Source organism: Anguilla anguilla, chromosome 6 (genome assembly GCF_013347855.1).
Source record: "Anguilla anguilla isolate fAngAng1 chromosome 6, fAngAng1.pri, whole genome shotgun sequence".
In the NCBI taxonomy this organism is placed as follows: domain Eukaryota; kingdom Metazoa; phylum Chordata; class Actinopteri; order Anguilliformes; family Anguillidae; genus Anguilla; species Anguilla anguilla.
Genome location: NC_049206.1, coordinates 8,048,747 through 8,120,835, shown reverse-complemented (window position 1 = coordinate 8,120,835; position 72,089 = coordinate 8,048,747). Strand labels below are relative to the sequence as shown.

Here is a 72,089-nt window from a genome sequence, read left to right as displayed (position 1 = left end):
CTACTGCAGCTCACCGCTTACTACAACAGAGCCTGCCATACGCTATGTGAAATCATTTTTTTTTTTTTACTCTACATTAAAAAATAACTGCATTTTCGCTGTATCTAATTCAGTTCGTGCATTGAAATTCATTCCATGTTTGATTTGTCTGGTGTGAAAGTTAAAAGGGAATTATTTATTTTACAGTGTGAATATCATTAGGGGAATGTTTTATTTACCATGATTTTGCATTTGTGTAATTATATATTAATGTATATGGCGTCAATTTAATCAACGGACCCACTTTTCGGGGACCCTCAGCTGTAGGGGGGTTTGTTTTGGGGGTGACTCAAGCCGAGGTACTCTGGGGGACTCTGGAGCGGTGTTCCCCCGATTGATCGCCTGCCCCAGGGAAGGATGGTGAGGCCGGGAGACACCCTGCGATCACAGCGCACTGTAAATATTCAGGCCTGCTGCGGTGTGGGAAATGGCGGAAAGCGAAATGTCTGACGCAGCTCTCGCCCTGGGCTACTGTTTCTCGAGCGGCTTCGCTTTCAGCCAGGGCTTTCCTCGGCGGTGAAAGTCACGTGTGTTCTGTTTCTTAAACCCCACCCCCCCCACCCCCCCCGCCCCTCCCCCACACCAGAAGATCATGGGAAGGTTCCCTTTCCAAGTGAACAAGAAGAACAAGAAAAGTAGCAGTCCTGATTCTAGCCCTAAAATAAGAGAGGTTTCAACTACAGGTTGTGAGTATAGTTTTTCTCATGATTATTTTCTTGTAAAAACCTAGTTCAATTAAATTTCAAATAACTGTCATCTTTAATGTGTCACGAAGACTTCTGTGTAAAAACTGAGCCCTTGCTGTAAACACCAAAGCTCACCACACCCAATGTGAAAGATTCAATTAAAAAATGTCACATTTATTCAGCTCTGTTTCCAAGTGCAATTACTCATGTTAAGTGATGTCTTAATCTTTCAAAAAGTGAATTAATTTATTTTTCAAGATGTCAGGCATAAAATAGATCATATTGAGTAGTACATATTTCTAACTATTAGAAAATGAATGGAGTTTAAAAAAAAATGTTACACTAAATTTCCTATGAAATGCAAAATTAATTTCATAATGGACTTGCCAAAGATGCTTTTTCAGTATCTACTTAAGGATGTTAATTTAGAACCTATCCTTATTTAAAATAATATTTAATATAATATTAAGCCCAGGCTACCACCCACATATCAGAAACATTAATTGCACATACTGACCTTGATAGAAAGGAAATTATTTAATACATGAATGACTTGTACAGGATATTTTCCTGTTGTTAACAACAGTCTCTGCTGCTAACCATTTAAAACAACAACCCCTTTAAAAAAATGTTTTCATTATTTATTCTGCGTTAACTTCACATCACATTCAATCTCTACACATACATAAAAACATCTCCAGCAGCAACCTGTTCATGGAATTATGCACTTCCTTAAATGTGATTTAAATAAATGAATAAACAAACAAATAAAATATAAATACGTATTCATATTCTTATGGGAAGGACGGTATAATTGTAAGGGGAAAAAAAACTTTGATATCGAAATCACATTTTTAATTAAAAGTTTTCTGATTAATTACACATTTTCTCAGTTAAACTTAGGTATGTTGTAATTTTTGAAAATAAATTCTCAGATGATCAATAAATATATAAGCATGAACATCATTATTATTATTATTATTATTAGTAGTAGTAGTAGTAGTAATAGTAGTAGCAGTATTAGCAGTAGCAGTACATTTAATTATTGTAAATATGTTTTTTATCATTAAACGAGCAACTATTTATATTTACGCGCACGTACACACACACAGACACACACACACTCACATATGTGCACACAAGCGTGCACACACAAACACACACACACAAGCATACATGCATACACACACACACACACACACACGCACACACACACATTTTCTTTCTCATCTTGAGCTGTTTAAGTCTGCCTCTCTGTTGTCCTTGTCTCACTCCCACCCACAGAAAAAGAAAAAAAAAAGTTTCAAATTTTATCCTTCAATTGGTGGAGTTTTACAAGAAAGCTGAGGCGTGCCAGAGAAACTGAGCAGCAATGATTCATGAGTCTTAGTTAATATGACATGTCTCACAAAATGGTGGGAGAGTAGGTGCTGAAAAGAGCTAAATTTTCTTATCCGCAGTACTTTTTTATCTTAAATCCTAAAAGCTGTTAAAACACATGCATATGGCCCCCCTGGGGGTTTATCGTCTGCTTTAGAAATCATCACTATATTCAAAACTAATACTTTGTAACAACTTTCCCAAAAGACAAAGAAATTAGTTTTTATGTAGTTTTGGTCATGGTAGTACATGGTAGCAATAAAAATAACGAATATGAATCGACTCAAAATAACAAAAGATATTTTTTGAAATATGTATCAAAACTACTGATGAAATAAACAAGTAAAATAAAATTCTAATTTACCAAGAAGTTTTATTACAGCTGAAACTTTGATTTTTTTATTATAGCGATTTGATGCCAGTAAATTGAAAGTGTTTTGTACAGTCAGTAAAATTTCCACTTTATCCTTAGGAAACCATACAATTTACACCTCGCATGAGAACATTTCTGGCAACGCAAGCCCGACTACCAAGCACCAAGACATTTGCAAACAAACTTCATTTTAACCAACGGGTCACATTGAAAAACAGCCTATGACCAGGAACATTTAAACAGAAAATTAGTTCAACGCTTTTCATTTACATTTTCCAGTTTGCTCATATTTGTGCATTTGTTCATCTAAAAAAATACATGTCTGGCTCTATGTAATGCAAAAATAAATCACAATAAATATAGTTTAATGAGGTTGCATCCATTTGTGAGATTTTTGTTTGAAGTAAAAGCAAATGAAATATTAACAATTTATTACATGCATATTGTTAATCGTTTATTCATTAAATCGAAAATCCTTTCTTTGAAAGATTGTATTGCAGTTTCTGCAGTTCTTTATAAACATTTAGTGTAGGTATCTATACTCTGCCAAGAAGAGAGGTGTTTGATTTTCAGATTCATATTCATTCCATTTATATTTCCTTGGAAAAAACATACAGAAAATAGTAGCTTTTGGCTCACTGCCCCTTGTAACAAAGCCATTATGACAATATAACCATGGAATAAATTTCTTGCAAAATTAGAACAGAAGCTAATTTGATGGAAACAACAACTGTTCTTGAGCTAAACTACAGTTAAAAATAGCTTTACCTGTCAATCAAACTACTACCGATTGAATACAATTTAACCAGCCAAATGTCAACTCAATAACTGCCAATCTAGGTTTGTGAATCTATTTAATAAGCATCACATCTCAAATAGAAGGCGCATATGACAGCTTTGTTATAGAATTCTTGGCTGAATCATTATTGGCCCAAGGTAAGTATTGAATGCAATTGATAACATCCTCGTCAAGCTGGAAACATCCCTATGCAACATCAATAAAACTATAATGTACAGTAGTAATACCTTGGTCAAAGCATTTGGCCATATCATTGATTAAAATAAAAAAAAGAAATCTGTAAGGGCCAAACAAAAAAAACAAAAAAAACTATATTATTGAAGGACAGAGAATCAGCCATTTTAAAACATAAATTAGAGCCATGCATGTTAAATTATGTTATAGAGCCATGTAAAATATATAGCATGCAAAAGGAACAAAACACTGTATCAAGGATCACAAAGTTTGCTTGTTCAGGTATCATCTGTGCTTAAAGCCGACTGTGTCTGTAGCATTGAGCTCAGCTGTGAAATACATTCCTGTTTTGTATATATGAGCCGCTCTCTTCTGAGCAATGGAAATGAAATGAGAACATTCCTTGGCAAAGTCCTTCATTATTAGTCTTGTTCGCCATTTGCACGGGGGGCTGCTTATATCGAGCATGTGAGACGAAGTCTCCTTAATTGCAGAAGCAGAGACGGCTGTGCCATTTTTTAAAAAGAGAGAGACCTAAACCTGTTTATTCAGCCTTCGCACCAAATCTTTATAATTACCACGGATGTTATCCCTTTTGAAAAAAAGTGAAGCAGTGAAGCAGGCAGCATTTCAAGGTCTCGTATGCCAAACCTACAGTATCTTATGCAAATTGCAACAGAGGTGAATAAAAGAAGGGCTTATTCACCAGGAATGATGTCTTAGACTCTCTCTCTCTATCTCTCTGAAAATGGCACTTCTCTTTTCTTTATTATCAATGTTTTTTATTTATTTATTTTTTTAGATTCAGCAGTGAGTATATCCCTGGCACAAAAGGAGACCTCTGGTGATGAAGAAAAAAGCAAAAAAAAAAAAACATTAAAAACTAAACAAAGTCAGGTTGGTTGAGCTTGAGTTTCACCGCCACCGCGTCTGATGTGTGAAAGGGGTTCTGGCTGTTGGCTGACTTTTTCACAATGACAGCCAAGGGCAGGCTGGCTTTATGGAGGACGAGCGGGGGATCCTCTTTCACGCGCGGTCTCATTATCTGTGGCCACACAATGCATGTTTTTCCCCTCTTGCGTGAGGTAGTGTGGCGCACATGCAACAGGAGCTCAGAAAAACACGGCCCCTTCTGCGTGCGGTACAAATGAAACTCCTCTCCCAAACGATTTATCCTCCCGTGGGACCAGAGGTTGTCCTGTAGCTGCAAGCTCAAGCCAACTATTATTTTTTTCTGAAATGAGAGGGAAATTTTTTTTTTCTCGAAAAAATCATGACATTTTATGACATTTATATATCATTGTAGCCTAGGGACACAGTACACAATAGAATCGGACGGGCCGATTGATTAATTGATGGCAGAGGTTGTGTTCCGATCCAGCAGTCTATGTGAAAGCACACCACCAAAACTGACCCAACCCCGTTTTCAATTTGGTTCACTATTGGTTCAAATCATGTAATGTAAATTAGTTTTCTATATACACGTGTGCCAATGTTATATCCTTGGTCAAAAATAACCTTGAGAGCAACAGCAACAGTTGTATACTTGAGAGTAACATATTTCTCTCTTTTCACCCTTTAAGGTGTGACATCACAAATATGTAATTCTGATGAAACAATCATTACTGGCAACTGAAAGCAGTGGAGTCCTAGTTCTAATTCTAGAACACTGAGTTAGAATTTTGAAAAAGATTCCAAAGAATGTACTCTTCAAAGTGTTAATGTGCCATTAAGTAATTTAGAACGTCTCTAATACAATAATGGTTTGTTATTACAATGCTATGGCTTCCAACTGAACACATGCATTTTATAGTAGCAGCCGGAAAGATGGGAGCCCAAAACCACCAGGGAAGGAGTCATGAACTCACCGTGGTGTGGGACAGCAGCTGGAAATGCTCACGGGCCGGCCAAATGGGTAAGGAAGCAATTCGGGACAGAAGAGCATATGCTCCATGCCCTGAACCCGACAATGAAATTTAATGGCGAACTGAATTAATCAGTCCCGTTCGGCCAGTGTGCTCCAGCACGCCGATTAGCTTTTCTAAATTCCCCCGTTATCCCAGCAGCCATTTTAGGAGGGACAGAAGGACCCCGATGAGTCATTCACCTTGGACGAGAACATAGCCGATCAGTGAGTCACCACGGTTACGCCCCTCCATGCTAGTCACTCAACCAGTTCTTCCAAGCACGCGGATGAATCAGACATATCTCTCACACGAACACACCACGTGAGCCTCTTCCCTTTTGCAAAAAAAAAAAAAAAAAAAAGACACTTTAGAAATAATAGATGCACATTTCTTATGCAGTTTATGTAACTTTGGCAGTAAATAGTAGCAATCAGCAGAAAACACCTTGTGAATTTGAAGACAGTTTAATTATACTTAGGAACAAAAGTATGCAAATAATGAGATGCAGCTGGAAATTTATGCATCCAATAGATAATTTGATAGAATAAATATGTCTCCCTGCTTCTCATGATTTAGGTTTCTATGATGTTCAAACACTAGTTCTTCACTGCTGTCATGTCTTAAGATAGCATGGAATATGTATGATTGTTCTACTTGTATTACACCTTATGCATTTTTATGTTTTTTTGTGCAGAATTTACTCAAAAAAGTTTAAGATCAAACATTTAAATTAGCAACCGGATATAGTGCAAATGAACCATCTGCGTACCAAGCAGACCATATTAAACCCCTAATATAGTCTGTTTGGTAGGCAGATGGTTCATCTGTACTATATCCTGTTGCTAATTCAGTTGCTCTTTCATGTATGGCTATTCTGAAGCAATTGCTAGTTTTCCACAAGGTTTTGTGTGAGCCATAGTAAATCTAAAGAAAATTGATAGGAACTATGCAAAACTATTCAGTAAAATGTTCAATGCTAATTCAACTCTACCAGAGTACATATGAGTCTAATAGGGACCATATGTACTCTGTAAGAGTTGATTTATCACTGAACATCTGTGTATGAGTCCAGGGCGTAAGTCAAATATGTAGTTTAATTAATCAGAACCTTCTCAAAGAGACGTTCTAGGCTAATTAATGCAGTATGTTATTGAACTATATATTATACCATCCGATGTATTCGTTTCTCAATGCATTACATTACATTTCTATGTTGTGCACCCTGAAACCATTATTTACCATACAGTCGGACCAGACCACCCCATTCAACATTTTCCTACCAGTTGGCCATCCCATCCCTTCAGTCTCCTGGCAACAACCCCTCATAGCCCCGGCTCTTCTCTGTCCAGTGGTGGAATGATCCCTGCTAGTCTTCAGGCAAGTACCTTGAAGATGAAACTCAAGTTATTGTAAATATCTAATTACCTATTTCTGGCTGTTATGACATTTGCTTACTATGTGAATTCACATTGGCTAAAGGTGTCTGCTAGATGACTGAACTCATAAATTGTTAATTGACGCACTCATCTTTGATGAGGCATGCTGCTGTATTCTTGCAGCATGAATTAAGCCTTCATTACACCTGAGCCTGCTGCTTTTGATGCTAATAGCACAACGAGTGCATATCCATAAGCCAAGTCCATAATTATTATTAATTTCAAAGGCTGGGTAGCATTGACCTTCTATACTGAAAGGACCAGTTCATTCCTGACTTTACATTACAGGATTATTATAAGGAAATAATTCAATAATTCCCAAATGATGTCATACTAAAAAATAAAAAAAATTAAAAAATAAATCTGAAATCAAAATGTGCAGGTTGTTTCATACATACAACGTCTAATTCTGATTTTAATAGTCTCTACTTTCATTGTAATTATTGTAATGACCACATGCAATGATGGAGACAAATGGAAAAATGAGTAAATATAATTCGATTATTTTTCCCTTTCCCATGGAAACTAAGCCAGCGTGAAATCCAATTACAAATACAACTAGAGTCTGCTAGAGCTCGCATCTGCTTCCGAGCCAGAATGCATGCTAGGCATACTAAGGATTAGCAAGTGCAGCAAGGTTACCAAAGAACGTATTTTACCCGCTTTTTGAATTTATGTGGCACACGACATGATTTCAAGGTTGTTTGAGTGTGAGACCGTGAAGGTTGTGCAATAGGGAATTCCAGAAAAACTCATAAAGAAGATTATTTATACAATACACAATTTCCATCATGCAATCTTACCAAAAACCAAACCTAACATATCAAAGAAATGGCTCCCATACACACAAGTGCTATTTATAAAAAAGAAAAAGAAAGGAAATAAAGGGTTATGCTCATTCATTTTAACTATAAGAAAGATAACAATTTAAATCTTATAACCGGTTGTTGTTTTTTCATAGCTAGTACGATTAATTGACCGAAGTAACACTGCAGTTGGTACAGATGGGTTAACATATATCTGTGAGCCATTTTAATAAAGCCAGTCTTGTTAACAGCGCAAAACAAAACAGGCTGAAGTGTTCTCAAATCAAGATGAAGCTGTCGGGTCTTCCCTAGCTGTTATTTCTCGGTTGCCTTGAGAACCACGAGTCACACGTGTCCAAACCGACCGTAGCACGTGACCTACAGCATTGTGAAGCTACCTGCCGCTTTTGGGGAGTGTTCATAAGCGGGAAATCAGGATAAATACCTTTTACGCACATCTGTCTGCATTCACCATGTGGAGAGTGGCGGCCACATGTCATCCAGCATATTAAAATTTACATATCAAAGGAAGGAGAAGGAGCTTTCAGAAAAATGTGTGTGCAATGCAGTAAAAAAACATTAGCCATATGCAACATTACAGCCGAGGTACAAGACTTGCCATACTCAAATTCACGTATCAGTGTTGTGTATTATGATACATCTTTGGTAGAAGTTTATGGTAGTGACAGATGTGAAAATAATACATGGACCAATGTATTTTTTCTTTGAATGGTCCTTAAAAGGGCTAATAATGTCCAAAAATGTCCAAAGTTAGCCTGCTTTGAAAACGATTTCGCATGCATGCCGTATGCATGAAATTATAAATGAGGTTTTCCAGGGAGAAAAATAATCCATAGAAAAGAAACTAACTTTTAAAAAAGAAATAGCCTACACAAGTAAGAACTATCTTTGAAGGTTCTTTCTGAAGGATACTCAAAATGCAAGGCTTCGGACTGGAGTATTTTCAGTTGTTAGCAGGATGCCCCTGGCGAAAGCTGGGTCATTTGTGTCAATAAAATTTACCCGCATGTCACCATCCCACAGGGAAGTAGCTTTGCGTTACCGTTACTCATATTTACCATATTACTCACACGTTTTTATAAAGAATCTGTAATCTATGAGCAGGGGAAGGAAGTTCATTTTATAAAAAATAAAAAAAAATGAAAAACCGTTTTCTTGTTCAATGGAGAAGCTCTCCTACCCATTTCAGCTGAGAAATAAATGGCACACACAAGATTTGCCTTTATTTCCAAGTATAATTTGTAAAAGTCACATTTAACAAAACCCTGAAGTATAGCAGAAGCTATACTTGCTGTAAAATTAGACTCGATGTTGCGAGCATGTTTCCTGCTGGAGTACAGCGTTCATTTCAAGACACGTCCTCCAAATCCGACCGAGCGTGACCAGCCAGTCCTCCTCGCCAGGCCTGTACCAGGGCTGTGATTCCCAGAAGAGCCATACCAAACGGAGCCTTCAAATTCAGGTTGGCACCTTGGCAAACTCTTTGTTTTTTTTTGTTTTTTGGGTGGGGGTTTCCGGTGGGAGCTGCCGCCCCCGCCCCCCCCCCCCGCCCGGGGGACACCCCGTGTGCCCGGACTTTCCTCTGCTTCCCAACAGAACCGAAGAGCTGGCACAAAGCGAATGGAAAAAATGGCTCCCCCCCCTTGCCGGAACATTCCGCACGGCGGCTATTCCTGCAAAGCGGCCTGGCACCGCCGCCGTCCTCCCGTACTACTGTTCTCCGGGACCGAGCAGAACAATGCGATGGGTGTGGAGCAGAAACTAGAAAAAAAAAAGTTTTATTTTTTTGTTTTTTGTTTTAAAATAGCAAAAAAAAAAGAAAAAGAAGTGCTTTAAGCAACAACTTTGATAACGATCAGTTTGTTTCCCCCGCCAAAAAAATAAAAAATACAAAAAACATTTCATCGTTGCGAGATCATTGCGCTGGTATTGTTCAAAGGTGAATTTTACGACATTTTATGAGCTTTTTTTAGAACAGTTGTAAGAAATGTAATGAGCGGGACATTACTTTTAATGGTTTTATACTCTCTGGCTTTGATGTGGGGAGGGGTGGCCAGATCACATTTTTTTTTTTTTTTCTTTGCATAAAAATTTCTATCCAGAGAGTCATAGCAGGAGACACAAACAATCTGGTCCTTTGTGATATTTTTACATTCGGGGATCACACGCATGTGAATCATCATGCCTGGGTAACCCACTTACTGAAACCAAACATCATTTATTCCATATACGAGAGGCCCTCGTCTGTGCCAAAGCCCAATATTTAGGTCTGACTACAACTTTCCTCTCCTTATAACACATGCTCCTGACGTCGGTACCGTCCCAATGCCTCTGGAAACAATTACTGTTTCCTGAAGCTGGGCTGGGAATTAATGTCCTTGTGTGCCTCCATCCCACCTTTGCTGCAGTGATTCATGTGAACCTCTTCAAAACTACGCTTCGCTAATCGTAATGTGTACTTTAATTAGAATGCCATAGTTATAAATATTGTTCCTCATTTGTGAACGAATAAAGGTGAAATGTATTCTGCTTTTGTTCGTCGGGCATAGGGGCTGTTTTTTTCTTCTGAACGCAGTTTCACCTGGTTATCCGCTTCAGTACAGTCCTCAAAATCACAACAACAAAAAAAAAAAAAAGAAAAACCAAGGTAAATGAAAGTGATCCCTGCTTAAAATCCCTGCTTTTTCAGGGGATTATATGTGACTGAAGGAAAGTTATATTGTCACATTTTCGAGTTTAAGCATGCCTGAGCAGTATCAAAATGCACATAAAGGACACAACCCCCGAAACTCCTGAAAATGTTGGTATCGGATGTCTCAAATTATGATTTTTTAAAATAACAATAACAAAAACAATAATACTAATACTACTACTACTAATAGTGATACTACTACTACTACTACTACTAATAATAATAATAATAATAATAATAACAAACACCATAAAATGTCATATTTCTACAATTGCAGGTTATGACCTTCACAGACAGTGCTTGGCCAGTTCAGAAATCACCCAAATTTACTTGTCTGCTTAGAAAAAAAAATTTGCGCATTTGCACTTTTATTTGCAAATGCATTTATTTGGAAGTTAAATTTAAGGAATGACTGAATCCAGACCTGTATGTCAGGTTCAATCGTTCAATTCCAATATGGAAACAAGCAATTAACATGATTCTATTCTCATCATTTGTATTATACATTTATAGTAGACTTAAATAAACCATGCCTTTATTCAGCTGCATATTTACAGAAACAAGGTTAAGAAATGTTCAAAAAAGCCAATAAATTCTTTCCATTTATCAGACACTCTTACCCAGAGTGACTTACAAAGCTTTTCTCTTTTTTACATATTAAATCCAATTGTAGAGCTGTGTGTTTTTACTGATACAAGTCAGGTTAAGCCCATTGCTGAGGGGTACAACGGCAGCGTCTCACCTTGGAAGCAAACCTGCAACCTTTCAGAGGCCGGTTCCCTAACAATTACACCAAACGGTCGCCCATCCATACCTGCAACCTTTAATTTAATAGGCCGGTTCCCTAACCATTACACCAAACTGTCACCCATCCGTACCTTCATTCCTACATTTCCACATTCTCATTACTGTGACCTCACCAGTTCGCTTTACCTCTGCCCTTCTTCCATTGGTGCTTCATCATTAACAATGGTCTGTTACGGGTACGTACATATTTTTAATTTTGTTACTAAAAACTTTAAATTAAAATTTTTTTAAAAAGCATATACCCGAACGCGCTTCGGTTTGTTTTTCGAATTTGGTCGTCTCCCGTCTCACCGCATCCTGATATGCAGCGAGTCTTCTATGCGCCAGAAACACCAAAAGCGCATCTGTTTTGGCTTACGTCCTGAGTTCGCAGGCCCGGCGATGGCTTCTTCCAGATGCTGCGGCGCATAAAGTATAGAGCCTGCACATACGCTGCAGTCAGCGTCTGTCAAAATTACAGTAGCCGCACACGTCAATACTGAAACCTTTGAGTTAAATGTAACTGGAGATGAAAACACCGGCTGTGGGTTTCGATCAATGAGTGAATTAACTTAAGCATATACACATGACTTATTATGTTAATAGTGCCTTAATCAATGTCTGGCAGATAAATAATAGATCTCATTATGAACTGAGCCTTCATTAGATAGTGTAGTTAAGGTGGTTCTTTGCATTCGTTTTAAGGTAATGGATATATTTGGGTACAATACGACCATATGTGCAAGCATGACATAAGTAATTATCCAAATTAAAGAAGTTACATTTTAAGTAAAACAGTTTGGGAGGAAAAAACAAACAAGGATTCTGTGGCCGGGGCAAAACTTTTACAAATTCAACCCTAATTTATTTTGTTTATTTTATTTTTTTGAATTTATCTAACACTGGAGATATCTTGTACTTCTTGGTTTGTTTTTAATGAGCTTAAGTAATCATTTATAATAGTGCTTAACAATAATTACATATTACATTTACCACCCTCTGTGACTGTTCATTAACTGGAGTCACTTGACACGTTTCAGAGCTATTTTTACTGTTTTATTTAGACAGGTACAGCAAGCAGTAGTCTCTGCTTGCTAACTAGCTGAAGCTAGGTGGAACTGGGCTACTGTATGTGTGCTCTTCAAAGACTATTTAGGAAAAATTTGCACCATTGCAAATGGAAAGTCAAGGCTGTGATATGAAATATGACCCCTGAGAATAAAAAGGAGGAAGGCGAACTTAGTTGACAAAAGTTTCTCTATTTATACTGATGTATCTCTTTAAAACAGTCCTTTATTTCAACACTGGCACTATTGTGCATAGATACATATAACATTTACACAAGATAAATAGCATAAGAAATAATAACTTTGTGCTGTAGCACATCATGATGTTCTACAGCAACGCATGTGAATGCTTTTCTTTTCAACTTTCTTTAAAACGCACATATTTTTTTATGAGGTCGCAAAAAAGTAACTGACCGTCAGAAAAAGATCAGTAGAACGTACTCTGTTGAACACTATTTCTTGAAGTTCTTAACTGTAAAAAAATGACCTTAATCATGCGCTTGATTATAGATTATTGATTTGTTTGTCTGAAGGTACATTAGACCTGCAGTATGCATGGGGTCCCTGCCTAGTTAAGCAGGATTAGAACAAGATTGTGAAAGGAGGTTCCTATAGAGACTTTCAACTTCTGATCTGTGGCAAAGGTGGAGCGATTATTGCCATACACCAATTTAAATTTTCCCTTAGTACACACTTTCTCTCTTTCTCACTCTCTCTCTCTCTCTCTCTCTCTCTCACACACACACAGACACACACACACACACACACACATATATGTATTGCTATATTTGTGAGGACTTTTGACTGATTTCCATTGACTACATTCATTCTGTAACCTCTAACCCTAACCACTACATGCCTAACCCTAACCCTAAGTCTTAACCCTAAAACAGCCTCTTGAAATTATGAGGACCAGCAAAATGTCCTCACTTCCCGTAATTTTCCTCATCTTTCTATCCTTGTGAGGACATTTGATCCTCACAAAGATAGTAGTACAAACACACACACACACATCTTGTATATATATTTTTTTTGTCAAAAACAATACTGGGAGATCAAGGGTGTGCAGCCACCAGGAATGCAATTTGGAGCCAGGTCTGGAGCAGATCTCTGCTCCCCCATCATAATGAACACCGACGTGGGGAAGAGCATGGGATTCTGGGTAATGTCACACAGACGAGTATCAAGCCATTCATTAAGCGGCCCAGATAAAGATGAAACAGGGAACAACATCTCCTGGTGTCTGTAATACTCTCCTGGACAGCAGATTATGAGTGATGCTATCAAGGTGAACGTGTCCATGTAAATAATTATTATTTCGAGCACGTGCTTCTGTGTTAAGAGTCGTTAGACTAAAATGTTTAGTGCAGAAACAACTCTGATAGAGTACATTTTATCCCCATGTGATATAAACTCTGGTTAAATGAACACTGGTTGTATAAATAAAAATCAGCATGGTTTGGGTCAGTCTCATCACTGCAACATCCTCCATCTCTATGGAAGTGTGACACCTCTTGAGGAGCTTTTTTCTGAATTGCACTGTAGCAGGCAGACAGCTGATTGGCCTAGGGCATCGCAATCATGTGATGAGGCGGGGAACAGCTGCCGTCTGGATCCCTTCCTCCCTGGGAGATGCCATGACCCTGGCCAATAGCGTAACCCCTGGCCAAAGCCGGGATTAGCATGGTCAGGCTACGACTGCAGGATTCAGATAGCTGAGAATACCATCCGACAGGCTCCTTTTACCTGCTCTATATCCGATTACTGCTCTACAAGCAAAATACTATGTATCGTTAAAACTACTTCTAAAAAATTATGCTTCTACATTCTGCGTTTCCTCGTAGTTCTGTTTTTAGCACAAAACAAACATGGAAGTAAATTTTACTGTCAACAGATGAAATGTTTCTTTTATACAGTATGTATGAGTGAAGAAAGTTACGAGACTTGGAACCCATAGACACATCATTAAAACCTACTGGAAGAAACATTAAACTTTAAACTTAAGTCATGGTCTTCCTGTAATTTCTTGGTTCAGACATTTTTATTTTATTTACATGCACTATGCACTTTAATGTCACAAATCTATAGCCGTAATAAATATGTCACAATTTCTAGAAACTGTTGCACACACGTGGGTCTTAAAATCTTTTCTTTCAGTGATGCATAGTTCTCAGAATAATAAAAAAGCTCATTTATTGACTAAAATACTTTTACTATGGTGATTCATATCTTTGGTCAACTTTATTATTTCTTTATTTTTACAAAGCAGGCCTCCCATACTGTACCCCTTTGTAATTATAATGGTACTACAGAGGATGTTTGACAGGACAGCGGAGTGGAAAGGCTCCAGTGCGTGGTTGCTGGAGGTTGAGAGCATGTTAGTCCATCTTTTACAGTTAAATAAGTATAATTTTCCGCACTTCACCAAAGGTGCAGGGCTATAGGAATCAGCAATGACAAAGAGTAATTCCATTTCTCAACTTTATTAGACAGCGTTTTGATCCGAGTTTGATCAGCGTCAGCTCAAAAACCATTTTCGACCTGGAAAAGATTTAGATTGAAACGTTGTCGAATCCATCCATCCATCATCTGACCAACTTAATCATGGCCAGGGTCATTGGGGGGCTAAAGTCTATGCCAGTATGCATTGGGTGAAAGGCAGTGAGTCCATTGCAAGGTGTACACACCGTTCTTCACGCACGCATACCTGCAACTTAGACTCTCCAATTAGGAGATACCGTGGGAGGAAACCGGAGTACCTGGAGGAAACCCACACAGACACAGGGAGAACATGAAAGGTGCCACACAGAAAGGTCCCAGCCAGGATCTTAACCGGGGACTGCACCCCCATACTGCCTAATAAAGGGGGAAAATGGAGTTTCGGAGAGTGGGCCTGACTCCTCGTCAAGTTGTCCCATAGGCACATCCCCTAGAAGAGCTGGAAAGTCTAGGAAGCAGAAAGTAAAAAGTAAAAGTTTCTTCCACCCATGAACTCAGCCAACTGATTTCACTAATTAGTTCTACCTCCTGTCTAAAAAACTGAGCAGATCCAGGTGATTGGAACAAAATATTGGGGAGAACTTTTATTTTCTGTACTTGGATTTTCCACCCCTGGCCCCTAGTCTCTTCTCCTGCCCCTATGGACTGCCAAACACGCAGACCCATAACCCCTAATCAGCTAAGAGCTGACACACTTCATATTGCGCACACATTATTGCTCATTATACAAGCCTGCTTCACATTGCTCAGTGCTTCTTCATGAGCTTTGAATCCGTTGCAGTTCATGCGCACTCTCCCTGAGGTTGTGGGGGGACAGGGAGGGAGGGAGGGAGGGAGTTAGGAAGGGAAAGGGGGGTGGGGAGGTGGGGGGGGGGGGGGGGGGGGGAGTTATTGGGGAAAGCGCTTGATCCCCAGTCCAAACCGCAGGGTGACTCATATGGAAATGAGCAGAGGACACAAACCCAAATGAGGCCGGGGGAATGATCCGGGGGAATTAACTGCAGCGCTGTCAGGAAAGCTTCACTGAGGATCCTGGAACGGCTCACTGCGGGCTGTCAGATGAGCCCGGTGGTCCGAACAGGCTTATATTTCTATTCATCCCTCCATTTTGATTTTATTATTTTATTTTATTCATTTATTTATTTTTTGTAGAAATCATTCTTTGTTCAGTGCCGAGTGAAAACTTTTTTTTAAAAAGTTTTTTAAACTTCAAATGTCCTTTTACAGCAGTGCAGTCTGGGAAAATAAATATTCGGGCTCTATAACTGAAGAATTTGCCGTTTTACTGTTCCATTTCTCATTGGTAGCTTTTCACACGTACGATTTATTTTTCATTCCTTGAAATGTATGTTTATTTTTAATTTCCTTTTGTTTACACTTTGATTCTTAGTGACCCCCAACGTTCAATAAAGTAGAAAGCTCCCGGGATAGAAACACACTATACGCGAAAGACAGAAGACGAACCCGCGACATTGAAAACAACGGTCTGAAGGAATATTTCACGAGCAAATCTGGTAGACTGACCTTGCCGTAAACAGTTTCGAGGAACAGAGCCACGGACCCTGTCCAACCAAAGCCTCAGAAATCGTCAAAAAAGTAGCTTTTTCTGCGCTCGTTTTTTTTGAAGTCTTGGCCAGGATTTACAAGCTCGGGACGCCTTCTTCGTCCTGACTGTTGGTTCAGCTGGCGGGTTCCTGCAGGAGAGTCACACACGCAGGCCTGTTCCGCAAGTGGCCGGGTTTTTAATGTCAACAGCCAGGGTTCAGGCCAGGGAGGCCCCAAGGGCCTGGGGGTGGGGGGAATAGGGGGGGGAAAGAAGGGGGAAAAAACCGCCATGGCCGTCCAGCCCATCGCCACGGCAAGCTGGTTCGCCTTCTATCAATCAATTAGCCCTGTGTTTATCAGAACGGATGGGAAGACAGAGCTAATGAGGTCATTTCCAAAGGCAGGGTCGTTAGAGTCGGAGGTGGAGCGGGGGCGGGCTGGGAGCGGGAGAGGAGGGGGGCTGCCGGGGCGCCGCGGACGCCAGATGTTTCGTCGTCGGCGTTTCGGGCGGAGTGCCAGTCGGGCAGAGCCACGGGCGTCACAAAAGACAGGAAGCAGAAGAAGAATGCGTGCGACGAGGAAGAAAGGGGCCCTCTTTTTCGTTTTTCGCGCCGGGGTCCCGCGCTCGACGCCCGGCCCGAGGCGTTGTCGAAAGCCGTCCGCAGCTCGTTCTCGCGACCGATCCCCAGAAGGCGTCCGTCAGCGACTGCTCGGAATTGGCGCTTTTTTGAATTTTCCGGCCTGTTGTTTTACAGCGGGACGGAATATTCTGACCCAACACCCTCCCAAACACCCCCCCCCCCACCTCCCACCCCCTCCCTAACACCCATCCCTCCAATAGGCTGCCACACAACCAGTGACCTAAAGTAGAGGCTGTGCTTTCACCAGCCACTTGGAACAAGTTCAAAACAATCTAGAATGACCCTGCCTGTTCCCATATGTGGACTGAAAGGGCCGCGGGGAGAGAGAAAGAAAAAAAGAAAAGAAAAAAAAGAGAGCGGGCCTGGACCAGACGGCAGCTGAATAAAATGGACAGATGGGAAACGCTTGCTGATGTCTGCAGGAAGAAAGCGCAACAAGTGTGTGTGTGAGCGAGTGTGTGTGTGTGCGAGTGCATGTGTGTGCCTGTGTGTGTGCGTGTGTGTGTGTGTGCGTGTGAGTGCATGTGTGTGTCTGTGTGTGTGGTATGGGAGGGCAGACAGGAAAGATTTGTTTAAAATCCCTTCATATTTGTCTTCATGAAGGAGACACGGACAGCGCGAGCGATGGGAGGGATAGCTGAACGGCGGACACACACACACACGGACCAACGAGCGCAGCCTGCTCTGCACATGGGTCCCCGGGGCGCTTGGGAGTGTGATGTCGCTGGCCGAGGAGTCGGCTGAGGTAGAGTGTGATGAAGGGGCTACGCGGCTCGCTGCAGGCCGCGTTCGCTCGTTAGCCGCGTTAGCTCGTTAGCCGCGTTCGCTCGTTAGCCGTGAGGACGAGGGAGCTGACGATAAGCGCTCTGTCCGTCTGTCTGCCTGTCTGCCCCAACGCCACGCCGGGCTCCAGGGGTGATGAGAATGGGTGGGGGGGGGGGCGGCTTTGGGGAGAAGGTTCTGTGGGAAAAGAAACATGGCCGTGGCCTCGCCCCCCCCCCCCCCCCCCCGGACACGGCACACGGACATGGCGACCATGACAACGGTCCAATCACATCGCACCTCGCCGTCCGAGGCCCGGCCGTTAAAAAAAAAAAAAAAAGAGAGAGAAAGAAAAAGAGAGAAAAGAGGGGTGCCCCAGGGCTGTGACTCACGTCCCAAACGGTTCTGCCTGTGACACGGCGAGAGGAAATTGGGTCCAGATGCGGACAGATCTCCGGGAACACATGGCGCGGGGGTCCGGAGCCCCCGTCCCGCCCCGTCCCGTCCCGTCCCGCGCTCCCTTACGCCTGCTGGCCGCGGATCTCGCCCGAAAAAAAAAACACAGTGCTACGCTTTAACCTGGGAGCTTGTTTTTCTCCTTCTCGTCCTCCCAGAGGGCACTTATTAAATGACACGCTTGTTTTTACTGAAACACGGGAAATTCTCCCTTTCGGCACTGACCGGGAAAGGAATTTCAATTATTCCCAGCGAGGCTTGCCTTTTTGGGGGGGGGGGGGGGGGGGGGGGGGGGGCTGGGGGGGGGGGCCTATAACCAGACGGGGCACCTGCGACTCGCAGTCGGTCGGCCTCTCAAAATATCTCCGGCTCCTAAATTGGAAAAGCTCCTGAGTGGTGCCGAGCGCTCAGCCTCCAAACCCTGAGCAGAGCGTACTTCAGTTCACTGCCTTCGGTTTTAGACTTACAATCGCTATACTGCTCAGAGGATCCGTGGGCTTCCACGTCTTGAAAAGAAGGGAGGACGGGGAAAAAAAGACTAAATTAGGGCGTCTGTTTGCGTTACGTTTCCTGTCCGGCCGCAAAAACTTCCCCTCGAATCGACGTCCTTTCCGCGAAATCCGCTAAAACGTCATTAGCGCTGACATCGACGGAAGCAAGCGGCCGGGGCGCGCACCTTTGAACCCAAGCGGACGCCCTCGTGACGGCAATGTGCTCCCAGTCTGCCTGTCTGCGCGCGATACATATTTTGTGCTCCTTTGACTCCGTTTTTAATGCTCTCCCTGTCACGCTATGGCTCGGCATGCTCTCTGAGTCTAACGCAAATCTGTTTGCACTTAACTTATTGCAGACCTCATACAGAACGTAGGCTGATATACACACATATTGAGAGGGAGGATTTTTTTTTTTTTTTTTTTTTTTTTTAAACGGTTGTGAAGGCTTTGAGGTTCGCAAGGGATTGTTTGCCCCTCCCACTTGGCATACATCTCTCTCCATACGGTGACTTGGACTATCGTGAAATATGTTCCTGGACAGAGTCTGATTGTCAGGGATGTTCAACAGGAGACTTGTTCAAAGTTTTGATTGTTGTGGGCCAGACTAAAATGTCAGCAAAACATTAAAATATGCAGATGCAAAAGTTAGTATGGCTTTTTAGTATATTTTTGCAACATTATATCTGTTGCAATGTTTTAATCCTGCATACCAAAGCTGCATGGTCTTGCCCAGCCAATTGTGTTTATGTGAACACAGGATCAGACAGTATATTGTAGACAGAAGTGAGATATGCATAAATATATTCACTGGCGTTCTGTCACTTATTTTTTTAATATTACCTTTTGAACCAGCCTCATGGAGCAAACTTAACATTTAAATTTTCCCATTCACACTATTTTTAAAGATGCTTTTCATTTCTAAACTGCCATTTTCACGGACTAAAAACCTGGGAGGGTCAAGTTAGGCCGACCTTGTTTTAAACAGACTAAATGATTTCAAAGCCCTGCTGCTCAAAACATGTGCGGAAGCCTCTTACCGGACACAATGCACTTTTGTTGCACAGATAAATATGTTTTTATGCGACTGTCAGCTTACAAGGATGTCCATTCAGCCTACCTTATGAAATTCACTGTCAGTTGCACAAAAGCCGGTGTTACGAGATTTGAATTTCATTTAAGCAGTGTTTTTAACATGTATTATCCTGTGCAGTGGCGGTAGGGCCATCACACGTTGACCGTCTACAAGGACCCAAAATCGTCCAACCGCTAAAATAACAGGAAGTGGAAGCAAGTTATATTAGCGAACAAGATGTTCAATCCACGATAGACTTGAATGCGTCTTCACATTTGGGTAATGCAGAAAGACAAGGCCACAGCTATGAATTCTTAGGTCCAGGACGAATATATATTTGTCTTGGACCTAAGAATTCATAGCTGAATTCCCCCCCCCCCAATATATTTTGTAACAAATGAAAAATAGTTACACCCCATATCCTGGGCTCCCCTCGAGCCCGGACCCCCACATCTGTGACCCTACAGGAAGATATTGAATTGTAATCTGGCAATGTGCTGTTGACAAAAAAATGAACAGCTCAAAATTATATTAAAACTAGCACGGTTTTTTCCTTTTTTCGTGTCCTTAAAACACAGCCCCCCCCCCCCACTTTTATAAGTAAGGCATGCTCCATTACTCCATAACTATAGGGTGCTGCAAGTAATGCCATTTATCTGAAAGACCAAATCATCATCAAAAAAGCAACACATTCAGCTTGCTAGTATTTTGTTAGTAGTTAATTATTAACCAGCGCAAGTTCAACATCCCTAAAGCAAATTTGACTTGTATACGACGACAAAAGCACCTCTGTGTGTACTACAGTTCATGTGAAAATAGATTGTTACAGCAACACCATTTATCAAGAAACACTTGGCAACAATACTGTTGCTATTTTTATGCAGGCTATTCTTCAAATGCTGACATGATTTCCGTTGCAATGTGTATTTGTGATATAACATGTCCTCATGACAGGTCATGACTTGGCCACCATTTTGCATTTCACATAAATGGTATTAGCTTGTTTGCTTTATCACATAAACCTTATAATATCTGAATTTCATATCTGATATCTAATATTTTCACCATAGTCCCAGGCATATTTTCATACTGACAACACCAAACAGGCACGAAGACCCAATAAGAACAGAAGGCGTTCTCTGGTGGATATATTTGAGGTAACATCTTGCAGTAGATCACTGGGTACCTGATTCACACTTGAATCTTCACACCTGTGTAAACACTGCTTCAGGCATTTTCAAAGGAGTTATGCACTCTTTCACTGTTATTCTGAATTCACCTGCATTAGTGGTTTCAGAGATCCACACATGGGGTGGGGTTCTATTTGGTATTCCACATTTCATTGGGTTATGTAGATTCTGAGAAATTCTTTTTCACTTGAAACATTTGTGTGCTTTCAGAGGTTAAACATTAAGTTTATCGCCTTTTTCCCATGAGCAAACATATAAAAAAGGGGGTAAGTTATGCATTCTAAGTATATTTTGTCAATGATGTGTCAGTGCAATTTAAAATAATTGTAAATTGTGTGTGAGCCTGTGTGAATGCATTTTGCCCATTGTAAAAAAAAAAAACATTTCTTAAATGCATAAATAAAATAAACACAACAAGATCAAAATAACTAATTTTTCAAATCTTTTTCTGGACTAATGCATTCAGGTGATCAATGAAATAATACTGCATTGTTAGATGTTCAGGGGTAATTTAACTATAACCAAGTTTATAAAAGCAATACTAAATTGTAAGATGTTCAGTGGTAATTTAACTACAACCACGTTTATAAGAGCAATACTAAATTGTCAGATGTTCAGTGGTAATTTAACTATAACCAAGTTTATAAAAGCAATACTAAATTGTAAGATGTTCAGTGGTAATTTAACTACAACCACGTTTATAAAAGCAATACTAAATTGTCAGATGTTCAGTGGTAATTTAACTGTAACAGAGTTTATAACAGCAATGTTACATTGTAAGATGTTCCGAGGTAATTTAACTATAACCAAGTTTATAAGAGCAATACTAAAATATAAGTATGTTCAGTGGTAGTTCAACTATAACAGAGATTACAAGAGCCAAATGGGGATTATGTCTACACATCAAATTTAACATTTAACATTGTACTGCGGAAAGACCTGCTTACGCTTGAGTGGAAAGTTTGCTCACTCAATCCTACAGGAAGGGACCATTTTAGGTCAGGATATCCTATAAAACCACTCATTTCCATACTCTGAGAATAAGATGGTCCGCAGGCATGATTCATTTAAATGTTTCATTGCTTGCAGAGCCGGTTGTAATCCCGTTCTTTGCATCTGCAATCTGAAGCTGTTTATTGTTAGCTTGATTATTCACATACTTTGCTACAACAGCTTCAGCCAAGCAAGGCTCACTGAGGACTGTTTGTCTCTTCGGCTATCATAGTCTTCAAAACTAATTAAAGTGAATCTTTGGTCATATATGCCAATTTTTTGTCCGTTTCTAGGCTTACAATTATCTTCGTTCAAAGAAAAATGATGTACATCATTTGTGTATTTGCCCAGGTGTTTTTTGTTTTCCATCAGAATGAACATCACAACAAAACGAACTGATCGTTCAACAGCAATACCAAAACTGGAAGAAGGACTAAATAAATTTGCAGTGTGGTGCAATGGTTAGGAGACAGGTGTGACCTTGACAAGGCACAGAACCTGAATTGCTTTGATAAAAAAAATCCAGCTGTACAAATGGATTTTGCACGTAAAAAGAAAAAGCTGTGTAAGTCACTCTAGATTAAGAAAGCCAGCTAAATGCCCACAATGTAACTTAGTAAAGAGTATTCTGTGTTACTTATTCTAGCTACACCAGTCGCCCGCCACATGTTTATCCATCCATGTTGCTGACAGCCCCATCCAGTGACTGTATCACTGCATGCAGATTTCAATGCAAACGTGAGCTGCTCATGGCTTGACGCATAGTGTGAGACAGCATTTGAATGGCATATTTATTTCCATGTGTTTTGAGAAATAATAGAAAACGTCTTTATGCACCAATGAAGATTCTCATCTGGCAAATGCAAAGTGCACTCAAAGTCCATTCATTTTAGTGCACAATTTTTCTTTTGTTGTTGTTGTTGTTGTTGCTATAAAAATGGCAGTAAATTGTCTTGGCTTCATTGTAAATTTTGTAAATGAATAATCAGGTCTTTATACTGTTATCACAGGAAAACAAAATTAGATTGAACTTGATTAAGAAGACACGAAACGTGAAAATTGAAATCTTAAAATTTTATTTGCACCCGTGATTGGGATTTAATTTTCTTTTGCAAAGCACACATTTACTTATTATATACATGTACTAGATAAAGTATAAATACGTGGCAAATATGCTGCAGTTTTTCTTGGATCAAGCGAATCTGTCTAAACATTTAATGTTTTTTTTAACATTTACCTCTGACATTTAAATTCAGAGGTAAATGTTAATGTAACTAAAATTGCATCTGGATAGCACTCTACGATCAGCTTACACAGGAATGGCTCCCTATATGGTTAACACCACTGATAGAAATAATATCCTAGACGACTTTTAAAAGGCAAGTTGGAGTAAATGCAGGGCACCCTGCAGGTTCTGTACTGAATTTTGTGAAGCATATTGCAGCCGGTATACCCCCAGGGGGTATTATTCAAAGCAGTAGCACTCAGTTCTCTTCAAACTTTTATAAATATTTTAAAATAGTCCTTCTGATAGACTTTCCGATATCAGGAAGCTCAGCTTACGTTCACCCAAGTTCATAATCGCAGCAGCACATCCAGGGTCTTAAATCTGCTTAAACCATAAACCGCTATAAATTTGCCAAATTAATCATCCTGACTAGTAACATCAGACATGACCAGCAGCCGTACCAAAAATATAACATATTTCTACTTAATGCCTGAAAGCTTTGGTTGTTTGTTTCAAATCTAAGTGCGGTTTTATTATTAGGAGATATGCATGAAATCTCTTACAGTCTAATTGAGCTCTGGTACAAACAAATGTAATACAAACCTTGCTTACTGCGGAGGGGTAGTGGCGTGTTTACAGTGCTAAAGCAACCAACTGTGGCACGGTAGGAAAGACAACATGTTCAAGCTCAATTAGAAATGAATCACTCAAAAGAAGGAAGCTGACTTTGGAGGTGGTTTCAACATATAAACATGTGACTCTTTCACTGTCCTATTTGTTAGTAACTTTTCTGGAGTTTCATTCCACACACAATAATGTTGGGGAACATGCTAAACAGCAGTATATTTATGACACTTTGTAGCCATGGAATTCAATTCTGAGTTGTATAAAATGTCTAGTAAATTGGTCGGAAACTGAAAGAATTTTGGGGCAACATCCTTTTTCCGTTTCTGTTGTTTTATAATAATAATAATAAAAATAATAATAATAATAATAATAATAATAATTATTATTATTATTATTATTATTAATAATAATAATAATACTACTACTACTAATAATCATCATCATCATCATCATAATTTTCATCAAAATCATCAAAAACTTTTCCAATAAAATATATAGTGCTTTTTCAATCTGTCAGTTTAATTTGTATTTATTAGGACAGCCTATAACTGGAATATAGCATACGCTGATGCAAGTCATTTGATTAGATTGAGTAAATTCTGAAATCTTGAAACATTGAAAAACGTATTTGAATTTTGACCACATTAATATCTGTGTATTCACAATTAATATTTGTGAATATTTGTTAGTTGATGTGTGTAAATATGTAGGATAAATATGTTACAAATGTGTATGATTTAATTATCATTTTTAAACTATCATTTCATGATATATTCATAGATCATAAATAATGGGTCACATTAAACAAATTTAGAGTTAGTGTTGAATCCTATTTAGAGATAGGTTACGAAATACATTCCAATCCTTTCTCAACAAATTGCAACAACAACAACAACAACAACAAAAAAGTAAATAAAATGACAAAACACACAATCACAAAGCTTGGGGAGCTCAGCAGTTATAAATGTGAATGTGTATATGCCTGAAGAAAACATGAATAATTTATTTGTATGTTAAAGTCAATTGTTGTTTAACTCCAGGCCATAAGCTTGGATGTACACACTTAATGTAGGTTAACAACTATATGTGTACCAATATGATTAAGCCAATGGGATTTGTTTTTGCTTTGCTGATAACTAAGCTCCATGAAGCCTAACTGGCAAGCCTAACTGGCAAGTAAGTCGTGTACTGCAGTTCATTTATTAACTTCTTTTTGAACAGTATATAGTTATATTTCATCTACTCTGTTGGTTATATTGGCAGTCTTCACTGCAAGCCATATGTCCACCTCTTCGGATTCAAAAAAGCCCTGTTACCTCTGTCTACAGCATTAGGATGACTAAGTGATGAACATAAAACCAATTCATGGGAAACTGTCAGTCCACTGGAAACTTGCATGACAGTGCATCTTTTTCCAAGGAAGGCGATATCCGTGTGCATCCTAATGCTGTGTGCTATGAATCATGGGCTGTTTCCTGCCGATTTTGGGATGTCCACGGCATCGAGGAGAGGAGAAAAGCGGTAATACTCTTTCCTGTTAATCACAAATTATACCTTTTTTGTTAGTCACATACTTTGGCAAGTTCGGATGTGTCATCGCTAAAGTGAGTTAAAGTGAGTGCTCGCCATCCCCACAAAAAGCACTGAGCTCATGCGCTCGCCCGTGGAATTCTCTAGACAATAATAATAATACAGGTTAAGTGGCTAAGAAATGAGGTATGGAGATACAAAATGACAGTGCACACAAAAGGAGGGACACGAGGAGCTGAAAACAGCGTCAGCTCTTGCACATTCGTACTCTGCTGTTGCACGGAACGTGAAGTAAAAGATTCTACTCCTTCACAATCTGGGTTCCGGGGGTCACCGTATTCCCTGGTGTTCAATCAAACTGTATTCAGTTTAACTCAGTACTATATTATTATCTATCATTCTATGCTAAATGTTCATTTTTAATTTGTTTTTAGTTAAATCTGTGGAATCTATTTTATGTTAATATGTTTTTGTCAGATGTTATGTGTGGAGTACTTCTAAACCAAAAATAACAATCTTCTAATAATTCTTAGCTTATTTATTTTGTCACACGACTCACTGCTGATTCCACAATAAAACTTTACTCTGAGACAAATGTAGTTAATTTAACAGAAGATTTTCTGCATATCACATCGTATCATAATCATCGTATCAAAAACATCTGCTTTTGAAGCCCAGGATAGAACTTACTGTATCGAAAAATCGGATTTGTGTTTTTGGGCAATGTGTTTCTCTAAGTATTACTTTTTAGTTTCACATGCAACAATGAAGCAAGACGAGTTTGACAGTCATTGAAATTAATGCACGCGTTACAAAACAAATGAAAAAAGTAACATTTCATTTCTCAGAGACAACATGCTACTACATTTCCCAAAGTTGACTCAAAGAAATTAATGACAGTCTAATTCCGGCATAGGAATCACTCCCATCAGTTACAAAACTTCTATTTTTACAAGGAAGCCCTTAAACAAACAAGGAATGACAGAACGTCCTCCCAGGGTGTTGATCTAGTGAGACCTTTCATCACCCTGAGAAGGAATATGGCAGGTGTAGCCTCCAAGTGCTTTGCACTGACGCTACAGTGGAGTTTACTGCATGTGTGCAATCCGGCCAGTACTCTGTTCTGTTCAGAGAATTAGCATTTATTGGGACAGTGAATTGTATTAGCATTTACATTTATTAGTATTGCAATAAGGTCACATTAGTCAATGGCATTTCATATTGGGATAAAACAACAGTACACATATTTGTTAATGGTTAACTAATTATAAGTTTATCCGACAGTATGTATTGCTAATGTATAAAGAATCATGTAACTAATACATTAGTTAATGGATTGGTTAACTACGAACTAAATTTTATGCTTAATTAATGTATTTGTACATCATTAATTGATGTTAACAGCTACATTAGTTAATGCCAATCCATGCGACATTACTGTGAAGTGTCATCACATTGCTTTAGTATCAGCATTTATCAAGACAGTGAATTATATTTCACCTGCACTTTCTATTGCATGCTTTTTTGTGTGTGTGAGAGGGGATTGTGTACTGGATTTTGTACTCAAAAATAGCACATAGGTTTGATATGGTTTGGAGGTCTGGAGGCAGATAGTACATCAGTACTATATACAGTGGTTAATTTACTCTGCTGTTCTATGGCCACACTAATGACCCTTACGAAAAAAAATCACATGTTCAAAAACCGCAACATAGTGAATAGTACAGATGTGAACTATAAACATAATCCCCCTTATTGGATGAGACCGGAAAAAGGTAACCTATACTATTTCAAGTCACATATTTTGTTTCCACGTCAAAATTATAGTTCACATTGGAAAAAGTGAAGATGTAAATTTATACATGACTTCACTTGACCCATTTTCTTTTCACAAGGAGATTTTCATTCACATGTGAGAAAAAAGCCAATCAATGCCCAGTTCACGTGGCATTTTCTTTTGACATGTGACCATTTTAATTCACATGTGAAAATGCAAAATTCACATGGGAAAAGGCAAATTTTGTGATTTTTTGAAAAGTGGTTTTTTTTTCTTGCAAAGGAACTAATAAGTGCTAATATTTTACAATGTGTAGTGAGGAGATATATTCAGGTTTAAATACAATTGGAAAGCAGTATGTAGGAAAAATACAGACATGTCAAGGTGAAGGGAAAATAATACTGGACTTAGTTATTCATTTTTTTCTTAAAGAATGCAAGAAAGTGTATGACTAATTAACGCAATATTGAACTCTTTTATTGGATTTTTATGTGTGGTCTCTGAGTAGTCTTACTTACACACTCATCTTTGATGAGAGCTATTGGGTTCTTTGCACTGTAAGCATTAAGAATTCATTACACCTGAGACTGCCACAAGGACTTTTTGCTTCTATTGATATATTCAATCTAGCCACACAGCAGCCTGTCCAAAAGCTTGTGCAATGCAATTAAACTGGAGCTTCTTTTTAGATTTTGAATGAATTCAATTTAAAAAATCCTTTACTTTTTTGTGATGATAACTGGAGTGGGTCTGTAATTCAGTTAAAATACACCCAGACCCTAGAATGATCCATATTGTAGGTTATGGAGACATTGATAAATGAGGATCAAATATGGTTCAGTTTTGCTCTGATGAAAAGCAGTTTGCAAAAAAGGGGAGAAAAAACAGCAATAGCCTTGATTTTTTCTTTACCTCAGAAATTACAAGTAAATTATTTGGTGCCCTGTGTGACAATCACATGACAAAAATCGTGTTGCAGTGATGAACTAGTATTTACACTGAATTATGTATAGTAAGGAATGTGACAAAATGGCCAGATTCAGTCTGCCCATAAAGTATATTTTTCTCTCTCTAAGAAACATCACACAGCCCCTATGCATTATCAATTAATATAGCCAATTAACTGAAATGTGAGTCAGCATCAGAAATAACACTCTCAAATTAGTATCTTAGGTTAGGTTGCGATGAACACGGAGATATGCTGAAAAGTCACGGTGGTTAAATGGCGGTGACTCACACTTTAGCCAGAATTTGCCATCATTCAATTTAACAAGTACTCTCATGCGAATAACTTTGTTTGCATTTTTGCACCACATTCCTCCGTTGGTCTGAATGACTCAGCCCTCAGCCCAGCAGAGAGGAGGGAAGGATCCAGCCCTCGCTGGAGTCATTAAGATAAATTACGCTGTCATTGGGATGTAATCCATTCATCCCAATTAGCAGTAATGCTAGGACCTGCACAGTCTTGCATTCAAGTTTTTTGGATCAGATGAAGTCTTCTCTCTTAACAACTGGCGATAGTTTATCATAAACTTATAAGCAAAATTATGACAGGTCAATGAAGTAATAAAATCTCGAAATATGTGGCGAGTGCATTTTTGTCTTTACAAGGTGAATTACTCGAAAGGCAAATATGCGCTTTTGAATACCATTTGCCCACAGTGACGATATGTATTATTTATAAAATGTCGACAAATATAAAATTGCTTTGTAGTGCAGCCATACTGGACTAGCATGAACTGCAGTCAAAAAGGACCAGGTAATGAAATCCACCCAAATTTAGAGACATATTGCTGACGCGTGACCATTCATCAGAAGTAGCCTACAACACCATTCAGTCTAAGCACTTTTCATGGCTGAGTCAGTATACAATCCTCAAGTTCAATTAATTGAGCTTTTGTTATCTCACGCTGAGCATGGACTACAATGGCATTATTCAAATGCGCTAAACTCATAGCATACTGGCTAATTTGAGCTTCAGTTAAATTTTGTAGAGGTGCTGTTCTCCTGACCCCAGATGTCTTCCAGCGATGTCAGAAGTCTAGTGCCCCTTCCCTCCTACCTATGCACATCCGTAGTGGACCCGAGCGTGAAGTTTAGTTTAGTTTAGTTTACAGGCATTTAGCAGACGCTCTTATCCAGAGCGACTTACATTGTATCCAGTTATACAGCTGGATATATACCGGAGCAATGCAGGTTAAGTACCTTGCTCAAGGGTACAACGGCAGTGTCCTACCGGGGAATCGAACCTGAGACCTTTAGGTTACAAGACCAACTCCTTGGCCATTATACTACACTGCCGTGAAACCATAGAAACCGTGGGAGATGAGCTTACGCTCTGCTGAAGCAACACTATTTCACTATGTGCTTCTGACAGGTGTTTCTTCTTCACATTGCCAAATACAAATTCTAGCTAATTCTTGTTAGCTAGGTTTGGCAGCAGTGGAACACACAGCTGCCATCCGAGGACAGTTCCACGGTAACACCTCCGTTTGAAATTATTTGAAACTCATTTGAGGAAGTTAAGGATTTAACGTCAGATAACGAATTAGAGAGATACATTATTAAACGGTACCGCCTGTCTGGCACCTCCACTGGCAGTGGCTTGATGTTGCTCGCTCGAACGAGGAAAGTTCTTATGCAGAAACAGAATGACTTTCCCTTCGGGCATTTCCCTACAAGTGGGCACGATGCATTCTGGTATTCATACAGTAAGTATGGCTTCTGTAGTATTTCAGATAAGGTTTACATAGAACCATTATTACTCAACATTGTTACAGTAAGTACAGCATCTGTAGTATTTCAGATAAGGTTTACATAGAACCCTTATTACTCAGCATTGTTACAGTAACTACCGCATCTGTAGTATTTCAGATAAGGTTTATGTTCACTGTTATGCATCACCAGGCCAAAACAAATTCCTTGTATGTGAAAACCTACTTGGCAATAAACCTGATTCTGATTCTGATTCTGGTTTACATAGAACCCTTATTACTCAGCATTGTTACAGTAAGTACAGCATCTGTAGTATTTCAGATAAGGTTTACATAGAACCCTTATTGCTCAGCATTGTCACAAGTTCCTGAAAATGGGTTTTCCTCAAACTAAATATTAAACATTTTCATTTCAAGGTCAGGTTCCCCCCTGAAATTTAATGGATTTATGCAGCAAAATAAAAACACGTTTGTTTTATATTGCTGACAAGGATACGCTTTAGCTTATAATAATTAATTCTTTATTTATTTTCCATTATTCTCTGTTATTTGCAGCTGACTTGTTTAAAACTGAATCAAGGTAGACGCACTTTGCTAGCTATATCAAAGCCAGAGAAAAGGGACAGGTACTAGTATTTCCCTGTGTTGGGTTTCTGATCGTTGCCAATAGTGATGAATGTATCAGGAAGTTTTTTCTCAGAGTTCTCTCAGACTGCCCATGAGACACTCTCCCTGCGTGCTCATTGGTTAATAGATTATTGGACTATTATTGCTGCTCATTGGACCTGCTGTTGCCGTATCACCCTTTGGGGCTCCTGAATCAGTTCCTGGGGTGACGGTCACCACATCACTTACAAACAAACTTTATTTCAAATTAGGATGAATCTGAAAATCAGCTTGCCAGAAGTGGAAGATTTTGGCAATGACATTCTGCTGCACAGCGTGTTTCAAAGCACACTGTGTGTACATACTGTACAGTCAACATGTCCTTCCCCAGTTGTGTGAGGTGAACTTTGCGCAAATTAACTTGCACACATCAGAGATACATTTATGGAGAATTTCTGGAGGAATTTTAATTATGCCTCGCCACCCTTACATTCCACAAAGAAAAGAAAGATTAATATTTTCAGCCAGATGCCTGATTCATCAGGCAGTTTGTACGACAGCTGATGACTTGTTAACTATGATCTCTTGCATGATATGAATGAGAACGTCATGCAAATACATGTTATGACTTTTATGTCAAGGGGATATATGATGGCAGCACAGATCTGCAGGTGGCCCATTATTGTAATTTGCACTGTTTTTTGACTTGGCTGGAAGAAGCACATGTGTTTTTCACAAGGAATGTACTTGGGTAACAGCAACATTCTAATTGCTCAGGAGCTTGTAAAGCAGGCCGATGGGTACATTGCTTGGAGCCCATCCAGAACTGTGGCCCAGAATGATCTCCACACCGACCACAGAACAAATACTTTACTGATTCTTTCAGATGGATAACTGTAATACAAACTTTTTGACTGGTCTTTGGGGTGTTATAGATTGGTGAGTCAAGAACGCTAAATTCAGGTTCAATCCTCTATTAAGAACACAAGCCTTTTACAGTAGCAAAGACGCCATAAGGACCGGACGACTTCTCTTACATACATATTTTGAGGAATTCTTTCTTAGTTTTTTTTGTAATTAGTCAATAATATTTATTTATTTATTTATTTATGCATCATTAATTATGTTGCATATTATTCCACACACTTTATGCTGTTCCAAATGTTTCGACAAACTCAATTAATTCTGTTTGATTTAATTTAGCTAAATATAACCATTTTGTCTCTTTCCTGATGGCAAAAATAAAAGATTATAAAACTCTCCCTCTAGGAAGGGAAACATTCTGCAGAGGAGAGTAATTATAACACAACTATAATTACTCTCTCTAAAAAAAACTCATAAAATAAATAATGGCAATAGCATAAATGAGCAGTAATCAAAATTATTTTCTATACGGTTTCCTCGTTTTGCGACACGTCTTGCGGCAGCACAAACAGGAAAACAAAAAGCGCGATAGCCACGGCAATGAATAAAAAAAGATTGCAGTGAGGCCGGCGGTGTGTGTGTGTGTGGGATACGACAATCCTCATTACTCATTCTAGAATCCTCCCAGGTCAGAGCAAACACGCCCGCTCCGGTCGCATGAATCACCGTATCAAAAACAGCGGGGCCAAAGAGAACCGCGGAATGCCCGGGAGATGCCGGTACCGCGACAAACTCCGCGGCCGGTGCTGAATCACAGCCGCAATCCGCAAGCAACAAAGGTCACGGTAAATATCAGGGCGAAAGATATAAAGTACAAACTCAACCAAACCAACAAAAAAAAAGAAGAAAAAAAAAAAGAATAGCTGATTCAGTTATTTTGGTCTTGATTGGTAGGTAGAGAATTCCTGTGCGTGCACATACAGAGCCTTACCTGCAATTACCCGAAGGCAAAGAACCCTGAATACCTGCAGCAGCAGCACTTAGCGTATTAAGCCATGTAAAACAGAACTGTTTGCTATTTTTTTTTCCACATTTCATTATAGGATTGAAAGCGTGTACAAGATGAGTCACCCGCAGGTGAAAGGCAGCAATATAATAAGATAAACCATGTGCCTCCACCTATATAATGAGCAACATAAGTTTCACGGTCAGGAGGTGCCAAATGATTTTGACAAAACGATGATGTCTTTTCTGACAGCCGGTGAAAAATATATATATACATTTTTTTATCACCTTCATATTTAAATGTAAATCCACAGTATGAGCAGATGACGCCAAAATACGAAGTTATAGTCAGAGTACTCTCAAAAATGTGAATGGGAATTTATATTTCAAAATAAATTATTTCAGAAAATCAATAGTCATATCTAACAATAATGAGTTCTAATATGGTATCTGCTGTATAAAATGTGGAAAATGCATTGTGATGTAGGATGTCCCTAGATACATCTCACCACTGTCCCTCTGCAATGAAACATATCATTTTACGTCAGCGTCACTACACTGTACACTCCATTGTTAATTCCATGTGCTCCACAATCTTCCCCTGGTCACGAGATGGGTAATCAAACAATGTACTGGCTCACTAGATGCCAATTTGTCATCACACGCATTGTTCAGCGGGTTAGATGATAGCTAGTGAGTACAGGTTGGTCGGTGTACAGACTTGGACCGAGCTGGACAAGTACATAAGAGTAAAATGTAGTAATACACACAATAATTAATATGCTGCATACGGTATGCTGTATGTCATCATATGGTACTGCTCAGCTGAAACATACTTGGCACAATGAGTTCAGCTGGACAGGAGAAGTGAATGTTATCATGTTGTATATCCAGATTAATAGGCGTTGCACTGCGATAGAGTGGCAACCTGTCCAGGGCGTGTTCCTGCCTCTCGCCCAAAGCATGCTGGGATAGGCTCCAGCACTCCTCGCGACCCTGACCAGGATAAGCAGGTCATAGATAATGGATCAATGGGATGAATAGGTGTTGCAGTAATCTTGGAGATGGCCCATTGTTTTCCTGTGAACAGAATATAATCTGAATAAACACATGCTGTATTTGAAACAGTGACAACCAGTCAACACAGTGTTACCATGCATTTAGTTACTGCATCTGCAATTTATGTTGACCTATTTTTCCGATTAGATATCTGATCTTGCTTTTCCAGGAGTGGCATCCTGACTTCCAATTTGCCAAGTTGCTTGAACCCATGCTGATATATTGTTTTTTTAAAAATGTATTTGAACAATGTGCGTATTCACTTTGTGTTTCTGTGTATTGTTTATGCTGAGCTGTGGGCGTTAAATCTTGACTGGTGAATTGTTACAGATTTGTCTGCAGGAAGTTCATCTCTCCATGTTGAATACAGTAGGTCTCCGATGAAAACAACGAAAATGTTTAAACATGTCGCATCTGGAACAGAGAACAGTGTTATGTTTCGCCTCTTCATTAACACTACGCTAAAAAAAAAAATCAGTCGTTAAACGCATATTGTTCTTTAAAAAAAACAACAACAAAAAAACACGTCAAAATCTGACTGGGTTTGCGCCTCTCGTTCATTTATTTTTCTCTATGGCACATTAAAATTAGTGGGACGGCAAAAATGCAAGATCATCGCTAAAGTGTTGTACTGTACGGTACACTGTTCCAAAACAAAAGGACCACAAACTACATCGAGCGCATTTTGTGTGAAGCTTATAAACAATATATGCACGATATAAATAATTTCATAAACAGATGATTGATTATATAAATAAATAAATGTAGCCAAATTTCAGAGCCCTGTGCTGGGGATGGGCCCACAAGCAGATGCTTTGTTTGCTGTAGTATGGCCTTGCAGTAATGAGCGGCCATATTCTACCATACCAAAGAAGCCTCTCGGGGCTCTATCCAAACGAACTCTTCAGTACACTGGGTGCAACCGGGCTCTGTGTCAAGCTAATTTCCTAGCATTGTAAAAAAAAAAAAAAAAGAAGAAAAAAAAGGAATAAAGACTTTCTTTGGAATTGTATACAATTTGTCTGACTCAGACCTATGGCTTAGATGATAAGTGAGTCAGCGAATGTCAAACATGTCAAATATTATATAAAAACTCTGAGAAATGTGAACGTCTGAGCAATTGTGGAACTATAATTTTGACTTAGATAATGATGATTCTGGGCAATATTCAGTTTCAAACTGCAAATATTATTATTTCATTACAGCCTAGTGCACAAAGTTACTTATTAGAAACTGATGAAAGTGTGCGCATGCGCGCTCGCGCACACACGCACACAAACACACACGGCTGGGATAGGACTGATGTGCACTCTATTCCATGCGTTGAGAGCCACAGGTGCGCTGCAGATAGATTGCACCCCCCCCAGCGCCGCGCAGAGCAATCTATAGTGGATCTGGGGTTTTTTTTTTTGAGCGATAGGTTGCGTGTAAATTACCTTTGCGCAATACGGGCTGAACAAGTATTTTGGTGGAAGCTGGTTAATGGGGCGGGACCCGGGTCTCGCAAGAGTGCTCCCTGCTCTTCGGGAACAAAGAAGAAGAAATAAATCAGTCATCCCATCTCACTGAGCCACTCGCTCACACGTCCTCATTACCGACTGCCGAGTACACGCCGCATAATGCTTAAAACTAGTAAAGTGTTGAATTCCATTATTCGGCAAGGGCTACACTCAGGACTTATGAACCCAGCTAGAAGATAAGATATCCTTTATACGATATATTTTGTGCTCTGCGTTTAATTAGTTACCTAGGAGCGGTGGGCAGCCACGGCGCAGCACACAGGGACCAACTCCAGTTCTGAGGCCATGGCCTTGGTCAAGGTGCGATGGGCAGGAGTACACCTAACCAGACATGCATGTCTTTTGGTGTGGGAGGAAACCTGAGCAGCCTGGCAAGACTCCCCCACGTGAACACGGGGAAAACGTGCAAACTCCACACAGAGAGAATTCGGCCAATCCGAAACCCAGGACCGCCTTCTTGCCAGGCGACAGTGCTGACCACCGCGCCAACGTGCTGTGAGCTGTGCCCGGTTGATTTATCCTAGCCTGTGCCACTCAGGTCGTTTGCGATAAGAGATCTGCGACATCATCAACACGATTATCCTCGATTCCTCCCGATGCTATTATCTTAAAATCTTGTGCACTCATTTTTCATTTTTCTGTTTTGAACGACTATGCTATTCTTTGTCGGTAAATGTGTTTCCAAAGGAACGGCTAGAAGCTTGAGGCTAATTGGCAGCAAACTGTCATGTTGCTTTCACAATTAATTAAATTAAAAAATGCAATAAATAAATAAATAAAAAAAGTACTGGATTTATGAAATGAATGTTTTATGAAAGACTTGACTTTTTATGAAATTTTCTAACAAAACTAGTCTCATTAGATTTGATTTTAATGGCTTGTGTTTGCCTCCAACTGAAGCTCTGCTCTACTGTCAGACAAGGTCAAATTATATGTGCTGAACCAAATGTCTATGCATGCATTTTAATTAGCTATGTGGCAATAAAGCCTTGAGGCTAATCGTGCTATCGTGCTAATGTTTTGTCACCTCGATGCAATTACAAGAAAATGTCTGTCATCCACTCTGTTATACTACATAGCTTTACTGAAATGGTTCCTAAAGATTTTTTTTATTTCTGAATCTTTTTTTATTTCTTGAATCTTAGGGTATTTTTCAGTTTATTTGTATTTTTTTTCCAAATACAAAAACAGTATTCAAGCCAAAAGACGTACGACTAAAAACAGGGAAGGAAAAAAGGTGTACGCAGGCGTAGACCGCTAAATTGTGTGGAGGGAGCCGCGGGAGAGGGCTTGTTTTGATAAGGCCCCTGAGAGTGGGCCGTCTAATTTAGGCCTGCTTGGCGGGTTGGCATGGCGCTCCTGTGACATTTACATGGTTTTCCATGTTCCTCAAAATTAGCAGGCACAGATGACCACATGTGCTTGGTTTCTCAGAGCTGCTACCCACCCCACTCCCCCCACAGACACACACCACCCTGCTTAAGTTACCCGCTTTAGTCTTTAACTTCAAACAGACGTCGGGACGTTTTTAGCTCAGATTAATTTCTAATTGGGAACAGGACCATTGACTCTCAGAGCAGTGCCTTAACAACAACCTCCCAGCTTTTGATCTAAGGGCTCGTTTTTTTTTTTTTTTACCGTTCCACGTCGCTCTGCACCGGCGGCAGGGACCCAGGAATGGTACCGCTCGCTTCAGAAACCCCAAAACCCGCCACGGCCCCGGCCAGAAGCCGCTGCTGACGGGGGCCTCGCGGATTAGATCATGGCCGCTGCTGTGGCCGCACTGGCCAGAGCTGCAGTGTGGATGCAAGCGTTGGCCCCACGCTGTGGCGTATGATACACTTCCCTCCCTTCAGGGCGGAGAGAGGGAGGGAGGGAGGGAGGGAGGGAAGGGGGGGGGGGGAGGGAGGGAGGGAGGAAGGGGGGGCGGACTTTGGCTGGCAGAGGAGTAGACTTAATGATGCTGAAACTCAGCATGTGAAAATTACCCTGACTTTCTCCCCAAATTGACGCTTGGGAGCCGATGGATTTTAACGAATTAGACGAGAGTGACGCTCGAGATGGCGTAAAAGAGGATCTTGTTTTTCTGTGGTGCCTGTGTAGCCGTACTCTTTCTCATAAGATCCTTATAAACATTGCCAGTAAGATGAAAATGTGCTTTTTTTTTAATATGCAGCAATATTTTTTTTTTCCCCCGTTAGTGGCATTTTGAATTCAGCATATATAGGACATGAGACAAAATTTTGATTGTTTATACAGCCTAAACATTCATTTCAAAGGCACATTCCGTGTATAAGTTCTGTCATTCAGCGCGGGCTGAGGTAAAAGTATAACTCTAGGCTACATCTATATTTTAATCACAAACAGACCCATGCAGCATCTTACATTAGTTAGAGGCACCATGCGACAAAACGAACGATTGGTTTCACTGGCGAGTTTTCGGTAATTCTTGAAGGCCTGACCGTTGGGAGAAGCAGACAGTGCTGCTTCCGAACAGCAGTAAAAGAAGCCAAACTATTCAACCATCACTTCAGTTCAAATGAGAAAACCACCATCGCAGCAGGCTGATTGAGAAAAGATGAATGGGCCTTAATGGACTTGGCTAAGGTAAAGAACGAAACTGATATACCAAGCTTTCGTAAGACTCGCAGTTGTGCACGTGTTTGATTCAGCATGTTCAAGAAAACACGCCCAAAGTTTTAATTAGACGTTACATTCGATAGTTTCTTCGATGAGCTTGGCTATAGTTTGATGAATGAGTCAACATCCATTATGAGTTGCTGAAAGGTCGCTACGTTGCTGTCCACCCATATTGCTGTTTTTGTAAAACGTAATGCAATAAGCTCGAAAAGAAGGGGGTGCCCTTAAAAAGGGGGTTTTGTTTAGCTGCAGTAGATGAACATTTCAAACATTTAAAGAGACATAAATGGGATGAAAGGACGCGGAGACAGGGCGATAGGGAGTTTTTCCGTTTTTTTTTTTTTTTTTTAACATTCTTCCAACTGACGTTGGAACAAAGAGAGCAGTTGTCCGGGCTGTTCTTCCCAGGGCGGTCACGATTGACGGTCCTTAAAATCCCACCCACGCAGAGGGGTGGGCGGGTCGGGGGTGGGGTCGGGGGCGGAGCCGAAGTGGCATGACTCACACGCAGGCTCATAACTTCCTGCAGGCAGGATTTCCTTTGGTGGAGGTACAGGTGAAAGTGTTCGGTGTGGAGAGGGCCCGTCTGGCCTCGTGAAACAGTCGGTGATAGGGAGTGGGTGGGCAAACCTTTGTTTTGACTTGGTTTCCGGGCAACCGGCCAGACATTATAGGAGTTTTTATAGTTCAGTTTCCAGCCTCCTCTTTTGTCCGCTGGGCCTTCACAGTGCCCTGATGAGGCTGGCCTTTTGTGCTTACGAAAGGTGACGAAAATTTCAATTATCACATCAGAGTTGGACCTTGGGAAAAATCTTTAATTTCCATGCAACCCAAGTCCTCATGTTCTGAGCTTTAAAAAGCAAACGGTGCACAGTTATCATCAAGCTAACTCTTTCTTTTGTGTTTGAGATATATACGTTATTAATGGACACAAGATATGAAAGATATGTAATCAGTTCTTGATACTGATTCATGTTTGTCATGAAGGAAGTTTGATCAACTGGTTGTCCAGTAAGGTGTGCCTTTGGAGACAATACATGATGTGCTTTTCTACACTTTGAATCATGTTATAGGTGTCTTGTAGGAATCTGTCCCAATTATCTTGAGGAGAAGCATATGCCTGTTCACTGATCTTGGTGCCTTCTTATTGTGTTAGTATAGTCTTCTCATTAACACCCCATAGAAACGTCTTTTTTTAATACAAGCAGCACAAGTACTGAGAGGTGTCAAATATGACAAGATTTTCAAATACACAAAGCCATTACCAATCTATGAAGTAACTTTCCAGCAACTTCCAACAGCTTTCCCAAAAACATGTGGCTAATCCAGGCATTTTGAATATCCAGACTGACTACTACTACTACTATTATTATTATTATTATTATTATTATTATTATTATTATTATATTAATAATAATAATAATAATAATAATAATAATTACTATTTTGGTTGTGTATTATAATTGTAATTATAATAATAATAATAATAATTATTATTATTATTATTATTATAATTACAATTATAATACACAACCAAAAGGGGCATTAAAGGTTTTCTACAGATTCACAGACATTAGAACATTTAATAATAAGTTTTAAAAGTTATTATTATTATTATTATTATTATTATTTATATCCAGGATTCTAGTAGCTTTAGCATGCCTTCAGAAAAAATGTAATGGGAATTTTAGCAAATAAATTCATTCATAATCCATATGAATTTTGTTTGGATGCAATTTACATATGAACAATTATCAAATAAAAGACTTGTATGAAAAGTTTTAAGTTTCAGGTTTAAATTCATTTTTCGATGCCTTTTCACAGCATATCAATCATATTCAAAAGCAATGCAATTGACAATGGAGATTTACAAGACATGCATACTAAACCAAAAATCTTATTAAATACGAATTACAATGTTTGTAATAATGACTCATATTAGCTTGGTGTTCCATTTCCAGATGTGACCAGCTAAATACAGAAAAATACACAAATACATATTTGTGTTCACATAAATTTAATAGAGAACATTATTTTCCTTTATTTATTATTTTGATGTTATTTTATGATATTCAGGCGACAAAAATCACTTGAAAACAACTATTTTTATTATAATAAAATCAAACTTGGCATCAAATCAAACTCAACCACACATTAATGGTTCACCAAGGCTGATGGTCTCAGAATGAGATTTTCATGACAATTACATAACAATTAATGACATGGCATTAATGAGGATAAAATAAGTGATAAAATATTTGTTGTGATTGAAACTATTACAATTTCATTGTCTTGTAGCAACCATGTCATTTAAATTGAATCTCCGTACTGTATATAACAAATCTGATGTTTCAGGGACAGGTTGAATTGCTACCACGTATCACTTCGATATTTGTTTCACCAGCCTCCACAATAAGTTAAACGAAAGCATGTCCAGTTCACTTAACATTTAGGTAAACTAAAGGGCAAGCTGATATTTATTTGCACTGACTGCAGTTAGCAAGGAGGTTCTCCTATAAGTAAGGAGTTTTAACCAAAGCAACATGTGTTCCATAGCGCCAGTTCCCAAAAAAAAAAAAAAAAACATTCTTAAAGATGAAGCAGGGGGAAATAAAAATGAAAGCCACACGTGGGAATCCTGGAGAGAGAATTACACCACGGTGCAGGCAGTGTTATCGCGTGTCTGCGATAAACAGATAGGAGTTCACCTGGAAAAGGGAAATGAGGGAAGAATTCGAGCGCACACACATGAAGGCGACACCGGGTGTAATAAAAGTGTCAGCAATGTACACAGGGGAAGGGTAACACCACATAAGGAAGGAGATGTCTGTGGAAACTGGAAGATTCCACAGAGGCACTGCACGCGGGTGGAGGATCAGCAGAGGAGCAGGTTTATCAGAGGAGCTGGCACAGACCTGACCGAACCTGTAATGTTTAGCAATTTACCGGAGTTTTAAAAAAAAATACTGACTCCGCCATCTGAAATATTCCTTGCTCGTACCAATTTTGTTGCCATGCAGCGGTAAGTTGCCATAGTCATTCCATAGCGGTGCATTAGCCTCATGCTAATCTTTAGCTGGAACACCAAACGGTTCGTGATATGACGGTGGGCATATCACGTGTGCGATAAGTCAAATACAGACCAGAACCTCTACGTGATCTACAACTTTCCGGTCATTTCCTGTGGCACCACCAAGTATCTGATGAAACTACCGAGGAAGTGGATATGAGAGCTTGGGCTCTGTTTGCTCGCCCATTTCAGCTGGTATGGGAGGAGAAGTGCCAATGCAGCGCCGTGCAGTCGGGATGCCTTCGAATCGCCGCTACAAGCTGAGATTTGTACAACATGGCGCTACTGACGGGCCATCGCACCTGGACCTCCCCGATGCTTTATTCCCCCCCACCCCGCGCTGACCCCTGGGGAAGAAACAACAAAAGGCAACACAAAACTGAATCCTTATTTGACCAACGTGAAATAAGAAATGGAGCTTTTGTACCGGCGAGCAGTCGGACATCTGCATGTATGCACCACATTAGGTACCGCGCTACAGTAGAGGCCTCTGTGATATCAACCCATCTGGAATGGATGTCATTCAGAACTCTGAAATGGTTTTTAAACATTTTTAAACGAGTGTGCAAAATACACTTTTAATTTTAAGAATTCTATTCCTTTAGTGATTGGAAAACTTAACTGATGCCTTATTACTTTCAGTACAAATTTCTGATGCTTTAATACTTTCAGTACAAACCCAGCCATGGAACCGGCTCTTCATGACATCATAAAGGCTCTGGTCAGTCATATCCCCCTTGAGACCCGCCAGTAAGAACAAAAAATAATTGCAATTTTTTTTGGCATAGTGCAAGTGTCTTTTTTTTGTATTGAACTGAACCTTGCAGAGAAGGTTTCAGCAGAAATCATATACAGACATGGGTGACTTTCATCCCAAGGGGAAATTGGGCATTACAGAAGCGTAACATTCTCACAGAAAAACAGTAAACAATAAACATTCAGTGTAAAAAATAAATAAAAACAAGTATATACAAAAATGTACGGGGGAGTGTGACTGAATGTGGGAATATATGGTTCTTGACATTAAGACAAGGGACCCATGTCCCCCGACAGGGGACAGAAATGAATTGCTGGGCCTTAGAAGGATACCATTGACAGACTGTTTAGTTATAACGTTTTCCCAGATTAATGGCTTTCTGTGAACGCAGTAGATAATGAGTAACAGTGTGCTGGCTTAGCCAGGCCCCCACGGTGGGTAGTGACATAAATTAACGAGTAACAGTGTGCTAGCTTAGTCTGGCTTTCAAGTTGGTTAATGGCATGACTGAGGCTAATTTATAATAACTCGGCTGTAGGGCTCTGTCCACAAGTGTCTTATTTTGACTGACTGGGCCACTAGGGAGCCCAGTATAGTTGATCTTTACGGTATGTCCAATTAATAATAAACAGTTGATATTTCCTCTGCAGTCTGTGTGCGATACTCTCACGTTGAGATTTTGCATAAACACTATTGTGGGTCATTGCAATAGCATAATTCTGAAAGAGTGGTTCATTGGACCCGTTGTATACTTGAGCCACATTTGCCTGCTTTCACAAAGCGATGTGTGTGGTGCTTTATTACACTTGCAAACAACACTGAACGCACACCCAGGTGCAGCATCAGCACAGGATATCGGTGCTTGTCCGCTTTTTCAGCGTCTCTGGGAAAAAAAAATCAACCCCCATGATTCATTGCTGTCAAATGGGGTCTTTTTTTAATTTTTTTTTTTTAAACAAACTCCTTGTAGCTGATAAGAATGCCTTCCACCTGCAGGAACTGAGGTGACTGTTTAGGCCTCTTGATTTATAGTTTGTCCTTAACTTTGAACTTTCGGTTTCAAACAACTCCATTATAATGTTATTAGCTAGGCAGGTTTTTTTTTTTTTTTTAAATCCTAAGCAACACAAAAAAAGACCAGAAATGTGGATGTTTAATATTATGCAATGCTAAGGACAAAGCTACGCCAACAAAGCTAAGACTCAGCCCAGCTCTGAGTTAAGGCAGGCTTCTGCAACGTTACAGGAAAGGGTCTGAAGACCTCTGCTGTCAGCTGGAAATAATTTTCGGTGCGTTTATACTGCCAGAGTCCTTGTCAGTGTTTTCGTTTGCGTACACAGGAAGGTGCCCCATCTCTGAACTGAGTTACTAAGCTTTCACTCTGACATGTCAGAGTCTAGAATCCGGTGATCTGGCTGGCGAGATGAGCCAAAAAAAATTATAACGTCCTACAACTGGAAAAAAAGGTACTTCGTTTCCCGTCCCTGATTTCTTAAATTATGCATTTTCTCATCTATGAGCATGTGTCATATTCTTTTTCAACATATTCTGAACGTTGCTGTGGTGATTAATGCTGTGGGTTAAAAATGGGTGGTCTGCTGAATTAAAAAAAGAAAAAAAGAGGACAGAATTTAATGCAAAAGTTGCCAAGCCCTGTTTAAGTAAATATGAAGATGAGTCACTGCCATTAGTGCTGTTTCTGTGTGTGTATATGTGTATGAGTGTGTGTGTGTAGCTGGGGATGCAAGTATTGAGCTACACAACTAATGACCAATAGCAAATGCTGATTGGTATAATCTGATATAGCCGTCGACTGTTTCCTAGCAACCCAAATTGTTATGCTGTAAATAGAAGCCGGCAGACAAACAATGGTACATTTTTTAAACAGCGGAGGCCCACGTATTAGGCCTGTCAAAAGCCCACCCCTTGGGTTTCACAGCAAAATTAAGATAAAAAGATCAGCGCTTCTTCCCCAAGAAAAGGATCTCAGGCTTGTCTGCGTATTTTTTTTTTTTTTTTGATGCTTGGGTAGAATTTCATGATGATAGCACCATGTAATAACTTTGCATGTCCTTTTTTTGTTGGTTTACTTATACTGAAAATACACATCCAGTCTTTTGTACTGTAAATGTCTCATAGCTAATTCGCTTCAAAAGCTGCACAAAAGCAAAATGTCCGACTGACAAGGTTGTGTCAGTTAAAATGGCGGAAAAAGGGAAATTTTAAAAGGGTGGGGTGGGGTATTAAAGTAGCGCAGCTGTGACTGGTAGGTAAATGGGCACCACTGATGTTTTTCTTCCTTTATTTTAGTTAGGCTGGCTCACATACTCGGTGACCTTTATTGACTGAGCATGTGTGGGTTTCTTACTTGTGTATCAGCCGAAAGCCTTTTGCCTTTTGTGGTCAAACGAAGCCCGAATAGATTAAACGATAAAGTAAAAATGTTTTGTAGCGGAAAACGGGGTCTGTGAATGGAGATCCATTTACTCAGTACACAGGAGCATCGTTATACGTCAAACAATCGTGCTAAAATAACAGCTTGTGACTTCTACACGAAAAAAGGAAGGGCAAACGAGGATGAGCACCTGTGTGAGGATCAGCTCTTTGGCCTGAATGAGGGATATTTCCATTTTGTGCCAACAGCTTCTTTAATGGGGACTGGCCAGCTCCACTCAAAAGAAATTTACAACAGCTGTTTGCTTTCAATGTAAGGATGTAAAGTACTGAGGTTAATGCCGAATGCCCTCCCCATTCTTCAGCACACACGTGTATGCACATACCCACACACACACACACACACACACACACACACACACACATATATATGTGTTTATATATATATATATATATATATATATATGCTCATAAAAACGTGAGTCAAAATATAAACCAATAGATACAAACACATATTTAAATATAAGTATAAAACATATATACTATTTATGAACAAATACACAAACACACACAAACACACACACACACAAACACAAATGACTGGTAATACACACAAGACTCAAATTCAGTGTTTCCTACAGAAAAGTCAGTCCTGAACAGTTTTTTTTTTTTGTGAATCCACCACTGCATTGCATTCACAGTGTAACTTCTTTAAAGAACGGCAAAGCTTGGCACGCATTTAATTTAGTTTTCAGACTGGAACCTACTTCTCCGGTTATTCGGAGGGGAAAAGCGAGCAGAAAACTACAAGTCTACGCCCTCCCCCCCCCCGCCCCCCCCCCCCACCCACCCTCCTCCCCCCTCCTCCTCTGGTGTTATTTAAGGAAAAGGCAGCGTTTCCCCTCCTCTCAGCTCTCAGTACTGGTCTGGGTGTGGTTTTTTGAAAGACAAAGTTCTGTGAATGATGTGTACGCCTTCGACTCAGTTCCTGACTCGAGATAGAGGAGGAACAGTCTAGACGGCGAGCCGAGGCTTAAGGTCACGCTGCAGGAACGGGAGACATGGAGATTCTCCTCGTTTCTTCCTGTCCGTCAGGCTCCTGTGGGATTGTTTGACACAACGTGGCATACTTTTTTTCTGTTCATTTTCATTTTTTACTTTAATTTTTTTTTTTTTTTTTTTTTTTTAAACAGTCATGAGGTAAAAGGCTACTTATATGTGAGTAAGAACACTCTTATCATTGCCTAATTGTTTTAGATTTGATAACACAGCAACACGTGGTTAAGTTAAAAGGGCATTTTTGTGAGCGCTAATAGCCTGGTGACACTTTCGTGTTATTTGGACAAAAGCTACACAACCACCGAAAATGGCTGGAGTTACAGCTTTGCCCCTTGGATGATTTAAGTTGTGTTCTGGTCTCAACTCACATGTATTTAAGAGATTGCTCTCTGTGTGGTTTGAATGAAAAACAACAAACAATCCTCCACTTGGGCAAAATGTGACTTTAATTTGAATAGTTGAACAAGATCGGCATGTGTGCAAAATTCTTCCTTTTAAATTTCTGATTTGTTTGAAATGTACAAATTGGCTGCAGTTGGTTGGGTGATAGCTTGTTTTGGGCTCCAGAGAGTCAGACTAATAGATACCTTAAGGCTTATTCAAAGCGCAAAGCAGTTTTAGTAACACATTTTAGGCAGTTTTGCTTTCACTTTCAAAGCCGCTTGCATTGTGTGTTCATCCATTTATTACACATGGATATTTAGCAAAATATTAAGCGGAATATCTTATGATATTCTGCTGGGGAAACACCTGAATGTGATGGGTTTTTTTTTTGCCAAACGTGTGTAGGATTGTCCTTTCAATGGCACTTTTAAAGTGAATTTTTCTTAAGGTACTCAAATACTTAAATTGTGTGTGTGTGTGCGTATGCGTGTGCGTGTGTGTGTGTGTGTGTGTGTGTGAGAGTGTGTAGAATGATGTTGCATTCTATATTTTTCCTCTATTGGCATTAACATTTTCGATTTATATATTGGCTTTCATTACATCTAAGTTGAAAATGATAGAAATGAACACAACAGAAGTCATCATTCAATGTGAAAATCATTTTGTCGTGTGTAGCGCAAAATGTTTATGACTGATATCGGGGAAGCCTACAGGCCAATTCCATTTTAGTTTTAAAATATACATTTTCAAATATGGCAATTTTTTGCTGTATGAGGCATGTGTTTTCTGTGGTGTGTTCATTTTGTTTTAACCACTCAGTCCCAGTGTTATTTTGGATTAATGATTGTTGACCTTGAGCGATTTCTCTCAGTGTAGACCTATTAACGTCCTTGACCACTTTCCATTCATCAAGTTTCAATGTAAACACTCTGGCAATAATAACAAAATAACTCCCTGTGGGATCCAAGTCCTGTTAATTGCAACTTAAAAATGTTTGGCCTTTATGTATTTTCGAGAAATGTTTTCTTTCCCCCGAATATCTCTGAAAGACAATGAAATGAGTCACCTTAGTGGGTAGTACACTCTAGCTTACAGTTTTGACCTTAAGAGGAGCTAATTTCAAAAATAATATCCTGCCATTCCCAGCAAATGGTTTTGGTGTGAAATATTGCATTGCTGCCTTTTTTGTCCATATTAGGAGTGTGCATTCTGCGTCACTGGTTTTCGTTTTTGGTTAATTTAATTCACACGAACGGGCGAGTGGGCAAACAGAGGAAGTAGACTCCCATTTTGGATTGGCATCACTGGATATTTACGGCCTGCCATTTTCAGTCTCAGAAGCTGGAGGATTATTTGTCTCAATCTAAACATTAGACTACATCTAGGCGAAGGGCGTGCACGTGGTTGGGATTTGATCAAATGTGCTTACACTTGAGTGAAAATCCCGAAAATAAATGTCTTAACTTTTCTCCTCTTCGAAATGAGAGCAACAAGCAACAATGGGAGATGGGGGGGGCGGGGGGGGGGGGGGGGGGGGGGGGGGGGGGGAGTGGGCAATTGAAATCATGAACATTCAGAAATCATGGTTCCATTGTTCTTCAAAAAAAAAAAAAAACAGTAATAAACTGAGGCCACGTGTCTGCCCGGTCTCCTCTCTCTGGAGACCCATCGGATACTGGCCAGGGGGAGAGGAAGTAAGCAGTCTTTTCCACCTGACATCACAGAAATGATTATGACAACACCAGGGCCCTCCGTGTAAGGGTGGCCAACTGGCTTCCACCTCGAAGCTCTGGAATGCTTCACACGGTGTACTAAATCTCTTTGAAATGCTCCAGGTATTTTTCTAAGGGAGGGGGGGGGGAATAAAAGGGAGCACACACACCTAACCTTGTCAGGTAGAGTGCGGGCTGGGTCTCCACCACAGAGCGTACAGCCTTGTGCAAACTTGTGTGTGCATGCTGCGATGTCCAATGTAAATCAAAAACCTCCTCTGCTAAAGCCTAAATGTGTTTCAGGCCAACACAAACGCACCGAGGGCCGCGTGATGCGTAAGGCACGTTCGACAGTTTTCAGAGACCTGTTAATGTTTGTGAGTTGGCCCGTTTTGTCGCATTTCTTAAGAAGAAGAAAAAAACAAAAAACTAATAAAACAGCCTTGCATATCTGAAGGGTTAAACCACTGTGAAAATAAAAACCTAAAATGGACGGAGTGTAGCACAGTGGGTAAGGAACTGGGTTTGTAACCGAAAGGCCGCAGGTTCGATTCCCGGGTAAAGACACTGCCGTTGTACCCTTGAGCAAGGTACTTAACCTGCATTGCTTCAGTATATATCCAGCTGTATAAATGGATACAATGTAAAATGCTATGTAAAAGTTGTGTAAGTCGCTCTGGATAAGAGCGTCTGCTAAATGCCTGTAATGTAATGTAATGTAAAAATATTACATCTTTAAAAAATTGCCATTAGAACGGTTAGCTGTGTCTGACTGATGCAACAAAGGCCCAAGCCGACGGCTCATTGGCACACAGTCTGCGAAAACGTTTCCTCCGGAATTCTGCACAGAGACTTGTAAATACCGGCCGGGACACAAACAAGTGGCTTTTTTTTTCTAGAGTCGCCCCCGCCGTCCCGTCCCATAGGCTTGAAGCACTTTGAGTTCATTTCTAAAATGCCAAATGTCAAATTAGGGCCTCCCTGTCTCAGCTGGGCGGCAAAGTGCTTTCTCTTTATACTTTTTTAAAATTTATTTTTAAACACTAAAAGCAGTGCTGTAGGCAAATTGCCCTTGGTGAGCAAGGTACCAAGGATGACCAAGCAGGAGGTCAATGTAACCAAAGGAACAGCTTTGCAAACTTTTTTAAAATCGTAAATGAATTATTAATTCAAATATGCATTGTGTTAGCCATGAATAAGTAATGCAAGTTGAATATACGGGAAAGGTAATATTTAGAACAGGTCATCTTACGAACATGAGACTATATAATGAACTTCAGCAAAATATCCTACAAATCAGGATTTTCTTTTAAAATAAATTACTGTATCTTTTTGGAGCAGTTTTGTTTTCTCAGTATAACTAAATATCAGACAGCCAGGCAGGAAAAAACCGAAAATGTAAGCATGTTGTTTTTTTTTTTTGTTTTTTTTTTAATACTGAATTTACAGGTCAGTCATGTGATGAACAGTTGGAATAATTTGCTGTTCAGGTTAAATTTGCTTTACATTTGAATGCAATGTAAACCTTTTTTATTTTTTTATTTTATTTCATGAAACATCTGGAAGGCTGCAGATGTCTGACAACAAAAATACCACGTCAAATAGTTGAGAAATATATGAAGCACATTTATGAAAGCCTTTCCATGCAAAATGGGCTTTTTTGACATTCCTTTTAGTACTGCTGGAGAGAAAGGGGTTACATGAGGACAGGCATAAGCGTGACTTCTGTGATGGACTTCAGAAATACTACTGACAGCTAAGGACTGCTTTTATTTTTCTTTATGATAAAATGTCCATTTAAAAGTCTGTAATTCCATTATTTTAAAAATTTGCTTATGAAAACTTCAATCAACTCTCCCTACCAAATTCAGTTCCAATGGGAATTAGTCTTGTGTGCTGGCACTGGAAAATATCAAGGGTGGGTCGGAATTAATCTTCGTTTTGAATAAATTTCATAACCACACTCCATGTTTGTCAAAGGTGGGAAAATGATTGATGATTAAGGCCTGGATTCAAATTTTTCCCTGAACTTTTCCTGACTCAAAACTGTATATGCAGTTTTTTTCTTCTTCACAAACACAGGCTACAATACCTTGGAGTTCTCTACTTGTGGGACAGTGCAACCAAAGCCACATGAACAAAATATTAAATATAAACAGGGCTTTTAAAAATAGCTGAAACATATATTTAAAATGATACGTATATATCATAACTCATATATTACCTGTAGGCGCAGCAATTCATCAGTCTGTTTTTACCTGATCGTATTTACGTGTTTGGCTAAATCTTTCCCCGTTTTAAAGAATACTGTTTCCATATGTGGCAGTCTACGAAAAGGAGGAGGTAAATGAGACAAAATGGCAGCTTTAGAAACCACCAATGCCCTGCTCTCCCAAAGAAACTACCACGAGCTTGTCATTAACGGGCAGTCTGCTCCGTAGTATACCCGCCATTGTATGTACAAGTGCATTATTTCCCACAATGCATTTGACCAAGGCCACCATATGTTCGCCCCCCTGGGGTGATTCCATTTCTCCTATACAGTAATACTTCACAGCACAGCACTTATTTTCATTTAGTAAATATTGAATGCCGTTCTAGTGTTTCACTCAGTAAGATAATTTATGGATGTTTTTCTCCACATCATTCACAGAACCTTGCTTCATTTTAAAATGCTCTGTTGCCATAAAGTCAATATTAAGTTATTATATATCTTAAAATATTCACAAAACTCTGGACTTAATTATTTGTGAGATGCGATACTTTTTTATTTAACCTTTTTGTTGTACAGTTGTTTTTCCAGGCAAAAAAAAAAAATTATCAGTTGGAGAGATAACACGGCTAAAAATAAACTAATGGAAAACAGGGCTGGTCTGAATAGACAGGCAGCAACAACTCTCCGGAGAAAATTGCGTATAAGCTTGTTAATTGCGTGGAGTGCGTGCTGTTAATGACACAGAGATTCAGGCGCGAGGATAGAAGTGCTCAGCGGCCTTTCGAGGGCCGCGCGCCCAGACAGCGGGCCCCTTCCTCTCCGCTCTTCACGGCGAAAGAGCTTTGGCCCGGGTGCCATAATTTGCCTTCCGCAATCAAAACAAAAGCAGCGTCGGGTTTTTAGAAGCGAGATCAAAAAAACAAAAAACAAAGCAGTTTTAGGGCCGCTTCCTCTGAAAAGAGCCGAGCGTAAGAGGGCAGGGCACTGCGATGTTTGCGTGTGGGCAGCGATGGTGCATCCCCCCCCCCCCCACACACACACACCTCCCCCCCATGCTTCACCCCTCTCCCCAAAAGCAGAAGCATTAAATTGCACTAATTGCCTGTAGCAGTGATGGGCTGTGTGTTCTTAGCATTATTTCTTTTCAAAGCCGTGCTGGTCCTTCATTAACTCTAAAAAAAAGAAGGGGTGTTATCAGCACAACCACCTAGCATTTTTCAACTAAGATAAGAAAAATACGATTGGTTGTTTTTGTTCTGGAGAGAAATGCACTTTCCACCATAGATAATGATGGTACCATTCTGTCTGAAAATGATCTACTTCCTCCATTCATTTTGTGGGTGCAGACTGCTAACATGGGAGACTGAGCAAGTGGCATTCAGTTAAGAAAAAACCCAGCTGACAAAATGTATAATACAACTCCAAAACCTGTCAAATACTGTTCACAAATATTTTTTTGTGATGATGATGATAATAATAATAATAATAATAATAATAATAATAATAATAATAATAATAATAATAATGGTATAACAATGATAGTTGAAGTATGTAGCAATAGTGTGCTTATGAGTGGCAGTTACTTTAAAAGTTTCTGAAATGGGAGAAGATGATGGAGGATAAGTCTGCAAGTAGCTGGCAGCTCACTCTGTCATGGCAGTCGAATGGCTTAAAGAATGAGTAGTCTAGGCTGCTTCAACACATCAGCATAAATATATTTAGTCGGATTTAGCCTTTTGACGAGATCTTTGCCCATTATTTATATTTTTATTTTTGAATTGTAAAAGTGATTGAGTTAATGAAATACTATTATTACTTCAGTGATTTTGTTATGTGTTTATATTATTGATGGACCTGTAATATAAACAGAACCACGGTTTTGGAAATGGTTCATTTAATAGATTTACTCTCTGATGCACACAAATAGCAGAGAAAGAGAGAGACAGAGAGAGGGACAGACAGAGAGAGAGAGAGAGAGAGAGAGAGAGAGAGAGAAAGGGACGGACGGAGGGAGAGAGAGAGAGGGAGGGAGGGAGGGAGAGAGAGAGAGAGAAAGAAAGAGAGGGAGGGAGTGAGAGAGCGGGAGAGAGAGACAGAGAGAGAAAGAGAGAGAGTGAGAGAGAGACAGACAGAAAGAGAGAGAGTGAGAGAGAAACAGACAGACAGAGAGAGAGAGAGAGAGAGAGAGAGAGAGGGGGAGAGATAAAAGGGCAATTATGGCAGGGACCTGGTGTGTGGGGTTTGTTCTCCGAGTCTTGTTTACAGGAAGTTCTCTAAAGTCCAACAGATGGGTGCATTCAGAGAAAAGCATTTTATTGCATTCTTCCAGGCCTAATAAAACCGCTCGAATGCCGGCCACCTTCTCTTATGCGTGGGAAAGCCGTGGCCCTAGCGCTGGTCTGAACGCCGCCACTGAGCCTGGATGCAGGGGTGTAGCACAAAATTCTGGGCCCTATACACAAGCAGTGTCTGTGGGCCCCCTTCCTCTCTTGAGCCATGTCTCTCACGCATCATTCCAGGCTTTTCGAGGAAAACGGCCCTCCCCCCATTCGGGCCCTGGGTAGTCAGTCCCACTTTTCCCCCCCACTACGACGCCACTGAGCCTGTCGTACGCGCTCGTGCCGCGAGGACTTAAAGCAGCCGTTCCGTTTCCGTAGCGAGAAAGCGGACGTTGTTTTCGAGCGCGGTCCTAAGATGGCGTAAGGTTCCAAATCGTTCCTTTTCCCTTTGCACGCGTTCTTATGTGGGTGAGATCTTGTCTCGTCCTTTGAGCATTTTTTTTTCGGGACTGTCCAATGCCCAAGACATTGGTGTCTCCTTGTTGTGCGTGAAAGAATTGGGTGGATTGATTCAGTGCGTAATGTTCTATTCTCTGATCTGATAACTTCCACCACGTAATCAAACTCCCGATCGCGATGTCTGTCTTTGATATTTCAATGACATCACGGCATTTTTTTTTCACAGGAATATTCTCCTCCCTTCCCTTCATAATGTTCAGAAGCACTAACAATTTCATTTTTTTTTCTGATAAATGACAAATATATTGGACAAAGTAAATTGTTCAACTGGAAATACTTGGCCAAAAATATATATCTCTCCACTGGCAGGTATTTTTGCTGTAATCCTCGCAAGTGACATAAATTTGGATCGTTTCCCCTGGTTTTGTGTTTTGAGGGTCTGAACTTGCTTCAGATCTTAAGTTGGCGTGAGCAGGGTTTTACTCAAGTCGCTGTTTTGTCCTCGAGGTAGTTCAGGTCTGCAGTATTTTTCTTGGTCCAGTGTCGTATAGTAAATAAACTGTAAGGCTTATTTTGCTCCCTGATTGATGTCCTCCGGCAAGGGGCCTGCGAGACATTTGGTGGCTGAGGAGTTTCCGTGGAAACAATTTGGCGCTTGTCGGCAACCTCAATTTAATTATTTTTTCATGTGCCTTCTCAGCAAGTTCGGGAGGTCATGCAAAAACAATTCAGGCCCCTTAAAAACAACTAAAGGAAACAACCAAAATACCTGTAATCACTGGAGAAACCCTGAATAGAGAAATATATAATGCAATAATAATGTTGCATTGATGAAATTCCATTTTTGTGGTCTAGCTACTGTATGAATACACTGCTCAGATCAGGACTGAATTCAGTGAGGACTTTCACCACCTCTCCTTCAAGCACAGCATAAGTAGAAAACCATATCAAAATGTATGCCAAAATGAATACAGTAAAACAAACACTGCGAAATTTGGAAACCTTATGAATGAAGTCCATTTTGGAAGTGCTGAGTTGCATTCGCTGGACAGGATCAATTTGATTTGTGTTTATGTTAAGTAGCAGTAGCCCACCAACCGATTAATGAATAATTTCGTCTGCTAGTTTCCTTTAGTCATTTGTTTTATGAGGAAAGTATTTATTTATGAGCACAATACTTTCGACCAGAACATGTAATTTCAGCTGGATGGCTGCAGAAAGGCTGCCCTGATTATTTCCAGAATAATAACAACACTGGCAATTGTAGCCAGAAATAAATAATAATAAAAGAGAACATTTTCTGCAGTAAAATCCATCCTTAGGGGGAAGAAAAATCAAAGTACAGAGCCTTGCCTTTGTATTGTTTGAGTACTCTGGTCTAGCATGGCAGTTTTTTGCGACAAGGCGTTTTTTTCCCACTGCTGGAATGTATTTTGATGGAGAAACTGGTTCCCTAAAAGCGCCTCCATGTATGCGTATTAAAGAGGAAATGTTGGCCAGTCGGTCGGTTGCTCTGATCTGTAGCACATGCTTGTGCCTTTTTTTTGTTTTTTTTTTGTGAGTTGTGCCCTGTTCCCTGCCTCAGAGCCGCGATTATCAGCGTCGCCATCATGGCCGCCCTGCCTCCTTCGTCCCTTCGGCCCTCCCTCAAGCTCCCGGCCAAAATTTTTCGGCTTTATCTGCGCTCTGGTGCTCGGTGAGCCCGCCCCGGCGCTCCCCCAGAATGCACCACAGGTCCTTTGTCCTTCCTGGCAGGGTCTTTTCCTCCCAGATCTGGGGCCCAGACGAAACGCACGTGCTCCAGCCGTCTAGCCATGATGACTAAATCTGTGGAAACTGTTTATGATCTTTCGGGGAGGGGGGGGGGGGAGGGGTTCGGGGTGGGAGACGAGGGAGGGGGAGAGCGCGCTGGCATAAACCCCTAACGAGAAGTAAACAACCGCCCGGCGAAGTTTGATTGACGCCAGGCCTGTCCAATCCGCAGCGAGCCAGACTAGGGCACGCAGCAGCGCTGAATGAATAAGCCCTGATAGCCATTTTGAACATGCTCCGGCAGTTCGAAACTCGCTAATGGCAGCCATCATGAAAGCAGACAGAGGAGTGAAGAGTGAACAATGGAGGACACTATTATTACTTTCACCGAAGCTCTACATTAACTTTGAATTGTATGCAAGCGTAATACTTTTTTTTTGTGCTCATTACATGTCTGGGAGACTCACTCTTTAATAATACGGAACAAATGAGAGGCCTTTCATATACGGTGCTATTCTGGGCTTTTGCCCTGTAATATCAGTCAGGTTTAATACTAAATCCTTAGTCTCAGCTACTCTCCAGTTTCATGACAGTTTCCACCCTGAACTGCGTTTCCCGGCATGGAGATCACATAGGCTGCTGCGGTCGGGACGCACAGATTTCAGGAAATACGTCTGGAGTGACTCCGTCCAAGTTGGCTTGCGGTGTGAATACATCAAAATCTGCACACTCGCACAGCGTTGAAACAGTGCTGAAGTGTTGAAGAAGGGTGTAGGCAGTGTGACAAAGCTCTTTAACTGCGGTAGGCCCTGCATAGGAGGTGTGAATACCCTTTGTGTTAAAGAACCAGTATAAATTTGAATTACGGCTGTTCGCAAATAAATATTCACACAGGAAACATTTGTTGCAAATATGCGGGCTTGTATGGACACATTTTTGTGACTGATTTTGGCTTCTTTAGAAAACTATACCACAATTATTTCTGAAATAGCACATTAATTTATTTTTAGTTGGACTGCATCTCATAAATCATTATATATATAGCCTTTGAATTGAAATTGCATTGGTAAGAAATTAATGTTGTATGGTTTGGTTTTTTTTAGGATATATTGCATGGTAATTGCTCAGCAAAAATATGGCACAGGCCACAAATTCAGGTCTACAGTCTAGCCCAGGGGTGTCAAACTCCAGTCCTGGAGGGCTGCGGTGTCTCCAGGTATTTGTGGTTTCCTTTCCATCTGTAGCCAATTAAGGCCTTGAGAAAAAAGGTGTGTGGACTCCTCAGCCAATTACTCCTGCCGAAAAACACGGCGGAAAAGCAGCAGAAACCGCCGCGCTCCGGGACCGGAGTTTGGCACCCCGCCGTAGCCCGACTGCGAGAGACGTGAAAGCGGCCGTCCTTCCTCCGAGCAAATTTCATCGCCGACGTCCTCGCAGCCTGCCAGATGAATCGCCTGTCGGAGAGTGCTGAATGGTCTCTGTCAGTACTGATAATGGCTTTACTGGAGGGTCTAGCCTGCCGTAACTCACCACCTGCCACGAGTAGCGTAGGCTCCCTGCCTAAAGCACATTTGCGGCTAACCCCCTTTTTGCCAAACCACCCTCTAAGATAAGGCTGCGGTTTGAAAGGCTCCCGTGTGACTGGGTGTCACATTAGGGGGCGACATAGCGACATTGCTCAGGAGGTAAGACCGATTGTCTGGCAGTCGGAGGGTTGCCGGTTCAAACCCCTCCCTGGGCATGTCGAAGTGTCCTTGTGCAAGACACCTAACCCCTAACCCCTAACTGCTCTGGCGAATGAGAGGCAACAATTGTAAAGCGCTTTGGATAAAAGCGCTATATAAATGCAGTCCGTTTACCGTTTACCATTAGAATTCGTTAGCATCCCATGTGCTCCAACCTTGGTGATTAGAACGTTGGTTCTGGCAGCGAATGAGGAAGCACTGTGACGATCGAGAGTGGCATCGAAGTGGCGTCCCTCGAGTGCGATTCGTCTGACATCGCCACGGAAACGGCGCACTTGCTGGACACCAGCGAGGTGACCCCCCCCAAAAAAAGGGAATGAGAAACGCCCCAGTGGGGAGGAACACCGCGTCCTGCCATCGCTCTGTGGCTCTGGCGCCCAACGCCCTGGCCGCCGTCCAGCAGGTGTGCGGTTTCCGCGGTGATGTCAGGTGAATTTGCCGAGGGACCCAGAGCCGCAGAACACAAAGGACGAGGTAAGGTGGGGGATCCGATATCCCAGAGGGCAGCAAGGTGTGCGTGCGCTTGGCCCCCTTCCCCCCCGCCGGCCATTAGTGTGTCAGCGGGGAGCGGGGGGGGGGGGGGGGGCGCGCGTCGTCCCTGACCTCAGACTCCGCTAAAGCGAAGCTCCCGCCGTTTTCCAGGGCGCAGGTGTCGGGAGGGGGGGGGGGAGGGGGGGGGAGGGGGGCGCGCGGCAGGGGTCTGCCGGGGAGGGCGGGGGTTAATTGCGGCAGTTTGGCCGAACGTTCCCCGTGATGGCGGAGTCAATCAGCAGCGGTGGAGCGCCTCGGCGAGCCCCCCCCCCGAGCGCTCCATCACTCCGGGGGGGGGGGGGGGGAGGAAAGGGCGCGTAACGCTACATTGAAAGGCAGGAATTCAAAGGGCTCCGCGACCTGGCTGCTAAATGCTAATTGCGAGGCGGAGTTCAGGAAGCGGATCGTCAGTCTGTGCAGTGAGCAGGCCCGCGTTTCCATCTGTCAGCCCCAGACGGCATTCAAAAAAAACAACAACAAAAACATTTTAATCACTTATAATGCATAAATAGAGCTGTTTTCTTCATATGGCCAAATAGTACTTCTTTTCTTGGTCTTGTGGACAGTATATTGCGTGCATATTGTGTTTGTCAAAATAAAATACTTCGTAGACTGTGAAAAATAGATTTTTGTTAAAGTGAATTTCATTTTAAATGACTACGTCAGGCCTAGCCCATTATTAGTATTATTTCAGATTCGCTGATTGCGCATAATTGTTTATGTCACCGTAGGAGCATTTAGGTCTTTATTATATTTGAAAACATAAGTATAAGCAATCAGTATTTGTTATTTGACGGTTGCTATTACAATTACGTGCTGTTTTCAGTCCTGTCAAACTCATGAGCTGGATATCTATAATTACGCGTATTAAAATGTCAGGCTTGTGGAGTGAAACAGTCCGGCTGCCTTGTGTTGGCCACCTGTTTTCTGTTTCTCCGATGTTGCCCCGACACCCCTCTCCTTTCAGGCCAGCTTTAGGGGAGGGCCTCATGTCGGAGGACTTTGAGCTGCTTCCTGCGCCCATTTGTCCCCTGACCTCTTGCTCTGAGGTCAGCCGAAGCAGGTGTCAGCAGAGGTGTTGAGAGACACGACTGACTTCAGCACAAATGGAGTTCTTGCCTTTTCACTTCTTTCATTTAGCCCTTTGAAGAGGCCGTTTTTTTGGAATTATTTTTTTTTTTCAGAATTCCAAGTCAGTGTTCTATAATTCCGTTGGTTTCAATTACCAGGAGTGATTGTTACATCAGCATTAGAACGTTCAGTTATGAACATTCTGATCACGTGTTTGTGATGTCACACTTTCAAGGGTTAAGGAGACACAGCCGTAGCTGTGCTGACAGTGCTCTGTATGGATATGATTTGCACAGCTTGAGAGGAACCGAGCATTTGAGCAGCGCTCTGGCGTACCTCACACTTTAGCCTTTTCTACTGCCTTCGCCTTTTGTCACCCCCCTCCCCCCTCTGTTTCGCATTTCCTGCCCTTTTATAAAAATATGCAGTGCTTCTGGGATACCGGAGGGCTATAAAAAGGCCGCTCTGATAGCCAAAGTTAAAACCATACTGTATAGCGTTGACTACACAGGACGATTGTTTATACTGGATTCTGCTTGCTTATTTCCTGCTGAGCCATATTGACTGAAAGGGCATAAATATTTAGAAAGGCCCTTATTGGCTGCTGGGTTCTACATCTGGAAAGTAACCGTTTGGTTCCAACTTGGAAATTTTTAAAAGTCCTGGTATCGTGAAAAATAGGTCAAAGTCTTAGGCTTATTTACAGTACAACAACATTGTGTCTTAGTATAGCTTTCTGGCTAAGAAATGTTTTCCGTCCTGCTCATATGTAACTAGGTCCTCGTTTTCCCTTCTGTCATACCCAATCACATGACCCTGTCAGTTTTAGCAGTTTGGTTATGTGTATAAGGGGCCTACCTTTCTTGAATGCCACCCTTTGTGTTGAGTATGTAAACACTTCACAACACAACAAGTCAAGTGGCCACCTCAGACTTCAAAGCGTTTCACTCTGGGATACATTGGGTTTTTTACAATGGGTCATAAAAGGGGAACACGTAGACCATTATTATTCTGGTTTGCTTATAAATATACAGACTCTAAATTTAGCACCTCTGTGAAACCAAGAATGTGCCTTCAGGTTGTACACACATTGATTGTGCTGTTGCATGAATTTAATACAAATTCCTGTTGTCCGAGTCATATGGGCATTTGTATCTATGGTATTGTCTATTGACTTCAACTCTGGCAAATGAGTGAAATTAAAAAAATATCTCCTCTTTGTTTAGGACATTTCAGCCATTTGGGAGGACTTGGTTGCTTGATTGGCGCTGGTCTCTGGTGAGTTTACCTACAAATAATGAGAGTTTTTTGTCGTATAATTGATTGCTTCCCATACAGACGAGAAGTCAAGGACCTCTAAGGCCTTTGAAATTGTATCCCTAGCTCCTAACTCAAAGCGCAAAAGGCTGAGGTATGTGAAAAATAATTCATTTTATGTTACACACTAATGATTATGTGCACTGTGAACAAATTTTGACTTTCACAACAGCGCACAAAGTTTGCAATTTTCCACTCAAAAAGGACAGGTCAGGATCCTTTGGGAATATAATAATAATACTTATGATGTTTCACCATTCAAGAAGTTCTGAAACACAAAGATCCTAGTACATGTCTGAACACCCAAAGACCTTAATAAAGTAAAGGGCTATGCTTGTGTTTCCATTTGATGAGGATAATCCCTGTCCTGTAAGAGCATAGTGAAAGTGCTACTCCATCTATATAATGCCTGCTCTCAGAACTACAGTACATTAACCCTTCTGACCCATTATAATCATTAATAACAGCAAGCTTGTGATGATATTGTGATCATAATAAGGTTATACGCATATTTAGACTTTCAGCCAAAGAAATACAGAGGCTGATAAGTACCAAAATTAAAAAAATCTCCAATCCAAAGTGAAAACGTAATTTCAAAATAAATGATAAAAAATAAGAACTGTCATTTACTTTGGAGATGCTCATTCACATTGTTCGACATTGCGGTACTTTGCATAGCTTTTCATAGTGGATGTTCATTTGAATTTGGTTTTATATATGACTGATCATTAAACACTCCACAGTGGAGGGCACAAAGATTAGCACTTCACGCTTTCCATGGAACCTCGCAGCAAATATAGAAAAAAGGTTTTGCAAGGTCCAATTTGAATGGATTTATTTGTTTATTTTTTTTTGCATTGCCGATATGGTCTATGGTCTGTGGTGTACTTTTAGTGTGACGCAATGCATTTTGGTGACGCACACATTTTCGAAACTAGAGATATAAAACTTATGCAGCAAAAGAGCAGGGGTCAGCTGTGCAGCTTGTCATGCTATTTTCCATTTGCATCATTATGTTTGTGAATGAATACAGTGAAAAATTGCTTGCAGTTAGCAACATGTGCTGTAATGCTATTTTACACTGCGAGCAAGAGCAGGCTGTTTTTTATCACATAACTGTCAGAAAATGAAATATCTTTCTGTATATCGACTGTGCCTTACCCGCATTACAAGGCAATGCGCCTTCACATCACCCCTTCAACTTTGGGCAGAGCAGGGTGTCCCCAGGTGCGACGACTCACCTCAATATGGCTCCCGGTGGCACTCCAGAGTCCGCCGGCGTCCCAGGCGCAGCGACAAAATGTCCGCCCCAGTCGAGACGCGACCCCGCCCCCCTTCCCAAAGTCACGCGCGCCCCCGCCGCTGGCCGGCCGCCTTTCATCTGGAGGCGGACTCCCAGGTGCGCGGGGGTCATGCCGCTGCAGTGGCTGCTCTAATAGAGCCACCTGTTCAGACGCATATCTGCGACTTCCTGCCTGCCCTGTGGGGCCTGAGCGCTTCATTAAAACGCTGGCGCTCCGCGGCCGTTTTAATGAAGACGAGATCAGCGAGGGCAGCGCTGCCGTTCGATATCAGCTCGCGGGCGAAAGGCAGCTTTTTGAAAAATATTTTGTTTTTTTTTACATTTCCGCAAATAAGCTCATTAAGCTGAGTATAAGATCATTAACTCACGAACCCTGACACGGTGCTGCAATTTGGTTGGTCCAAGAAAACGTTGAATGAATTAAATCCAGAGTTATGAAAAAATAAAAACAAACACTTTTAGACCATAGCGGTAACTCTGAGCCATTTTTAATTATTTGGACTGACTAAATATTAAATAAATTTAAATGATGTCCATACCAAATGTGGGAGTTTATTTATTTATTTATTTATTTATTTATTTATTTATTTATTTATTTATTTACTTATTTACTTATTTTAATACGCGCATGAATCTTTATCAAACATAGCACTTCTGAGCCTGCATCACGAGGCAAGATTATTGAGTTAGCTGGATAACTGCGCTGAGTAAAACCCAGAACAGAGCTTCTTACTTTAGTCCACGTTCCAGATTCGGGAGGGCTCTGGATCTTACTCAGCGCAGTTATCCAGCCGACCCAGTAACCCTGCTTCGCGATACAGGTCGCCCTGGATCTTCACATCTTCGTTCGTAACCCCTCGCATTGTCCTCCTCATTGTTTACAGTGCGAGGCTTTCGGCCTCTGCTTTGTTCACTTTCGGTTCGCAGGTCTAAGGGCGACAAAGGGGAACTGGAGAAAGGGCGGCCATTTGCATGAGACACAGACTGACGCCCTTCCTAGAGTTTATTGCGGGGGCCTGTCAGAACGCAATTGAGACTTGAGCTTGCATCTTCCACAGCTAATAAATTTGATTGATCGGCTGTGAATGGTTGCCAGCACACCACTCCCTCAATAGCTGTCTGTCTCTCATCAGCTTCTTTTAATTACCTTGGACTTGGTGGCAGGGGGGGATGTGTGCTAATGATGGTGCTAGGAATGTTCCAAGGTGCAGAGTTTAACCCTTTAGCTGCAGCCTTGGCAAAGCTTTGAGGAAGTTCTGTCCCATTTATCAGTGACCAATAGTTTTTTTTTTTTTTAAAAAGCAGTTCAATGCAAACTACAACCTAATGATGCAATCTACCCTGGAAACATGACTGATGATGAATCACGCAGTGCTATGATTCAATACTTTGATGATAAAATTGTGGCAAAAAGACTTGTTTGTTTTGTGGATCAGGCCTATTCATGGAGACCAAGTACCAGCGAGGAGATTGTGGGGCAGTCATGAATTATGAATTATGAATTATGAATGGAACACTGATAGTCATACACCCTATTCCATCCATCAAGGAGTGTGCACCTGTGTGTGCTCAAATTCAGACAATTACCAAATGTATTCATGTCGCTCTCACTTCTACCAGTTCACATTTCTCCTTCCATCCCTCGCTCTCTCCCTCTCTCTATGGGGCAGCTGGAGGGATTCCTGGCAGAGTGATTTGGGTTTATGTCATTAAATCACATTGCCAGGGATTTCCAACCAGCTGCAATCCACAGCCCCAACCCACCTACCCCCCGCCACCCAAACTGCAGCCAAACTTAGGTGCCTTGACCACTCATCACCACCCAACTTTCCTCACCCTGTCATGCGTACAAACTTAAAATCCTAGTCAAGGGCTTACACACCAAACTTAGACTGGACTGATCGTAGACTTATCCTACTCAAGTTCATCCAGCAAGAGGGAACTGACGAGAAAGTAATTCATGAGACCTTCTGTTTGGGGAAGATACTCACGGCGACTAACTGTAATTGGTGGTCAGGCGTTTCTCTTTTCTCTTTTTCAGTGGCTCGCTGACTTGAGGCAGAATCCCGTTTCTGTTTTGAAAAAACAAAAGAAAAACATTTCCTTTATGTGTCACAGCCTCTCACAATTCGAGTTTCCACCCTGGCGCGATGGTAGGCTAGCTGCTTGCGTGTAGGAAACGGGGACTTTTTGTTTTGTGTATTTAGTCACTGCTTATCATGATATAAGAATACTTAGCTTCTTCTTCCTCAAGCACTTGCTCTTAACAACGAAGATGACTATAGCTATTTAGTGTAGCCAGAAGAGTGGGCGAACGACAAGACTGAGTCCACTCAGAAGGGCCCGCAGAGCTGTTCCATATTTTGTGGAGATCGACTTCATAATGGATGACTGGTGTGCACTTAAGTATTTAGTTTGGCATATTTTCTCTGTGTTGAGATACTTCCTGTTTTGTATTGAGGTGAAAGAAACCACTGGCTGGAGCCCAGCATGCTAGAGAGTTTCTGCTGTGTGATTGTTCCTTCCAAAGAGAACAATACTGTTTTCACAAGGGGACTGATAACAGACCGGGTGAAAAAAAGAAAAACTTCGGTTTTTATATATCTAAAATTCAGAGACGCACAATGAAATGTGTCAGAAATAGGAAGCCGGCCCGCATGGGTGTTGGGGGGGAACTCCGTCCTCCGTCCTGTTTGAATTTTGTGCCTTTTTCAACGGCAGGATTTCCTGGTGCCAGGACTGAACGTCAGCTTGACATTTGGTTTTCGAAGTCTTCTCCCATTTAACGTTATCAGACCCGGGTAATCGTAAATATTATGCGCGAGGCCTTAAGACTGTCCTGAAACCGGCCTCCTCCGTAGGCTGAGAAATATACAGCAGAGCCGTGACCATAAATCAAAGTGTGTTTTTGGATGCTGTCTCCAGCCTCCTATCTCACACACGGCTGGTTCCTCTTAAGATGGTCCTCGTCCCCCCTGAAAAAGCCATTAACCCCACCTCGAAAGAACAGGGAAAAAGCATGAGAGTAGTGCTTATCCTGGTTTAATCAGAATTTTTTTTTGTTGCACAGGTATCTGTGTGTGACCCTGTACCCCGTGATGTATTCGCCTAATTTCTGTGCTGCTTTGGACAGAGCAGAACCTCTATATGCTTTCATTTTGTGCAAGCCAAGGTCAAATTTCAGATTTTTCAGCCTTTCTTCCTGTCAGCTTCGCAGTAGGAAAGGCCAGTGACCAAGAGGATTTCGTATTTGTTTTGTATTCGCATTTGTTTGCATTCAAAAAAGCCAAGTTTGTGTTGTGTTTACAATTGCACATGCACATTGTGCTTTTAGCTTATTGGTCAAATTTTAAAAAAAAATCGTTTGAGAGCTTTTTATACCCATTCAATTTTGTGGTGTAATTGTAAAATTGCAGCCTATAAAGAGCTGTGCCATTAACAACAAAAAATCTGCTATTATACTTCAGGTATGATTGTAAAAATACACGTGTTTTGTGTTGAAATTGGTGCCAATCAGTTCATATTATCCAAATCATTACTTGAATTTTATGTTCCATATGTTCAACATCTTCATTATACACACAAGGTTATAGTTATCATTCCTTATGCCTATTGTAAATTCACAATTAAGCGGCAACAGCAAGAAGAAAGAAAAAAAAAAACCTTACAGAAAGTTTAAAGGACAAAGTATGAATGGGGGGTAATTTATCTGACTCGTAAAAATATTATAGTTGCGCATAAAAGTGCCCATTGAGTGCTTTAGTGGAATTGATTAGCCCAGTATTCCCTCCGTTCTCTCTGGCTACCAAACACCCCTGTGCACATGTTTTCTTCTTTCGTAGGCGCTCCACTCTCTCTCCTAAGAGGGCCACTAAACCCCTCTCTCAACAAAACCCCTCAATCTTGAATCGGGACGAGCACGTGGGGGTGGGTTTCGACGTCCCAATTCGTCTTTGCCAACTTGCGTTCTCCTAGTGACTGCGTGTAACTCAACACAGACCTATATCTGTAAGCTCCTGGGCTTCTTTGGAAAGGCAACCACACAGACATGGGTGGCCTACAAGTGAGGAGGAAGAGGAGGAGGAGGAGGAGGAGGAGGACGACATCTGGATCGGATGACTTGGCGCCAGAGTTTCCTGAGGTGCAGGACTTGGCTTGCTCCGTGAACAGATCTGGGAATGTCCGTGTTCACAGTGGCTAAGTTCCGCTCCTCAGAAGCACTTGCTTGGCGACGGCAGAGGGGTTGCGACAGCGGAGGGGTGGCCATGGCGATGACTGGCAGAGGGGTGTGGCCACGGCAACAAACGACAGAGGGGTAGTCGTGGTGGTGAATGGTAGAGGATGCGTTAAGTGCCCCCCCCCCCCCAATTCAAACCCACCCCTTCCCCCACCCCTGCCCAGAGGGGCTGGATAATTTGGGTGGCATTCATACTGCCACCACATGAAAGGTTCTATCAGGATGCCCAGTGGTCACAAAAAAACTCCACCTCTGTTCAAAATGGCGTTATACCTTGGGACCTTGGACATTCTGCGCAAATATCAAAAATACAAAAATCCTTGGTTGCGTTAGAATCACAGCATCTGCACATACTGAAATGAAAATATTACTTACAACATTTAATCTGCATATATGCAGATGAAAGGACATTTCCAAAACAGAGCAATATAAATTTTGTCTTGTCAGACTGTTTGGTATTGTCATTCACAGTGGCCTAAGGATGAAAATAATCCTTAGAAAAAATGAGGTGACATTTTTTATTTTATTATTGCAAACTTGTGAAGTGTCAACACTATCATTTGGATTATGGAAAACATTTAATCAGGATCTCTTTAGGCGTTATAGCACTATTGGATTTGGCAGTTATTCAAGAAGCACATCTGCACCCCGTCTAGCTAATTTGTTCAGTGTCCTCACATAAAACCTGTATTTGTTTAGTCTTCTCCATCTTCTCACACTGCAGATATGCATAGCCGGCACACAGAGGTGAATCCATCCTGAGACGGCATCGGAAGATTGAAATCATATCAGGTAATGTCTTTCTGTGACTTTCAACCTTTTCCAGGGTTAATGTGTTGTCATCCATCATGAGTTACCTGGCCATGTAGCCATTTTACATCAATCATTTCATTCCCAGTTTTTTCACAATATTATTTGGAAAAAAGCTACTCTTTTGTCCTTCAAATAAAGAGCTGCCATAAACAATTACGCCAAAGTTAAATAAATGAATTGTACGGATTTCATTTAGTTTATTTAAAAAAATAATTCACCGTGTTCAGCCATTTCTGTTCCCAAGAACATGGTTGAAGAAAGATGTGTAATTTGAGAAATGATGATCAATGTTCCCATTTTCCTTCATACCAATAAATCTTTAAAGTACTGCATATTGCTCTACTGTGATTATTTACACATCTGCTGTGACACAAGGCATCTCAATGTATTTAGAATGATGCATTTGTTTATTTGGGAAATTTTGATGGCACTCATATCAGCCTTTGCTTGGTGTTATTGAGTGTGCATGTGAGATTGTATTTGTATATGATTAAGTTAGTATGCGTGTGTGTGTGTGTGTGTGTGTGCGCATGCTCACGTGTGTGTGTGTGTGTTTCATAGGTCTTAAAATTCAACATTTGTGCATTAAAGTGAGTGCCTAAGTTTAGCCTCACCCATCAAAACTCCTGGGTGAAGGATTGAAGCCTGTGTTGCAGCTGTCCACTCCATCCACTCTGAAGCGCCCCCCTGTGGCGGGGGGCAGGATCATCAGGATTGGGTTCAACCTCCTGTGCCTACTGAGCTGATAACAGTTGATGTAATGAGCACTGGCTCAGTTCAGCAGGAACCGGAGTTCTGCCCCTAGAGACGAGCGAATCAGCCCAAGCCATCCAATCAGCAGTGACCCATCACGTTGCCCAGGGATACCCACACCACTGAAGGAGTGGCTTGTCACCTGAAGAATTCTTGGTGGAGCACTGCTCTTGTCATTTGTCTTCTAAGCAGATTATCGGAGCAGAGTTTTTCCAAATGCATTACCAGCGAGGAACAATCAATTTATATTTAACATGGCATTTATCCGTACCCCAGTACATGCAATATTAGTACATCATCCTGATGCGTCCAGTACCATGTGATCTAAATGCTTTTCATTTGTAAAATATTTTTAAGAACTCTACTGCCAGATATGTCAGATATTTGTATGAGACAGAACCTGCTCTGTATGAAATCTGTAGATTTTCTTACTTTTGTTTTTGGAGTCAGAGATCCAGCTATACCTCCTGAAGACATATTATCCGTCACCATGCCATTATATGGCAATAAATAATTTAAGGAAATTTTAGGATTGATTCAGAAATGAGATTGAGGAGCCTCAGGTGTTTCCAGCCATGATAGTAGCAACCAGTGTGTTCAGTTTGGGTCAAACTGAGCCATCTGAAATTTTTAGAAAATGAGGAGTGACTAAAGCAGTGTAAATTTGGTTCTTGTTTTCCATTTGTTGTTCATTTTTTGTATTTTATATCTTTTTGCCTATATGGTCTTGTTGAATATAAAAACAACAACACACACACACAATATGCACAAATTCATTGTCCCATTGAAACAGCAGTATACTGGGGGGTCACATTTCTGACAAAAGGTTTGCATTTGCATGTTGTAAGCCGTAACAAATTCAAAAAATCAAAGATATACAGTTCAGTTGACCTTAAATTCACAAAATTTAACATCTTCATAGTATAGTCTACCGTGGTGCTGCGTGTTACACATGACGCTCGCTACACGTCTCGAACATCACATCAGCGGCCATTTTCAAGCGTTTGCCAAACGCAGGGGAGTCACAGTAACGCGCACGACCAGCTCAAGGTCTTTCGAATCTCCAGGGACTGGATGCGCTGCGGCGAGGCAAAACTTCAAGATCCTCACGGGACCCGTCGCATGCGACCGTGCCCTCATCCCGCCAGCCGTTTGTGCTTAAAGAGAAGAGGGAGAGGAGGCGATGACAATCCGCCCTTTGTTTCCGAGTAACGAGACCGCCGGCCAAACTCTTCCTTTGAATGGGCGAAGCTGTGAGATTTCCCCGTTGAGCAACTCGACGGCCGTTCGCTGGAAGCGGGACAGAACTTTGGAACTGAATTGCGCAGCGGCAGCGGTGAAGATATCGTCTTTCTGATCTTCGTTTGATGCAGCAGAGGGTTATCAAGGGCAGGCTGTGTGCGCGTGTGTGTGTGTGTGTGTGTGTGTGTGTGTGTGTGTGAGAGAGAGAGAAAGTTCCCTCCTCTGCCTTCAAGGGTATGATAACTGAGCGAGGTACTGTACAGAACTTTTATGTCTGGACACACCTATCAATTTAGGGTATGTTAAGCACACATTGGGTGTGTAACAGTTAATTTGATGGACATTACTCATTTTATCCCTTGCGTATTTTTTTTACAGTCCTGTCTTGTTTGCCTCAAACCCAAGATCCTGTTTGAACCTGGACTCGCCCACCAATTACAAACTGCTGTATGTTTGACGCAGAGCGCCATTATTATACTACACTGTAATAAACCGGTAGGTCCGTATGGTGGTAATATTTGACTCACATTATAAACACAGTTTAATCCGTTTAAAATGAACCGTGAAAGTGCTCTGCGCCTTGAATTTCTACACATTTCTACACATCGCCTCCTCCAGGAATATATAGGTTTATAGGTTTATTTTTACTAAATTAATGTTAGTCCGTACGTGTCCCGTACGTCTCTGCCAAGACAACTACGAAACGATTTTAAAAAAAAATCGTATGCAGAAACGAACTAATTACATTTCCAGAGCTTCTGAAACGACAACATTAATTTTACGGTAGGCTAGGTTATTCCGCGGCTCAGTGTCTCCTGAGACTGGAAAAGTCAACATGGAGTGCCTGGTGTTTCAACGTCCTGCGCCTCCGAGCCCACCGCGTTCATCTGTCATGCGATCCGAGGGCGAAGGTCACGTTTCCCGACTCACGAGCGGATCGAGAAGGTGCAATTTGCGATGTCTTTATTGAAGTGGGAGATCCACCCCACAGGAAATGAAAACGGCTTTCGGGGTTCTCTCTGCCACACGTGCGGAACGAGGGTTTTAAGGGGCTTTGGTCGTGATGTACATCCCGGTACCCCAAAAAACGGGACAAATGCACTGCGAGGGGGCCAACCTGTCTTCTTGCCGTGCTAGTACAGGGGCACTCAATGTGAGATCAATACCACTCAGTGTAGCATCGCATTCACCACCACACCTGAATAGCAAATCGTCCAGCTTTGCATTTAAAAGAAAAAAAAAAAACGCCTCACAAACTTTGTGCGCATTCCAAGTTTGCTTGTAGGTTTCGAATAATGTTTTGCATTGAACGGCTCATGCTTGGTATTTTTTTTCTCTTTTTAATATGCAGATAAAGCACTGGTACAGCCAAAAACACATCAGAGCACACATGTGCCTCAGACCGGTCCCAAAATGAGAACGCTAAAACCTGGTAGCGATTAGCATGGGAGGACGTCGAGTGTGGTTCACCCACCCCGGAGAGGAGAGGCCCGTTTTTTTTTTTTTGGGAAGTCGAAGCATTGGAGCGCGGGGGGCTTATCGGACCCATCTACCCAGTGTTCTGCATTTCCGCAGTCGGGGATTGGACAGCGAGAGGAACGCGCGCTCGAAGGAAGGCCGGGCCCATCTGGATTCCGCAGCCCCGGGTTTACCCACGAGCTCTTCGTTCGACGGCGACCCAGAAAAAATATTCAGACGTTGATGGAAAACAGGCTCTCTCCGCCGCACGGGTGGGGCGAGGCGGGGGCGGGGGGGGGGGGCGGGGAGCATTTGGGCTCTCAGCGCCGGCTTTCAAAAGGACTCCCAATGACTTCGGGAGGAAACCGGCGACGGGTCCCTGCTAAACGGACGGGTGTCAGAGGTGAATTCGGAACGGCGCGTACTTGATCAGCGGAGCGCGGCGCGGGAGCGGCGGTCTCGGGCTTAATGGAGGGCTTAATGCGATTACGTGCTCTCCCCAGACACTTCGCTTCTGGCCTTTTTCGCGCGGCCACGTCGGCGATTAGTGCAGCGTAAGCGCGTTGAGGGCTCTCAGACAAAAGAGCTGGATCACACCTGGGAACGGAACCCAAATGCTCGCTGCGCGCGCGTCTTGCGACTGCGTGAATAGAGAAAAACAAATACATACACATTTCATCCCTGCTGAAAAATTCCTGCTTAAACCAGCCCAAAGCTGGTAAAGCTGGTTTAAACTGGGTTTTTGAACAGTTCTAGCTGGTCAACTGGCTGCTTGCCAGCTGACCAGCCTGTACAGTCAGCAAGTCCACCAGTCTGACCACCAGCTTAACCAAAGCTTTAATTTGTCCAGCTAGGGACCAGCTTTGATCAGCCACAGACTAGCTGGAGGCTTGCTAGAAGTGTCGAAAACACCATGTTAAACTCTCTTAGAATCCCAGCGGGTCTTAGCTGGAATTTTCAATAAAACTTTAAACTTAAATCCCCCCTTAAACTTAACTCCACCAAAAAAAGCCAGTCAACTAATCATTTCAGTTTCCAAACGAATCAGCAAACAGAAAAGTTAAAGGGTGGGCACCTAGGGTTATTGGGTGCGTTACACTCCTCAAAAGAAATAAACATACATATTAGTTGCTCAACCCACGGCAAGCTAAAAAAAAAAAAAAGGTCACTTAGTTCAACATCAAATCCAAAACTAAAGGGATTTCAAAAAGGTTCTGAAAAGCTCCTGTGGAGTGCCAACAGAGTCACATAGCAAGTGTTAAAAGGGTCCTAAATGTCACCCGCGATGGATGCCGACTGCATTTGCCCCTAAAATAAACAAACTTTAAAATCTATAAAAAAACTGATAAAAAAAGTCAGAGAGCATCAAAATATTGTGACCAAACCAAAGCAGTGAAACCACAAAAATGTAGGCTTCTGGCTGCTTGCCAATGAGCCTGGTAATGTGTGTTTCAACATTCACAGCATTTCACCTCCAACTGAGGTGCCAGACTTGCTTAAATACCATTTGGGCCAGCCACAGATGAAACAGATTCTGACTAACGAGTTTAGTCCAATCAGCGAGCGCCACACGTAACCAAAATCGACCTCAAAATGGAGGGAAAAAAACCGAAACCTGCAACAAGCGGAAGATAAGCTGTGGCCGATTGCTACTTCATATGCAAATTCCAGTTAAAGCAGGGAATTACTTGTACAGTTTCTGGACTTCCTAGAAGTTAATAGATATTTTTAATATAAAGTGGTTTCATCTGAGGTACCAAACACAGACTACACAACTATAAGTTAATGGACTTACTTTGGCTGATTCAACAGCATATTGTCTTTAGGAAACACCCTTGATACTTTAAAAATGTATTTTTAAATATAGTGGTAGGAAGCACAGAAATGTCCTACAGTTGTGTTTGTAATACATTTTTCCTCCAAGTCTAGAAGTGCCGGTGGCGAAGCTGACAGCTGTTCTGTTCAGAGAATGCCCGCAGCCTTTCACTCCGAGAATGTTTTCAACTTCAGACTCTCTGAAGGAATTAGTGTTGATACTGTAGACCAGTGCTACGGCAGCCATATTGGCTGAACCAGCAGTGCAGCCCATGATTCGTAAATGTTTTCTGCTGACATGGGGAGCGGTTACTGGAGAGCCTCATGGGATGCCCCCCCTCCCACCCCCACCCCCCCCACCCAGTAGCCAGCTCTTTGACTCCGGACAGTGGCAGCTTTGAGGAAGGTGTAATGAATTCCACATTGCTTCCTGGTTCACGGAACCACAATCAAATTTGTCGACTCCCAGATCTCCAGTTCTCACTCTTTACTTAACCCAGCTTCCCTCTGGGCTTTTGCTGCCCGAATCCTCACCCTCACCCACCAATACACCCACCCCCTTCCCCCCCACCAGTCACTGCACCTGATCTTAAGTAAATGACCAGTAGGGCTATTCACAGATCCCACAGAATCCTACATGTAATTATTTTAAATCTTGTATTACATGGTTTTATCCTATAAGGATGTTTTTGTTCGTGTACCTGAGCCATTGAAGTGGGAGCTGGTCAAAAAATAAAGAGAGTCTTCCCAGTGTTTGTTTTATGCTGCGACAGATGGGGTTGTGCCACAAAACATTTTTTTTTTTTAATGTTCTGGAACAAGATCCGCGGTCACAAATGAAGTTTCCTCCATGTCCTGTCCTTGAATCAAAGAATTGTTTCTGAGCAATTTATTTTTAAAGATCAAACATCAGAAGAGACGCAGAAGCGGGACTCAGCGAGCAGAGGACGGAACCTTCAGAATGAGAGGAGGTTAGATTCGGAATGGAGAAAATGACAAAGGATTAGAGCTGAGTCAGAAACAAAGAACAAAGTGATTTCTGTGTCTGAGCAGTCGGTAGGTGGAGTGGGCGTCCATTTTGAATTGTACACAAGCGCTGGCCGATTATAACCATCCTGGAATGCCTGCAGGGCTCAGGCAGCTCGCTATCTCTCCCTCCGAAAAGGCTACCGGAATAATAACTGAATTTTTCCTCTGTACACCACAGAGCCATCTCAGGGGCATACGTTTTGCATGGTTATTTAAAACAGCACATGTGGCAAAGCTTTTTTTTTTTTTAAATCCTCCCCCGATTCAGAGTTGGAAAGGATCTGCCTCACTCTGTACAGGCTCTCAGCTGTCCAATCCAGTCGCTATTTATACATTTCTGAGTCAGAAATAAGGGGAGGATAGACGTCGCCTGATTGACATCAGATGTCCTCGTAATTCGTGTTTACAAAAGAGTGGCTGCGTTATACACTATTGTATCCACCTTTTTTTTTTCCAAGCTTGAGTTCCACACATCCCTCCACAAAGCTTGGGATTACGGCGTCCAGCAAAGTACGGCAACAGTCAAATAACCTGGGGGAAGCTTAGCGGAGTGAGGCGAGCGCTCAGACACAGCGTAGTACGAGGCCCTTCATTGAAAACACATGCCTTTCACTCACATCCAGGGCTGGAAATCCCTCTCTGTGCCCTTTGATGTTTACGTCTCGGCCCTACCCTTCAAAGGTTCCATCGAATGGAATTATCCATCGGACGTTCTTGTTTAAATCAAAGAGCACACTGATGCAATTGTCAGTGTATCTGCAATTGTGACTGTACAACAGGCCTCACGGTATTATCGGTACAGAATCAACTGTACACTAAGCCTAAGAATACACTGATAAGTGGCACTGCAGTGTATGTGGCTTAATGTAATTATGGATCCCCTCCTCACCCAAACCAAATGCAATTGAATTTTTTTTAAATAAGTGATTGAAGAGCGAGCACATAAAAATGTATTGAATGTTTAGCCTTAACAAAGGGCTGTTGGCATGTCAATACGCTGTTCCTATGTTTTGAGCCTTATCTTGTATGACAGTGGATGGACACATTTCTTGCATGAAGCTCCCATAGTTAGTGCACTATGGTCTCGTTTTCTGTAATGTCTATGAAATGCTTAATGTGAATAGTATTACACTGGCAGTTTTTTCTAAGGACAATATCATCCATCTATTATCTATACCCACGTATTCCTGGTCAGGGTCACGGAGGGTCCTGGAGCCTATCCCAGCATGCATTGGGTGAGAGGTGGAAATACACCCTGGACAATTTGCCTGTCCATCGCAGGGCACACACACCATTCACTCACACA

At 41.3% G+C, this 72,089-nt stretch overlaps 1 long non-coding RNA gene across 1 annotated transcript; it reads left to right on the top strand.

Annotated features, from left to right (window-relative positions):
• Positions 1-44,759: 44,759 nt before the first annotated feature.
• Positions 44,760-64,753, top strand: LOC118230506. Its single transcript, XR_004765858.1, has 3 exons — positions 44,760-44,827; positions 58,043-58,094; positions 64,398-64,753. It is a non-coding gene; the product is annotated as an uncharacterized LOC118230506 (long non-coding RNA).
• Positions 64,754-72,089: the final 7,336 nt, after the last annotated feature.